Source organism: Pogona vitticeps, chromosome 4 (genome assembly GCF_051106095.1).
Source record: "Pogona vitticeps strain Pit_001003342236 chromosome 4, PviZW2.1, whole genome shotgun sequence".
In the NCBI taxonomy this organism is placed as follows: Eukaryota; Metazoa; Chordata; class Lepidosauria; order Squamata; family Agamidae; genus Pogona; species Pogona vitticeps.
The window spans coordinates 219,365,688-219,437,776 of record NC_135786.1 but is presented as its reverse complement, the minus strand read 5'-3'; the positions used below and the strand labels follow the sequence as shown (position 1 = coordinate 219,437,776).

At 38.4% G+C, this 72,089-nt stretch overlaps 1 protein-coding gene across 2 annotated transcripts; it reads right to left on the bottom strand.

Moving 5' to 3' along the window:
* Positions 1 to 13,586: 13,586 nt before the first annotated feature.
* EMC2 (ER membrane protein complex subunit 2) lies at positions 13,587 to 68,623 on the bottom strand. Of its 2 annotated transcripts, none has more exons than XM_020783458.3 (11): positions 68,470 to 68,623; positions 57,179 to 57,292; positions 54,907 to 54,971; positions 48,042 to 48,127; positions 46,214 to 46,271; positions 35,298 to 35,383; positions 35,076 to 35,135; positions 26,336 to 26,417; positions 25,802 to 25,912; positions 23,225 to 23,329; positions 13,587 to 13,888 (listed from the first exon to the last, which is right to left on the bottom strand). In XM_020783458.3, exons 1-11 carry the CDS (start codon positions 68,507 to 68,509, stop codon positions 13,802 to 13,804), a joined length of 894 nt encoding a protein of 297 aa, XP_020639117.1. In that variant the 5' UTR covers positions 68,510 to 68,623; the 3' UTR covers positions 13,587 to 13,801. The 2 variants fall into 2 exon arrangements, with proteins under 2 accessions (XP_020639117.1, XP_078249805.1); XM_078393679.1 differs by having other exon boundaries at positions 57,175 to 57,292; positions 68,470 to 68,556.
* Positions 68,624 to 72,089: the final 3,466 nt, after the last annotated feature.

Here is a 72,089-nt window from a genome sequence, read left to right as displayed (position 1 = left end):
AGTGCTACCTTGTTAATAGCCTGTTCTGAGAGGAGCTACATCAGCCAGGCTGCAGCAAGAACATTCAAGCACTAAAAGGCATTACTGAAAAATCTGATACCTTTAAGATAATCCTCCATTCCATTGCTAAATCCTAGCATGAATGCCAGTGGGAAATCTGCCTTTGTGTATATCACTTACAGCCAGGCTCCTCCAGTGGCTCAAGACATATGCTGAAGTATTTAAGAAAAGAACAGAAAGTCAGATTGGCTCATACACAGCAAAAGTCAAGCCGCAAGGGTGGCCAACTAGGTGACAAGCATCTGCACTAGTTTGTATGCTGTTGCTATTGTAATATATGCAAATGCTGTGTTATGAGTCCCAATTTGGATTTTCCTAGTGGTATGTCTGGTACTGAATATCTTAAAGTTTAAGAACAACAGGTACACATCCTGCACAAAATGGCAAGTACAATACAATTCAATTGGTATATGCATGGTGAAAATTTTTGTATTTCTTTCATTTTAGGGTCTTTCAGGGGCTGCCTCTTTCATTTTCATATTTTTTGCATACCTATCCTTTCAATTTATAGAAAAAGGAAAGTCTCTTTCAGGTTATTTCTTATATATTTCCTCTTCAGTTTCCTGGTACTCCAAAAGCCCTACCAAAAAAAGAAAAAAGAAAAACTGAAAAACTACTCAAAAAAGCAGAGATAAGACCACAGAGAATCAATCTACTCCAAAAGCAATCAACAGTACACGAGAAATAAAAATCGGCAGAGGGCAAAGCAAACAAACATTTTAAATGAGATAGATATTTATTGCACTAGTCCATAAGTCATAGCAAAACAGAAAAGAAACAATAACAATGTGAACTCAGCACTACCACCTAGTTAGTACAACAGACTCTTGGTCTGGGTAGCACAATAGAAAAAAAGGTGAGGAAGAAGCCAATCAGATAAGAATTGGCTACCTGCCCTGCACATAGCAAAGCAACTGAAAACAAAAAGAAATGCCTAAAGTGTTCCCAGCCAGCAACCACCACCATCCACGGATCCTGGTGGCACACTAGCACAGTCACAAAGTCCAACCCTGGCCCATGTCCCTCCTCAAGAGAAGCAAACACAACAGCCCCTCCAGAACTAACCAAAATATATACTTTATACAGAATAAAGACACCATGAATTAACCAAAGAACAATTTTTAAAAAATCAAATAGGAAGGACACTCCACCGCAACATAAACACAGTGGTGAAAATAGAAAAAACAAAAAAACAAAAAAGTCCAACCCGCAAAACCACTAACATACAAGTCCTTCTCCCTCAAAACAAGAAAAAGAAACAAATGAAGGCAAAAAAAAAAACCCATCAAGGAGACCCATCCACCCAAAAGTTTTAGGATAAGGGAAGATTTCTCTTCTCCCTCCCCCAATATTTTACACCTTCTCTTCTCGTTTTTTGAATGAAGTAGCAGGCAGGCCATGCCCAGGCAGCAAAAATAATCCAAGAAAGGAAAGGGGCCAAACAAACAGAGATGGGGGAAGGGGCGGATATGAGCTTTGGACTGATTTTAAAACATTTTACATTCCACATTGTGGAAGGTGAAGGCAACTTAAAGAGTAAGCTTAAGCATTCAACACATGATAGGGAGGCAGACCAGAACTCCACTAATATTATTAAACCTCAATAGATTACCTCAGAATGCACATTTTTAGTGTGACTCCTCCTCACTCTGATGTTATTCATTCAAGCTACATCCCATTCTGGGTGTTTTATAAAATATTTAATTTCCTTTTGTGCTAAAGAGAAAAAAAGTAGCTTGGAAAGTTAAAAATAATTCTAAAACTACAAACTCTGAGCTTGAGGAAGGAGGGGCAGAAGGATAGTGCAGCCTTCAACCATTTCTTTCCCCACTGATATCAGATGCATGTTCTTTCCTTCATGACTGTAGGCATACACAGGCAAACTGACAAAAGGACTTTATTCTGATTTAAGAATGTACTGGTTCTTAGTTGTTAAGTCATGTCCAACTCTTTGTGACCCCATGGACCATAGCACACCAGGCCCTCCTGTCTTTCACTGCCTCCTAGAGTATGGTCAAATTCATGTTGGTAGCTTCAGTGACACTGTCTAACCATTTGTCATGAGTGCAGCCGAAGATCCGGAACCTGAGGGGTTAACTGTAGCTGAGGAGAATGCTGAGTGATTAGAAACACAAACAGCTGAATCGCCCCCAGATTCTCCTGCCCCAGTATACAGGCTGAAAGCCAGGCTGAGGGGAAGACTTATGAAGAAAAGGTCAGAGGATTGCTTGAAGGCTGCCTGCAGAAACATCCGATCAACTAGCCCTGAGTTCTGACAGGATGAAAAAGGCTTCCAGCAGTTCAAGGACTGTTTTTACTATATAAGCAGCTCCCAGATGGCTGGAAGTCCGTGGAGGCAACAAGTCAGACCTCTGGCTCACATCCACGCTCTTGACTACCTTGAACCCTGTTCTTTGGACCCTTGGCTTTGGACTCTGACCCTGGACTACGTTGTGCATTTTGGCTTTGGACTCTGGCCCTGGACTGTGTTGTGTGAGTTGGCTTTGGTATTTGGATATTGGCTCTGCATTCTCTGAATTTCTGACATAGGACTGGCTTATCGGACTCTGCTGTTGTAACCCCTGGGAATGTGACAAAATCTCATCCTCTCCCATCCCCTTCTCCTCTTGCCTTCACACCTTCCCAACATCAGGGTCTTTTCCAGGGAGTCTTCTCTTCTCATCAGATGGCCAAAGTATTGGAGCCTCAGCTTCAGGATCTGTCCTTCCAGTGAGCACTCAGGGTTGATTTCCTTCAAAATAGATAGGTTTGTTCTCCTTGCAGTCCAGGGGATTCTCAAGAGCCTCCTCCAGCATCACAATTCAAAAGCATCAATTCTTTGGCAGTCAGCCTTCTTTATGGTCCCGCTCTCACTTCCATACATCACTACTGGAAAAACCATAGCTTTGACTATACAGACATTTGTTAGCAAGGTGATGTCTCTGTTCTTTAAGATGCTGTCAAGGTTTGTCATCGCTTTCCTCTAAGAAGCAGGCATCTTTTAATTTTGTGGCTGCTGTCACCATCTGCAGTGATCATGGAGCCCAAGAAAGTAAAATCTGTCACTGCCTCCATATCTTCCCTTCTATTAGCCAGGAGGTGATGGGACCAGTGGCTCTAGTGTTTTTGATGTTAAACTTCAGGCCATTTTTTGCGCGCTCCTCTTTCACCCTCATTAAGAGGTTCTTAATTCATCCTCACTTTCTCCTATCAGAGTGATATCATCTACATATCTGAGGTTGTTGATATTTCTCAAGGCAATCCAGTCCTGCCTTTTGCGTGATGTATTATGCATATAAGTTAAATAAGCAGGGTCACAGTATACAGCCTTGTCGCACACCTTTCCCAAATTCTAACCAATCAGTTGTCACATATTCAGTTCTAACTGTTGCTTCCTGTACCACAAAAGTAATTTCTCAGGAGATAGATAAGGTGGTCAGGCACTCCCATTTCTTTAAAGACTTGCTATAGTTCGTTGTGGTCGACACAGTCAAAGGCTTTTCCATAGTCAATGAAGCAGAATTAGATGTTTTTTCTGGAACTCTCTGGCTTTCTCCATAATCCAACATGTTAGCAATTTGGTCTCTAGTTGCTCTGCCCCTTCGTAATCCAGCTTGTACTTCTGGGAGTTCTCGGTCCACATACTCCAAGCCTACCTTGGAGGATTTTGAGCATAACCTTAGTAGCGTGTGAAATGAGTCTATTTGTACAGTAGTTGGAGCATTCTTTGGCACTGCCCTTTTTTGAGATTGGGATGTAGACTGATCTTTTCCAATCCTCTGGCCACTGCTGAGTTTTCCAAACTCGCTGGCATATTGAGTGTGGCACCTTAACAGCATCATCTTTTAAGATTTTAAATAGTTCAACTGGAATGCCATCACCTCCACTGACCTTGTTAGCCATGATTTCTAAGGTCCACTTGACTTCACTTCCAGGATGTCTGGCTCAAGGTCAGCAACCACATTATCTGGGTTGTCTGGGACATCCAGATCTTTCTGATATAATTCCTCTGTGTATTCCTGCCATCTTTTATTGATATTTTCTGCTTCTGTGAGTTCCCTACCATTTTTGTACTTTATCGTGTCCATCTTTGCACAAAATATTCCTTTAATAGCTCCAATTTTCTTGAACAGATCTGTTTTTCCTTTTCTATTATTTTCCTGTATTTCTTTGCACTCTTCATTTAAGAACTCCCTCTTGTCCCTCCTTGATATTCTTTGGAAGTCTAAATTCCATTTTCTCTAGCTTTCCCTATCTCCCTTGTATTTTGTTTCCCTTCTCTTCTCTGCTATTTGTAAGGCCTCGTTGGACAGCCACTTTGCTTGCTTGCATTTCATTTTCTTTGGGATGGTTTTTGTTGCTGGCTCCTGTACAATGTTAAGGGATTTTTTTTTAGATTATACCTGACTAGACCAGTGGTTTTTCCTACTTTCTTCAGTTTACGTAAGCTTGAGTTTTGCAACAGTCAGCTCCAGGTCTTGTTTTTTTTTTTTTTGCTGACTGTGTAGAGCTTCTCCATCTTTGGCTGCAGAGAATATAATCAATCTGATTTTGTCATTGCCCGTCTGGTGATGTCCATGTGTAGATTCGCCTGTTGTTGGAAAAGAGTGTTCGTGATGACCAGCTTGTTCTCTCAACAAAACTCTATTAGCCTTTGCCCTGCTTCATTTTGAACTCCGAGGCCAAACTTACCTGTTGTTCCTTTTGACTCCCTACGTTAGCATTCCAGTCCCCTATAATGAGAAGAACATCTTTCTTTGGTGTCAGTTCTAGAAGGTGTTGTAGGTCTTCATAGAATTGGTCAATTTCAGCCTCTTCAGCATTGGTGGTTGGTGCATAAACTTGGATTACTGTGATGTTAAAAGGTCTGCCTTAGATTCGTATTGAAATCATTCTATCATTTTTGAGATTGTATCCCAGTACAGCTTTTCCCACTGTTTTGTTGACTATGAGGGCTACTCCATTTCTTCTATAGGATTCTTGCCCACAAAGATTGCTACATTCTTTCTCTATCTTGTATAAATAAATCTTCACATCCCACTGCTTGAGGAAGTCACACAACATCCTGCTTACAACTTTTTTGAATTGTTGCCATCTGGCAGAAGATATAGAACAATTAAGACTTGGACCAAACGTTTTCTGAATAGTTTTTATCCCAGAGCTATAATTGCACTTAATAATGAGCTTAAAGACCACCAGTAATGAATAGCTGGACAGTGTTACTTATCCTGTGGTATAGATGTTTGTATTCTTAGTGGGGGATTTTAAGTGGATGGGGAGTATTTGGGGATTTTTTATGTGTGTGCATGTGGGTCTGGTCTCTGGGTGTCTGCGTGAATTTCATTGTATGGGTATACTATGTATATACAATGATAATAAATTTATTTGATTATTTGATTTATTTGGTTTTTCCCCCAATAGCAGTTATAATCGTCTGAATGAAATCACCCATTCCCATCCATTTTAGTTCATTGACGCCCAGGATGTCTATGTTCATTCTTGCCATCCCCTGTTTGACCACATCCAGCTTACCAAGGTTCATAGATCTTACACTCCAGGTGCCTATGCAGAAATTTTCTTTGCAGCATTGGACTTTCCTTTCACTTCCAGGCATGTCCACAGCTGAGCGTCCTTTCAGCTTTGGCCCAACCACTTCATTAGTTCTGCAGCTACTTGTTCTCTGCTCTTCCTCAGTAGCATGTTGGATGCCTTCTGATCTGAGGGGCTCATCTTCCAGCATCATATCTCTTAGCCTTTTGTTTCTGATCATGGGGTATTCTTGGCAAAGATACTGGAGTGGAATTGCCGGTTCCTACCCCCAGGTGGATTGTTTAGTCAGAACTCTCCACTATGACCTGTCCGTCTTGGATGTCCCTGCATGGCATGACCCATAGCTTCTCTGAATTATTCAAGCCCCTTCGCTACAAGGCAGCAATCCATGAAGGGTTTTTTAAAAAAGATTTAAGATACTCATTCACAATCAGCTCTAACATTTTTTCTCCCCCGATATTAATACTGATCACAACATCCCACACAAATGCTGGAACTGTAGCTTGACTGAGTTATACATTTATTCCTCCATAGAGGAATAGAGCTACCATACCCACACTAGTCTTTTCGCCTTTATTTCATGAGGCTGATCACTATTGACACTCCAGAATTCTTTTGATTAAGCTCCTAGAAATGGAAACTAGTGTCAGTCAATGTATAAGTAAAAGCTAAATAGAAATAAAAAGTTAAAAATAGACAAAAACATAGTGGCACATTAAGGACTTTTACATTTTTTTAAATGTGAGCTTTCGTGGACAAATCCACTTCGTCAGAATTTACTGACACCCATCCTCTAGGTGGCATACTTGCCCAGTACGTTGATTGCTGCAGGAAGAAATGTGGGGATTCTTCTAGGAGTCCTAGACGATAATTTTTCAAAATAAATAGAATAGTATTTAAGTACAAAAGGAATAGTGCTCTCAATTCTGAAGCAGCATCTTAGTTAGCTGTTATATATGTTTGCTTTAGGACTAACTTGGATGTTCTTGAACAAGGAAATGCACCAATCCTACAGAAGCAGATCAGATTTGAACAGCAAGAGAATGGCAGCAAGGGGTAAGAACGCACAAGCCCTTTGCTGAACCAGATTACCTTTTGCCTCCAAGTGTTTTCCTCCTATCCAGTAATGGCAGCAATCTGAAGACCAAATTATATGGTTACAGATATCCCATGGTAAGAGGAGGGCATCCCTGAAGTCTTCAGAATATCTGATTATCACAGAAAAGGTGGGTCTTTTCTTGACACCTCATTGTATTGCAAATTAGTTTGCTTTGGTTTCTAATGGGTCTTCAGGCATACACAACCTCATGTCAAAGCAATTATTGACTTGCTTTGTCTCACATTGCGCTGGTCTTCAGATATAAACATGTATTGCATTCACAAGTACAACTGGTCATGTACGAAGGTCTGTCTGAACTTAAAACAAATATCTGGAATTCCAGCTTCCAAAGATGCTTTATTGGTAATATATAGTTTGGCTGAAAGCTGGGTGAAAGGCATCTGATTATAGGTTTTAGGAGAAGTGATCACTGACCATTGCTTGACTAAGCTCCCTTGATCTATGCTCTCCTTTTGCTGTTAAAGCTGGATGCTCTACTTTGCTGTGTAGAACTTCAGGCCATGGGGCTAAATTCTCTTCCTGGGGTTGCACAGATGGTCATGCCTCATTCCTCCCAGTTGTTGGGACAGCTTCTTAATTTTTGTAACCCCTCCCCCCCCCCCATTCTAAAAGACAGAAATTTTCCCTTCCCCTTAGTTATTGGTAATTAATTACTTTGAAATAGTAAAATATCACAACCATGAAATTACAAATGTTGTGTAATTTGATAAATGTTTGAGACTGAGGTTGTTAAAAGTGTTACTTATGGTCAGCCTTCCTATATGGATGCAAGGTTTAGACTGTTGAGATGCTCAATACAATAAATGCTTTTGAAATGCGAAAGTAGAGAAGAACCCTTTGCACGCCATCCGCTGATAGAATAAAGAATGAAGAGGAACTTCATTGGATAGGAAAATTAAAAAAATGAGTTGATTATTAAGAAACAAGAAATTCCATATCTTGGACACATAATTCAACAACACAAACCCAATATACTGCAGGAGAGAGATCATTGAAGGGAATCACAGAAGCATAGAATAACGAAGTTGGAAGGGGCCAGTAGTTCACTGAGTCTGCCGCCGCCACCCTGTTTAATACACAAGGATTTAGGGAAAATGCAGAGGAGGTAGAAGTTGGATTGCATGGGTGGAGAACATCAAAGATTATTTGAACATTAATGAACAACTAATCTACACCATGAGAGATAGGTAGAGATATGCCACGATGGTAGCAACTTCAGCAACCAAGATGGCACCCAGAGAGAAAATTACTTTCAACTTAAATATCATTTTTTAAAAAGTTTTATTTTATAGGGTTAGGGATGGGGACAGAGGACGTGGGATTAAACAGGGGTTGTAAATCAACATGAACATTTTACAATATTCATTCTTATCTATTACATTTCAGATACATAAGTTTCCAGTGTAACTAATTTATAATACATATTCTAATTCTAAATTGATCTTAGGTTTTCAATTATTAAGTATTAATTTGCATTATATTTTGAAGCCAATCATACAGTTTATGCCAACAATCTTCATGATTTGTCTTTCTTGTTGAGTTTAGCCATTCTGATAGTTTATCCATATTACATCTTAAATATCCTGATATATTTGATCCCCTGCTTTTGTCCCCACCCACCAGCCCTCTTTGGATGGAGATTTCTCACTTTTGTTCTACACCAAGCTAGAACAATGCATCCTAACAAGGCATTTTTGCACAGCAGCAGAATAGGAGAAATATGCTGGTATTTTCTTGCTCCACTAAGAAGTCTGGGCGCCACATTCTGCACCACCTGGAGTTTCTGCATCAGCCTCAAAGGCAAGCTCAAGTAGAGCACGTTACAGTGGTCTAATCTTGAGATTATGAGCGCATGCACCAAGGTGGTGAGCGCCCCATGTTGAGATAGGGTCACAGCAGGGCTATCCGCCAGAGATGGAAAAAGGCAGTGCGGACTACCGATGCCGCCTGAATTTCCATGTGAGCATCGGGTCCAGAAGTATCCCCAAGCTGCGAACCCCACTCTTTGCAGCCAGGGAACCTGCCCTCAAGGAAAGACCCATTTATTATTGCTGTGGCCCATTCTGTTATCAGCCTGGCTGCTTTGATTAGCCAGGCTGGTCAAGGGTCAAGGGAGGAGGTGGTGGCCTGACTGTGATCAAGCACCTTGTCCACAGTATCCAGCATCACAGGCTGAAAGGAATCGAAAGTTACCGGGCAAGACGGAGCGCTGGACATCTCAGCTCAACTCACTGTATTCAAAAAAGAAGAGCGCTCCCGGCGGATGGCCTCTAATTTAGATTTTAAAAATACCGCAAATTGGTCCGGTGAAAAACTAGGGGGAGATCTGTCACTCAGACCAATTCTGGATAGGTCGCGCACTATACGGAATAACTCCGCCTGCTAAAGTTTTGCTTATCCGGTTAGCAAAGTATGTACGACAAGCAGCCTTTACCTTAGTCAGGTAAAGGTTAGTTGCGACCCTGACAGCTATCCAATTATAATCCGTCAGGTTCTTCCTCCACCTATGCTCTAGCCTTCTCCTAAACCGCTTCATTGCTCGAAGGTCCTGGTTAAACCAGGGTGCAGGCAAAGCTCTGCGTTGGAGAGTGGGTTTAGGTGCAATCGTGTCTATTAAAGAAATGGGAGTGCCTGACCACTTTATCTGTCTCCTGAGAAACCTATATGTGGGACAGGAAGCAACAGTTAGAACTGGTCATGGAACAACTGAGTGGTTCAAAATTGGGAAAGGAGTACGACAAGGCTGTATATTGTCCCCCAGCTTATTTAACTTATATGCAGAATACATCATGCGGAAGGCTGGACTGGAAGAAACCCAAGCCGGAATTAAGATTGCCGGAAGAAATATCAACAACCTCTGATATGCAGATGATACCACTCTGATGGCAGAAAGTGAGGAGGAATTAAAGAACCTTGTAATGAGAGTGAAAGAGGAGAGTGCAAAAAACGGTCTGAAACTCAACATCAAAAAAACTAAGATCATGGCCACTGGTCCCATCACCTCCTGGGAAATAGAAGGGGAAGATATGGAGGCAGTGTCAAATTTTATCTTCCTGGGCTCCATGATCACTGCAGATGGAGACAGCAGCCCTGAAATTAAAAGGCGCCTTCTTCTTGGGAGGAAAGCGATGACAAATCTTGACAGCATCTTGAAAAGCAGAGACATCACCTTGCCAACAAAAGTCCGAATAGTCAAAGCTATGGTTTTTCCTGTCGTGATGTATGGAAGTGAGAGCTGGACCATAAAGAAAGCAGACCGCCGAAGAATTGATGCCTTTGAATTGTGGTGCTGGAGGAGGCTCTTGAGAATCCCCTGGACTGCAAGGAGAACAAACCTATCAGTTCTAAAGGAAATCAACCCTGAATGCTCACTTGAAGGACAGATCCTGAAGCTGAGGCTCCAGTACTTTGGCCATCTCATGAGAAGAAAAGAGTCCTTGGAAAAAACCTTGATGTTAGGAAGGTGTGATGGCAAGAGGAGAAGGGGACGACCGAGGATGAGATGGCTGGACAGTGTCTGCGAAGCAACCAACATGAACCTGACACAACTCCGGGAGGCAGTAGAAGACAAGAGGGCCTGGCGTGCTCTGGTCCATGGGGTCACGAAGAGTCGGACACGACTAAACGACTAAACACACGTGTCTATAGCCCTAGTGGCAGCGGTAGACCAGCTGTCAACCAGAACCTCGACAGGAGTGCCTCTCATGGCATCCTGGAATCCAACAGGATCCAGTAGTCTTCGAGGGCAGACCACAGAAATAGGTCCCTGCTCCCTGCGAGGGGGAGGGAGCCATTGAGTGGTTACATTTTATTAGGTGGTGATCTTACCATGACAAGGGGACCAACACAAGGTCAGTCACCATCAGACCACATTCACTCCAATTGGTGGAAAAGACCAGGTCCAACATATGACCACCCATGTGGGTAGGGCCACTGACATGTTGGGACATGTTCAAGGAAGCCATGGTTTTCAGGAACTCAAGAGCTGGCCCGGAAGCCTCTGCCTCCATGTGCACCTTGAAATCACCCAAAACTAAAAATCTTGGGGAACCCAACAACACCGCAGAGACAAGGTCTGCCAGCACTGGAAGGGAAGTGGCTGAGTGCCTCTACTACTGAGGAGTGCCTAGTAACCTCCAAGATGGATTTATAAACAATGGCTACTCCCCTCCGCCCCTCCAGTCTACCCCAAGTTCCTGTAATCATATATAGCCTGTCTCATGTTTACATCGCACTTCCCAAATGCATCCTAAAATAGCATTTTCCTTTTTGCAGCCACATCACACTGTTGGCTCATATTCAACTTGTGATACATGATAATTCTAAAATCTTGTCACATGTAGCATTCTTAAGCCAAGTACCCCCCATTTTGTAACTGTGCCTTTAGGTTACAAATGGTTAAATAAATATCTAGACTAAACAGTGAGTTGCCGTATTTTTCCATTTATAAGATGCCCTCCACCCCGCTTTTCTAACCCCCAAATTAAGAAAACTTAAGAGTAGTCAGCCTCTGGGCTCAGAAATCTCAGACATTTTGATTCCCTGTTGAATCTGAGCATACAGACTCCACCGCCAATGAGTTTTGTTCCAATTGGTTTATTCAGCATTAGCTGATGTCAGTTCCATAAGGCTTGTGATTGGAGGAAGCTAAGGCTTCTGATTTTAGGAAGCTGAGCCTCGTGATTGAAGGAAGCCTGTTTACAGAGGCAAGGTACGGGCCATTTTGTTCTCAGTTTACTTCTGTGTATAAGATGCCCCTCAATTTTTAGTGTAATGATTTTAGGAAAAATAGTGTCTTATACACAAAAAATACGGCAATTCAGATGCAACATTGAAGCCAGTTTAGTAATAAGTGGATCAGTCTTCAAATAACAGTAGAATTGCAGAATGACATTTCCTCTCTATTTCCCACAATCCTTAGGCTGCTGTAGAGTTTCAACTTACTCATTCAAATGAGCAAAACTGGCAAACTATGTTTCACACTTGCATTGCAAACCAGGATTGAAAGCCAAAAAAAGAGAAGCATTTAATTCTAGCTTACGGGAAAGTACAAAGCATATATTGCTAATTCAGAAGAAAATCTAAAAAACTATGTTGTAAAGGTAACAGTGAAGGATGTAGGGAATTGTGTTGTGAGAAGTGAGTTCCTTAAAAACTTGCTCTTCTGCAAAAGACCTACAGGATGTTCACTGTGCTAATCTCTTTTCTTGAGAACCTGAAGCACAGCAGCAAAAATGCTATTGTTTGCTGTACAGTATATCTCCTTGGGAGCCTTTCCGGATTGAAAGATGAACAATTTCTTTAAATGAAATAATAAAAAATGTAAACACTGCCAAAATACTTATACACACATAACTTTTAAATCTGTAAGAGTATGTTGATGTAGAATCTTCTACCCCACTGCACATCCACCCCCCTTCTCCTAATGGAAAACGTTACCCTCTTAGCCAAATCACGGGGAGGGGGAAATCAATGAATTTCTCCTTGTGTTTGCCAAGGTTCCTGTGATAACAATAAGCTGCAACCTTTTGCTGGCAGGAGCTTGGGATTTTGTACACAAAAGTTGTGTTTATACCTTATTCTAATGGTTTGCGCTGTGGCTGTATTTAGATGTGGAAACGTTGCTTTTCCTGGAAAATATGTATGTGTCCTGTTCTAAAGGAACATCTAGAGACAGAAGAATTAAAGCACTACTTATTCTACATAAAATGCTTCTATGCTAGGAAGCCTTCAAGCAGAATCAATAATTAATAGTATTCCTCACAAAGCAAAAATCCACTAGTTCTGTTAGGATGAAAATTTGAACTAGATTATCCTACATAGATTGAAGGAAATTTCTCTGGATGCTTTTATCCAAGTATCAAAACCCAAGACTTAGAAGAAAAGAACTAGGTAAGCAAAACAAACTATTTACAACAGAGCTATTGCAGAAGTTAAAATGAGACTGTCGTATTTTCAGCATAAACATGAGAACATAAGGCTCACTGGAAAATACAGTGGGAAAAGCTGAAGGCAGTAGGAAAAGAGAACCAAAAGTGAGATGGAATAACCCCATAAAGAAAACCACAGCCTTAATTCCAAAAGGTGAAAAAACAGTGGAGAGAAATTAATGATAGGACATTTTGGAGGCCACATATTCATAGTCATATGTCTGAGGCAACTTGCCAGGATTTAACAAGCTGCTCAAGTAGATTAATCATTGTATTATTTTTAACCACACAGAAGTGTATTGATCCATTGGACTCAATTTTAAACAACAGGGTGAAAACCTCAAGACAGTGTGCAAAATCAATTCAGTATAAATAGGAGGACATACAAGTTCTGTACTTTTTGTTTCTCATTACGTAATCAAAATATTTTAATGTGTAGGAATCATGTAAGCTGCCTGAAGCACACAGAGAGATTTTATTTGTGACCTTAGTAACTGCACAGGAAGAATAGCTTCCAGACAGAGCATCACTTAAAAGTCAGTATTTAACCTTGTAAAATTAAATGTATGGACACAAATGTTATGTTACTGCTATTTTGAAGTATAAGGCCATAACAACTACTGATATTTACATTAATTTGTAATAATCTCCAGGAACAATAATTGCTCTATCTCAATTTGGTATATATCATGAAGAACTGTTTACCATACACATACTTTTAGTACTGTTCTATCAACTGTTCTGTTTAGAAAATTGTATGCACCATATGGTATTCATTTCTATGCACAGGTCTCCAGCACTCCTAGTTAGGTACAATAAATCATCATGTTTTATCATCACTTAAGTTTATTTCTGCATTAAGTTATGGACTTAAGCACCTACTGTACACAGAAGATCTAAAGAAAACAATGTCCAATAAAACACACTCCTTTTATTTTATTTTTATTTCTTTCAGTGGCTTTTCATCAGAGCAGCAATAAATAGGAACCGTATCTTTATAAAACATATTATTTAAGATAGTCATTCTTGCTAACATGAAACCACTATTAACACAAGTAGCAATTTAAAATCAACATAATGTTCAGATGACTGGACATGAAGTTAGAAAAAGAAGTCTATTGTTGGGCAGCTGTGTTATGGTTTATGACTGGGTGATTTGCAAGGCCTCCAACATATCTTCTACAGCTTTCAAAGAGTACTTCGTTTCCTTCTTACTGCGACCAGCATACTATGGGAAGAGAAGAACAAATGCACTCATTTTATTAAAACTAGAAAACAAAATTAAATCAGTACCATGACAACCAAATAACTACAATGATTCTCCAACACAGAAATGCATCTTTAGCACCTCATACCCGCATTTAACAGTTAAGGTATTCATTTCAAGGGCCCATTCTTGCAATAATTAGAAGTCCCCACTAGCGTGGTTTTCGAAGAAGGAGCCATGTTAGTTTGTGCAAGCATATCAACAAGAAACACAAAACAAAAGCAAAAAATAAAAAAATAAAAATAAAGACAACAAAGATGTGGCACCATACAGACGAACTTCTATATTTAATATGAGCTTTCATGGAACAAGTTCACCTCTTCATAGACAGACTCTTACATCTGAAGACATGGTCTTGTGCGGGGGTGAGGGTGGGAGGTCTGTCTCAGCGGCCCGGTCCAAGTCAGGCCACGGACCGGCACCGGGCCGCAGAACAGGGGTTAGGGACCTCTGGTCTACAGGCTACCAAAGAAGTCCAGTGGCAGTTTTAACATCTGAGAACAGAAAACTCAAAACTTTAATTGTAAGGGGATGATTCAATAAAATATAGAGGGTTGGATCCAGATGAAGGCTTTGTTCTCCAGCCCTTTTGGAACAAGTTCACCTCTTCATAGACACACTCTTACATCTGAAGACATGGTCTTGTGCGGGGGTGAGGGCAGGAGGTCTGTCTCGGCGGCCCGGTTCCGGCTCAGGCCACGGACCGGCACCTGGCCGCAGAACGGGGGTTAGGGACCTCTGGTCTACAGGCTACCAAAGAAATCCAGTGGCAGTTTTAACATCTGAGAACAGAAAACTCAAGACTTTAATTGTAAGGGGATGATTCAATAAAATATAGAGGGGTGGATCCAGATGAAGGCTTTGTTCCCCAGCCCTTTTGGACCAGTTACCATAGGTGAAATTCTGAGAAAGTGGAAAGGACAATCACATAAAATAATGGCTATGGAAAAAGAGTTTGAAAAATATGTATCATGAATACTAAGAATTAAAAGTCATAGCAAGCAAAAGTATACTTTGTGAAGAATGTACCAGTATTTAAATAATTTCTAAGTAGTAATTAGTTTAGTAGTAATTTAAATAATTAAATCAAATCCACTTAGCTTTCGCCAGAAAATTCTTCTCCTTCCTGAGTTTCTTTCCTAATTTATTTTGCCTTCAATAATCAGCTACAACAGTCAGTACTTTTTCTAATTATGTGATCCAAGAATTCTAGCTTTCTACATTTTCTATAGGTTTTTAAATTCTGGTTCTTATTCATTTGCTTTAGTACTTTTTGATTGGTCAGCCTCTTGATCCAAGAAATTATTGACATCCTATGATAAATCCACATGTCAAATGCTTCTGCTTTTTTGCAGCTGCGCTAAAGTCTACAATTCCGTGCCATACTGTAGAACTGAGAATATATAACATTCTACAGCTATCAAAGGCAGGGTCTGTGGATGTTTAAGATACTATGCTTGGGATTCTAGCTATAGGCATTTACTAGGAACAAGCCCCATTTTTTAAAAGAATGTATTTCTATTAGAGAATTCTTACTTAATCTGCAAGTTTTCTAGTCCCTTTAATTTCAGCACGATTAAGCTCAACTCACTGCACCTAGTTCTAACACAAATTTGTAATGTAAAAGTTAACAACTTTTTCTTTGGTGGTGTTGCATAAATGCTTTCAAAAGTTGTCAACAACATGCATAATAAGCCATTTTATATTATGTACTGCACTGTATAAACAAATGTTTAAAGGAAAATAAACACTTTAAAGGTAAGCCAGTATAAAGGGAACTCCATCTCAGTATCTTAACAAAAGAAAATGGTTGGGGGAAACAATATATATATACATATTTAAATGGTTGTTAAAGATTAACAGATTTATTTCATGGGTGAAAATCTATTCCCTTAGACACAAAACAGCAAACACATGCCCTGCAATTTTTAGCCAATATAGTGGGCCCTCGACTTACAAATGGCCCTAGTTGCGAACATTTCGGGTTAAGAACCCAATCTCATCGCAAGTAGCAGACCCTACTTGCGAATGCAGATCGAGTTACAAACCCAAAAGGCAGGGAGAAAGGGTGGGGAATTCGAATTTCCTGCCCTTCCTCCCTGCCTTTCTAGCTTTCAAAAGGCTTCCTCCAGCGTCGGAGGAAGCCCTTTGAAACCTCCGAAGCCAAAAAGGCAGGGAGAAAGGGCGGCAAGTTCGAACTTCCCGCCCTTTTTCTCCCTGCCTTTTCGGCTTTGGAAGCAAGCCGGGCAGCTGGGGAGAAATCGGACCCCTCTTTTTACCCGATGCTGAGTCCCCTTCATGCTAGGCTGAGCTCAGCCGGCTCGAAGGGGAGTCAGCATTAGGTGAAAGAAAGGAGGAAGCCGATTTCTCCCCGGCTGCCTGGCTTGCTTTTCCAAACGAGCTTTTCCATGGGAGGACTTCGGCCGGAACGGATTAATTGGTATGCAGTGCATTCCTATGGGGACTGCTGGCTCGATTTATGAACTTTCTGATTTACGAACTGACTTCCGGAACGGATTAAGTTCGTAAATCGAGGGTTGACTGTATGTAAAGTGAAGAGTTTACCAGAAGACAAAAAGGTAATATATGAAATCTAAATATATCACAATTAAATACAACTAACCACCAGTATTTCTCAGTTGGAAATGGCTATGCTATGAACATGTTAACAGGGTTCTCAGTGCCACTGTACAACCCTATAATTCACATCTAAACTAAACTCTGCAAGATACAATATGCTAGGGCATGGAATATTAAATCTTAGTTTGTCAATATATTAGTAAGTTTAGCTTCCAGCCAGGTTGGTGTATTTCTTCCATCCCTCCCCAATCTGTCTCTGCTGAAACATCTGATTATCCTTCCACTAGACTAGACCACAGCTTGCTGTGCTGTCTAAAAAGCAACAAACTACGTTTATTATTAAGTATGCTTTGTCTGAAGCAAGCCAACTTCAAACCACGGATTATTTAAAGTTGCATTGCTAAACATGCTATACTTAGCATTAGTACAGTTTTGGATTCAGGAAACAGGCTAACATGATTTATTTAAATCAGAAATAAGGATTTATAATCATTGTCTCACAGTTGATTTGGCGACAGGGAAGGAGAATATGAATGTAAGGCTCACTGTTTGTTTTTGCCTCAATAAACTAGGAGTAGGGAATCTGTCATCCCCAAATGTTGCTGCACTACAACTCCCATCATATCTCACACTGGCCAAGCTAACTGAGCTGGACAGGAGTTGGAATCCAACATTATGAGGAGGGCCACAGGTATCTCAGACCAGTAGATAATATGGCTTAAGAAAGGGACGGGTTACATGTGCTTCCCCCTTAGTCTCCCCCCCCCCAAATTCTTAAAAAGACAAATCCTTATGTCAGTGTGGAGGTCCTTGTGGAGGGTAATTCTGCCATGTTCTGAGGCGCCCTAGCACCCCATCCCCCTCTTTTTTGTAATAATTTTTTAGAAAAATTATTTACTTTGTCCAGCCAAAGACGTGCTAAAGTTTTATTTTAATTTTTAAAGGTTTTTTTACGATTTTAAAAACCTATTGTGGTAAATGACCACTGCATTACAAATAAATAAATGCATACAAATCAGTGTCTGGTCCCCCTCCTTGAGTGAGCAGCTCTTCGGTTTCTGGCAAGCCCAAAGACTGTCCATCCCATTTTAGGAGCAGGTCCACATATTGCCACTGAACAAAAAGAGACTTAACATTTAAATATGACTTCATAATAAGAGTAATTCCTGTTATGGAATTCATTTTCGTTTGCTGTGTTCTCTGAGTTTCATTCTTTTCCTTTTTCTGGCAGAAAAAATATGGTTAACGAATAAATAAATGAGATAGCATGATGCAGAAGGGAGGAATATTGGAGTGACTTGGAGAAGTCAAATTGCCAAATGTGAATGTTCTTCTTACTTAACATCACAATCTGCCATGGCTATCAATATAAGACTGGTCTTATATTGGAATATTTTAAAGACATTACCCTTAGTAGGCAGAAAAGAAAGGTAAGGAAAACTTTTAGAGTGGAGTCATGCAAGGTCTAGAATAATGTAAAATAATCAGAAATCTATTTAGTTATAATTTAACATGGTTTTGCAGAGAGATTTGCATCACTGTTTGAATTTAAACCAACCATTCTTTTGTTGACTCACTGATTTAAATTGCTCTGATTTAAGTCAGTTTATGCTGGTTGGGTTGTTGAGTATTCCATGGTATTCTGAAATGCATAAGCTACTGGGACACTTGGGGGTCAAAAGGCCATGTGTAGGAAAGGAGAAACAGAAGATCATTTGAGCTGCTCTTCTTTATTAACTTCAAACAATTTACACATAACATCCAAGTGGGCTGTTCCCAAATCATTTAACTGTAGTACTTATTCCTGTCATTCTGTCTGACTCTGCACAACAGATTTTGATCAGTCCGGGATATAGTCTACCAAGAATTTCTCTTGTAAATGTACTACGGAATTATACTATGGTGTTCAAGCACACTCCTTTCATTTCAATTAAATCTGTGCAAGAAAGGTATCTAACATATCATTTGGTCCACACCATGTGTTTCTATATTTTAGTGAGCTGGAAAAACAAATACATAATATCCGTTAGAATATTTAATTTCTTTTCAAGTGCCTACCAGATGTTATTTTTTTCTTTTTACTAAAGCAACTATTCTCAAACTAAACATTAACATCAGAGCACTCAATAAATTTTCAGTTCAATGCTGTTTTCCTTTAGATACTACTGCTGTTCTGCACACTAGATTCTCTGATTTATAATGTGTTCCTCTTTTCTTGTAATTAACTCAATTTAGCAAATGTCTCATGACCTGTTGACAAAATTTTGTGATCACACAGGTAATATCCCAGCTGAAACAAGATTCAGGAACTGCTAACCTGCCTTTGACCCCTTCTCAGCTATACTCAAACGCAAGAAATTATATATTTCAAAGAAAAAATGGGAATAGCCTCGAATATTTACAGAGGTCTATCTTCTGAATCATAGAAAAAGCCTAATTTTTAAAACATGCTTTTAATAAAAGGTAAAGGAAATTGCCCAAATGCACTAATCCAAAGTAATGGAGGTATCGAGAGCTTTGCCTAGTCTATTTTACAGACACTTAGAACAAACTTGACCTAAGACATTAACAAGCAGAATGCTTCCTGTTAACTTGAAGAATGGCTCCCTTTAATGACACTGGCATATTCATTTAGTTAAAACAAACAAAGCTAAAGAGTGTCACAATAAATAAAGCCCCAGTTAGACAACTAAATCACTCCAAATTACAGTTAAATGACCAATTATTTTGTCTAGTTTAGCATTAGGCATTAGTTCAGTTTAAAATGAAGTTTTACTTCCCCTTCTGTTTGAAGTAATGATTTCACTTTTTTGGCCTCTGTGATTTATAAAAGAATCACTTTTCAGAACTGAAGAACGATAGATGGATCCGTCCTCACATTAAACAGTTTAGCAGCATGTCCGAAAACCCTTCATAGCAGGAATCTATTCATGGAACATTATCTTGAATATAAGGTACAGTCCACGGAGGCTCATCCTGTAATAAACCTCTACATTCTTTACAGTGCCACAGGATATTTTTGTTTTTGCTGCTAAATATTAAGCAGATCATGACAACTCCTGTCCTCGTTTTGCTAAGCACTAAACAAACTAAGCCTTTTCCGCTAAAGACTTCCAGGACAGACAAACAAATAAACAAACAAATAAACAGTTAAACAAACAAACAGTTAAACAAACAAATAAACAACAACAATAATAACAACAATAACAATAATAATAAAGTTAATTATCTACATGAAACTACACTGTTTGGATGCGAAGCAACACAACTCACCAGAGGAGTCACCTAATTTAGTGGTGTAGGTTTATTGCAGCTGGCTAAAGTTTTATCAGCTTATTTGCATAATACATCTAGTGGACCAAAAAATGCCACAGATATTGTTCCACTATATGCCACTTGTATTCCAGACCATTGATGGCTTGGCCCTTTGTCCCAAGTCAAACATATATAGACTTTGTAAAGGAGGCATCATGTAATATTCTTTTTATGACTGTAAGGATAGTTAAGAAACTATATTAACAGACAATTCACCCTTAGTTCAAAAGGCCTGTATTCCCAGTCCCTCTGGTTTCCACAGTAAATTTCCTTCAAGGAACTCTATGTATGTTCTCAAACAGTTTAAACTCAATGAAGTTTGACCCTGTGAAGAACAATTCTGGAGAAATACTAACCAGATGTTTTTAATAAGAAAAAACTTATCAAAATAACAACTCCTCACAATAAACAAGAACACTGATGCCTTCTAGGCTGCAGCCTCATAGTAGAGCACTATTGACAATGGCCCTCCAATTCAGCTTTTCAATAAAAGGCATACTGAAGGGGTATCAACTGGTATTATTGGTCACCTCGTCCCAAGGGTTGAAGGTGGCACTGGTGGGGAACATTCAATGTGTATTGTGTGTAGTCACCACTGAGTTTGTATTTTAGTTTTAATTTTGTTATTTGTAATTTTTCTTTTATTACTTTTTTTAAAACGGCATATAAAGCAAGCAAATCTGCCCCTTGCTCCATCCGAGCTCTCATGTGGGGAGAGCTACATCTGAAAAGGAAAGCAGTCTCTACACATGGAGTGTTCTCACATGATAGCCAACTCTTGATTTTTTTTTTCAGGTTTTGAAATTCAATGGAGAGGCCACCATGGATAGAGACTGTTGTCTTTTCACTTCTAACCCCGTAAACCAAAGCACTGTACAGTACCCTCTTCGAGAGACGTGTCCTAAAGATCAGTGGGTTTTACAAAGCAGTATTTCTCACATGCTCTGCTAGGGGCAAAACCATCCACTGTGAAGCTATTTACCTTTTATATATCTTGCTATAACCCTCCCTCCTAAATGAAGGAACATCTGGCATATCAACACTTCACAGTTTTTCTCACAAGATGGTAACCTTTAGCAGAGCATCCAAGAAGTCCACACCATCATAAGAATGCTGCCTACTAAGTTCTTAGCCCATTTGCTGGAACTTTTAGGTCCTGTAGTAGTTTCAAATGCATAGCAACATAGAAAACTTTATTCTGAGTAAAAAGAAATCTCAGTACAGCATATTTATTTATTTATTTATTTATTTATTTATTTATTTATTTATTTATTTAATTTGTGCCCCACCCATTTAGTCAACTGACTACTCTGGGCGGCTAACAACATATAAAATAAACAACTTAAAATATAGGAACAAAGAAATGCATCAATAGACAAGAACTCAAGATGGAAGAACAAATTAAATCAAGAAGTGGCTGGAGGGAAGGCTTGCCTAAATAGCCAGGTTTTCAGTTGGCCTTTGAAGATGCCCAGGCGAAGGGGTCATACGGATCTCAGAAGGGAGGCTATTCCAAAGGCGAGGAGCCACTGCTGAGAAGGCCCGAGGCTCCTCGTATATATTAAGTACAGTGGTGCCCCACATAGCGAGGTTAATCCGTTCCGGATTAACCTTCGCTATGGGAAAACATCGTAAAACGGATCCAAAAAACCCATTGGAACTCATTAAACAAAGTTTAATGCGTTCCAAATGGGCCCAAAACTCACCGTTCTCCGATGTTTTCCCTTGTTCCGGTAGCCATCTTGGGTGTACCGGCGGCCATTTTGAGCGTCCCCGCAGCCATTTTGGGTGTACCGGCGCCCATTTTTTGTGTTCCGGCGGCCATCTTGGGTGTGCCGGCGGCCATTTTTTGTGTTCTGGCGGCCATCTTGCTTGTACCGGCGGCCATTTTGAGAGTCCCGGCAGCCATCTTGGGTGTACCGGCACCCATTTTTTGTGTTCTGGCGGCCATTTTGGAACCGCTGAACAGCTGTTCCCCCATCGTAATGCGAGCATGCCCTCACATTAGCGATGGGGAAATCCGCATCGCAATGCGGATTTATCGTTCAACGGTGCACTCGTTATACGAGGCACCACTGTACATACTTAATTACTCTCCAGGTTTCAGGCAGGATTCATTTTTAGGCCTAAACATATTCCCTGGAGGCCTCCCACCCATATACTAATAGTGGTTAGTATTTCTCCACAAGTGTTCTTCACAGGCTCAAACTTCATTGAGTTTAAACTGTTTGAGAACATACATAGAGCTACTTGAAGTAAATTTACTGTGGAAACCAGAGGGAGTGGGATTCAGCTTTTAAAAATAGACAAGACTGTTGTGCTTAGGATGGTATTATGGAACAGGCCAAACTATGTAGTGCACACAGATCAGGTAAGTTTTAATCTTTATTTAGTATGACTCATATGGTACTTTTCATCACAGTTGGGTGAAAATCTGAGATTCTGGCCAATTTCTAATTTTTCTAACATAATTGTATCCTGCATTCTTAAATTCCCATTGTAGTTTTCAGCTAGATATGGTATTTGTCACTTTTCTGCTAAATAACAGTTGAAGTATGCAATACATCGCAAACATATGAAGTCACAAAGAAGTTCTGACATTTGTTTTACATATATTTTACTTGTGTAAAATGTGAACTGTTCTGGTAAGTATCAACTGAAAGAGGGACCAGCTTATTGTTTTGATCCAACTCCAACATAACTTCACAATAGTTAAAGCTCATAAATGTGTAAAAATAAAACTGCATTTTCTAGTTTATATCACTAGATTCAGAAATAAAGCACACGTGCAGCGGGTAAGTACCTAATTTAACACAACTGAAATTTAATAGCATTGTTAAGAAATTAGTATCAGTCCTTCACTTTAAATTTTATCTGCTTTATACATATACTGCTTCCCTTTCCCTTTCAGTCACATAATTATTTTGCATTACATACTTTTATCAGAATCTGATGGATCTGTTCAAAATATCTCAATAATTAAAAATGCATTAAATCTACCCAATCATCCAACTAAATAGTCTCTTTTATTAAACTGAGGTTAAATTTGCTGGATTTTTAGACCATCTATCATGATGGAACATGGCAATAATGCTAGAAATTAATTTATAACATTTATCTTGATAGTTCAATCAGTATCACATTTGTACAAAGGCAGATGCAAAATGATTCATTGTGTTCCCAAATCAAAATCACACAATTGAAGATTATGGCAGTCTCATCTATTTAAGAATTTAAAAAAAAAATAGGTGATGACCCTTGTGTATTAAGTTCTTTCTGACTTCCCCAAACTGACCTGTTTTTGCTTCTCCAAAAATACATACAAAATATAAAAGTCCAATACATATATAACTGAACAACATACAGAACACAAACTACATCAAAGTTTAAAACAATGCTCACCTGGTAAGCTCTGTTGATTTGGTTTGCAGCCCAACTAGCATACTTCATATTGTCCTTCTTCATTTTTGCACTTGCCTTGGAATTGGAAGCAATATGGCTGGCAGACTAAAAAGGGAAATAAATAAATAATAGAGTCCTGAAAAGTAAACTGGAATATTGCATACACACATACAAAATTCAACAAACTCTCCAACTATGTCCTAAAGAAAGACAGTAAAATCTTTTAAATAAGTATTCAGAAATAAATAAATAAATAAATAAATAAATAAATAAATAAATAAATAAATAAATAAATAAATAAATAAATAATAATAATAATAATAATGAAATTAACTAACTAACTAACTAACTAACTAACTAACTAACTAACTAACTAACTAATTAAAAACCCAGAAACAAAAGATTTCAATTCTCCGAAGCAGGAGGCTCTCACAAGATGTGCTGACAACCTAGGCCAGGTGAGCTCCACTAAGAGAATCCGAAAAATGAGGCAATGAGATGCAGAACTAGATGCAATCAAATTCTTTATCCCACTGGACTTGAGATTCACAAATGGCAGTTTCCTATACCATACGAGAAAACACTCAGGCGAATTTCTAAATCTCTCTATGATGCTACATACCAACTTTCTCTTTAAAGAAAAACTCAATACACATTCACAAATCTGAAGGTACACCTAAACAGCCATTTTGCATTTCCACCATGCTTCGAACAACCACAGAGGGAACCTTGGAACACAATGCTTTTTGAAAAAGAAGGCCTGAGTGCATAAAAATTATGCTATTTCGGTTATAAGTACTAAAACATAAATGTTAGAGCAAGTTAACAGAAATACTGCCATTAACACAGAAAGAACAGGAATGATCCTATTTCTAGGAAATACTGACATCCAGACAGCACATTGTTCCTGTTCTACGGGAATTTTTATTTGATTTGGCAGCACTAAAAAAAACTATGTCTTGTCAACAGGCAGTAAAACCATAATCATAGACCACTTCGAGAGGGAAAAGGTTTAACTGTTATTTCATAAGATAACTATTCAATATTTGACCCTCCTCTGTTGACACCAATAAAAGGTACTGTGCTTTAACCATACACATTCAAAGCCTCATAAATTCCAGAATTCTGCTATTTAAGGTGTGCTAGAAGAATTTGTAGCACAATTTGAAGAGTAAATTAGATATAAGCAACTAAAACACTCTCAGTGCTTTATTTAAAGCCTTTTTTAAAAAAAGGACAAAACTTTTTGTGTGATCTTTGCCAAGCCAGCAGCTGTAAAATTCATCTGTACTGTAGAATTTTGTACTAAAGAACAAGTATATCACTGATAAAGCCAAGATAACAACATCATATCTGCTTTTCTAGTAATGAACCTAGAAGTTTTTTTTTAATGTTCCATCACAAAAGTTGCCTTTCCTTCCACCGAAAACCTTATAAGAACCTTTAATTTCTTAATGTCAAGGAGACAGTCTGACAGTCTCAGTACCGCTAATTCTCTACAGCACCGGCTGCTGTTGCTCAATTCCTTGCTAACAGGAGAGCCATAAGCCAAGAAAAAAGGAATGATTACATGCATCTCAGCCCCCGCTCTCAGTGTGCAAGCGGAGAAGCAACAGCAGGAGAACAGTGACTCACGTCAAGGAGGAAAATGCATGAAGCTCTTGCTATTTAAGATTGGGCTGGAAGGACCTATGTTCATGCACTCCAAGCTGTTTGTCCTGAATCTAATCCCACTCCATGTGGTTGCATTTTACAACTTTTAAAGCTTTGTGACAGAAAGAGCCATTCTGTATATCAGTGGTCCCCAACCTTGGGCCTCCAGATGTTCTTGGACTACAACTCCCAGAAGCCTTCACCACCACCTTTGCTGGCCAGGATTTCTGGGAGCTGAAGTCCAAGAACATCTGGAGGCCCAAGGTTGGGGATCACTGCTGTATATAATGTAATGTAATTATGTAATGATTTCCTGTACAGATACAGATTGGAAAACAATGCATAAATCGTTCAATCACATGCACACACCCATTTTGCTCTAATGAAATAAGGTTTATTATCTGCACTTGTTACGTACACAAATATACACACAGTCTTGCTACCAAAAAAAGGTATCCACAAAAGCAGAATTAGTTCTTGAATGTGATTACTCATGCCTAAGCCTTTCTAAGGGATAAATTTTTGTAATCCCATTGCAAATTTTAAATAAGCCACAGGACAAATTAATCACTGCTACAGGACAATGCAATCATACTTCTCAATGTGATATTATTCAGCAATTTTATATTTCAAGTTAACTTTTATCCTAGAATTATGATACCTAACAAGTGGGTTGTCATTACAGGCTGGAAATACTGAGATTAAGATGTGCCTAATGAGAACAGAAGAAAAGATACATCACCTGCTGCCAATACATATCTCCTATGTACCTAAGGGCCAACTCAAACTCATGCAAAGAATCTCCTGTAACGACTCATTCAACGCCAAGTTTAGTAATTTTTTCCTTTCTACTCCCCCCGTGCCTAAGTTCAAATACCAAAATACATTTTCTTAGGATAACAAGTGAAATGCCTTCCAACTCACCATGTACAATCCAAATAGTGCTCTCATATTTCGATTGTTCAATTTCAACGCCTGTGCAAAATATTTTCTCGATAGCTCAAGGTTTTCAAGCCCTCCTTGGGTATATTTAACCTACAGCAAATATGACATTGACATGTAAGCTTCAATTTAACTTTTCATCTAAGCATTCTGAAAAGTTCTGCCATTCATCATAAACCCCAGAAATGGAAACAGGAGGTATGTTTCCTCTCTAAATAAAAACACCAGACTAACACCGTTTGACAAACAATTTTTTTTAAAAAATGTGTGAGATATTTAATCTTTAATTGAAGCCCACCCACACCCATAAACTCACTCTTATGGTATCCTTACTGCAAGATAAGATTGTCTTACACAGAGACAGAGGTGACTGGAAGTGATTCAACCATGGCAAGAGACTATGACTGGCAGTCACTGGAGACAATTAGTGGGCAGACTGTAGGAATAATATACCTTGCCAACTGGCTGCTCAGACAGGAAAACTCCGAGCTGCCCCAAATGTTCTAAAACACTCACCTCTGCAAACTGCTGGCAATATAAGTGATTGTGAGGGTTAGTCATCATGAGCTCCTCCAAGCAAAATGCTGCTTTTGCATAGCTGAAGAATAAAAACAGTCAGTAACATTTAAAGGAAACAAAAGGCAAAAATAGCAGCTCTATAACATTATTTTTAAAAATTTAGTTATCAGGATCATAGCAATCTCAAAAGGTCTATACAGAAAATTAACTTTTGGTTTTTCACAGAAGAGGAGAATGCAAAATTCCAAGTACCAACGCTTCTGCCTTATACACCTTTGCTCTTAATGTGCAGAGAGAAACTTGCAAACTCAACTTAAGGTAGTCAAAATATATGGCTCCAGAGGCCTTCTGAGTACAATCTCACTGAAGATGAGATCCGTAAGTCCCATTGTACACATTACAGAAGAGATTAAATGACTTCATTCATGTGCATTTCACACACACCCCATACACAAACACTTATTTTATTTTATTCTTTCTTACCACTACACCTTCCCACTTTTACAGGATAAAGATCCTTCTGGAGAAATTGTCAGGGTGAACAAGCCTAAGTAAAGACAACTAGGACTGATTCCTGTAATTCCAGAGGCTGGGTCTGAAATGTGTTATAATGTGGCTGACAGACATATCTGTACACAGATAATTTTCAATTATTTCTACTTATGACCTTACATCTCTGAACAGCTGAAAGAGATGGTAGAGTATGTAGAAAAGGTGGTTTATTTGCATCTACGAATGTCCTTTACGTAAACTCAGGCATACATGCACTTTTTAAAAAAATGTGTAACCAAAGAGAATCTTAACTGCACTAAGAAGAGGACAAAAGGCCTTAGGATCTGATTAATTCAGAGGTGGTGAGGAGGGTCATGAGCATATTAGTTTTGATTTGAAATACATATTGACACCAACTCCTAATACCTAGCTTAATAAATCAATACAAGAGCACAGGAAACTACACAAAAGGAAAAAAAAAGAGTCCTAAGGACATGCATCACTAGATGCAAACAGGACTTTATAATGGTTATATACTAATCTCTCTGCAAACACACAGATATATATTTTTATAGCTGTTCTACAAGTGATGAGGTGGTGCTGCGGGTTAAACTGCAGAAGCCTCCGTGCTGCAAGGTCAGAAGACCAGCAGTCGTAAGATGAATCCACGCGATGGAGTGAGCTCCCGTTGCCTGTCCCAGCTCCTGCCAACCTAGCAGTTCGAAAGCATGTAAATGCGAGTAGATAAGTAGGTACCACTTATCTACTCGCATTTACAGTGTTCTGTGTCTAGTCTCACTGGCCATGTGACCACGGAAACTGTCTATGGACAAACACTGGCTCTAAGGCTTGGAGATGGGGATGAGCACCGTGCCCTAGAGTCAGACACAACTGTACTAAATGTCATGGGGAACCTTTACCTTTACCTTACAAATGAAGCTTTTCAGATTTGTAAAAAACATGTCCTGAAATCTTCCCTAAAAGTCAAGAGAAAGTGCAACTGTACAAGTAAACACTACTTAAACAAAAATGCACATCCAGGTCTCCATCTTCCAGTTTACTTCCTTATTATCTTTCCAACCCATCCTTTGAAAAACTAGATTGAATTCAATTTTATCCTAGTTTCTGAAAGAACTTTTGATCAAGACCATAAACCACACTCCATAATTTCCCATCTCATCTTCCGCAGAAGATTTTAAGAGGTAAGGGCTGGAGGGGGGAGGGAGGAATTACCTCTCCCTCATTAGCAGAGATGCCTGCTGAAAGAAAAGCCCTCTACGTATGGGAAAGAACCACCAGATTCAAACTTGTCATCCAAATAAGCTTATATAAAGTTAATGTATTACGAATGGCTCAGTGTGAAGATTAGGCATCCTTCAGTCTCGAGAGACTATGGTAACATGCTCTGTATGGAGAACTTGGAACAGTGTCTAGTGTGGCTGAGAAGGCCAATTCGAGAGTGACAATCCCTTCCACACTGAAGACAAATACAATCTGTCCCCTGCCCAGCTCCATGATTTTGCTGCTTTCGTGACTGCCTCTTTGCCTCGGCCTGCTGGACAAGGGTTTCCTCAAATGTGAAAGCCTAGTCTAAGTATCAAAAGAACATAAAATAAACCTTTACCTTTATTAGTAGAATCAAACTAGTCATACAAAAACACACTTAAAAACAAAGAGCAGAAAACTTTCTCTCTGCAGGCACCACACTAAAAGCCTTCTAGCTTATTTAAGGCAACTTGATGCTTTTAATCATCAGGAGAACAGTTTCATTTGGGGATCTTAATACCAAGGGATACAAGATGCATGTAGAAGGACCAAGTGGCTAAGCGCTTCCGATGGACCCACTGATTGCCCCTTGGAAATTCCTCATGAGCTTCCTTGAGGGTCCTGGCTAGGGGAAATATTTGCATGTGAAAAATCAGTGCATGGTGACGCATTAAACATTCTTTCCGCCAATGCACTCTACCTTCTCAAAAATTATACACAATGAACACAGATGCTAACAGCAAAGTGCTTTAACATTATGAGACAAACATGAGATTAGTAAAGGCTGCCATAGAGGCAGCAATGTTAAAGCCAAAAAATTGTGGTTCTAACCTAGTACTCCTTTGCCTAATAGCATGGAAATGTATTACTTGTACTTGAACTGTTTTCTCCTTATACTTTGCTCTTGGCTAGTTCACGGAGAGTTGAACTAGATGCCCTTGATATTCCTTCAACTCTAGAATTCTGTAAGACATCCAGGGTGAGTCATTTGGGTAATTATAAATAATCAAAATACCAGCACAGAATGTGTTCAAATGACTGATTCTAAAACAACTTCTGTATATCCAATATGGTAAACATGCAACTGTTTGCTACTGAGGGAAAATTAATTGGAATGTATATGGGTGCATATGGTTTTTAAATGCTTCTCACTCAAAATAAAGAATTTTTTAAAGCTGGTTCATATACAAAAGTCTACACTCAATACCGTATTACGTATTGACCTGGGCCACATGTGGCCCTCGGGCCACAGGTTGGACAAGCCTGCTCTAAACTTTTGCATGGTTACTATTAGAAAAGCTCTATACATACAACACAGCTTAATAATATGTTGTATTCATTAAATATTTTTTTAGATATATTTCCATTATTTGCAGCTATAACTGAAAAATTATTTGCAGCTATAACTGAAAACTTTTACATTACTACAGTACAGTATATGCATATCTCATAATTTAGCATAGGAAGAAAAACAGTACTATCACTAGCAAATATTGCTATGGATAGCCCACCATTCTTTCTACTACCCCATTTTCAGCATTTAAAGGCCCTTTGGTGAGGTGATGATTTGAACCATGAAAATTTAAATCCTAGATCTAGACAATTTAAGGAAGAAAGAACTACTTAGTCTGCAATTAATTTTTCCCATACAGAGAGATGCTAGCTTGATAGTGAGTCAATGCCCTTTGAGGCCTTTGTAGTTCCACTGCAAGCCTATGAGTCTATAAACTGATACCTATAAAGATACACATTGATTTTATTATGAACTAAGCCTTCAGGCTACTATCTAAGAACATAGTCCAAAATATTGCAACTCACATATTTTGAAACCCCAGAATGTTGTTTTCTTAAGAACAATAATAATGAATTCTAATGTTACCAGGAAGATAGAATTATTCAGTAACAGGGATGTCTAGTCTGTACACTTTGTGCACTTGAGATGGCATGTCAGTAAAACTAACCAGCACTACAATCCATCATCCGTATGGCTTACTTTGTGCTCTACTGTGGCCGATTACTTTGAAGAGACAGAGTTTTGTAATGACTGTGCTGAGTTATATTTTTAAAGGAGATAAGAGGTATCCATGTTGATTTTACAGACATAAATATTTTGCATATCCAGAAATAGTAAGTCTGATCCAAATTTTTATGAAACAATTAAAAATCCAGTTTAAACCAAATGTAAATGTTTAACTGGATATTTATCTAGAAACTTTTCATTAATGTATATTTAATGTATACATCAATATACATTTGCTAGCAAAGTTCACCATTCCAAATTTTTTATGAAGTGGAACTCTCCTATCACTATAAAATTGTCAAGATGCAACAGACATTTTGCTTTGGCTATAGTAGATTAAGTGGCCTATCATCTATTTGTGTCTTTTCTTTGTGGGCGTTATGAGGTGTCAAACTTGAACTGACTTCGCGTGATTCTAATAGGGCTTTCAAGATAAGTGAGACATTTAAGGAGTGATTTTTCCAGTTCCACACTCCTAGTGAGTTTCCATGACTGAGCAGGGATTTGAACTTGCCACTCTAGCCAATATACCATATTGGGTATCTATTTACGTAATATGCACAAGGCTAAAAGATATGACGCTGGAAGATGAGCCCCTCAGGTCGGAAGATGTCCAACATGCGACTGAGGAAGAGCGGAGGACAAGTAGCTACAGAGCTAATGAAGTGGTTGGGCCAAAGCTGAAAGGATGCTCAGCTGTGGACATGGCTGAAAGTGAAAGGAAATTCTGATGCTGCAAAGAAAAATACTGCATAGGTACCTGGAATGTAAGATCTATGAACCTTGGTAAGCTGGATGTGGTCAAACAGGAGATGGCAAGAATAAATATTGACAACCTTGGCGTCAGTGAACTAAAATGGACGGGAATGGGCGAATTCAATTCAGACAATTATCGTATCTACTATTGTGGGCAAGAAGCCCGTAGAAGAAATGGAGTAGCCCTCATAGTCAACAAAAGCTCTACTGGGATACAATCTCAAAAATGATAGAATGATTTCAATACGTATCCAAGACAGACCTTTCAACATCACAGTAATCCAAGTTTATGCACCAACCACCGATGCGGAAGAGGCTGAAATTGACCAATTCTATGAAGAGTTACAACACCTTCTAGAACTGACACCAAAGAAGGACGTTCTTGTCATTATAGGGGACTGGAATGCTAAAGGAGGGAGTCAAGAGATAAAAGGAACAACAGGGAAGTTTGGCCTTGGAGTTCAAAACGAAGTAGGGCAAAGGCTAATAGAGTTTTGTCAAGAGAACAAGCTGGTCATCACAAACACTCTTTTCCAACAACACAAGAGACAACTCTACACATGGACATCACCAAATGGGCAATACAGAAATCAGATTGATTATGTTCTCTCCAGCCAAAGATGAAGAAGCTCTATACAGTCAGCCAAAACAAGACCTGGAGCTGATTGTGGCTCTGATCATCAGCTTCTTATAGCAAAACGCAAGCTTAAACTGAAGAAATTAGGAAAAACCACTGGGCTAGTCAGGTATCATCTAAACTAAATCCCTTATGAATACACAGTGGAAGTGAAGAACAGATTGAAGGGACCCTATTTGGTGGACAGAGTGCCTGAAGAACTATGGATGGATGCTCAGAACATTGTACAAGAGGCAGCAACAAAAACCATCCCAAAGATAAGGAAATGCAAGAAAGCAAAGTAGCTGTCTAACGAGGCCTTACACATAGCAGAGAAGGGAAACAAAATGCAAGGGAGATAGGGAAAGTTACAGAAAACTGAATGATGACCTCCAAAGAATAGCAAGGAGAGACAAGAGGGACTTCTTAAATGAACAGTGCAAAGAAAGAGAGGAAAAAGAATAGAAAGGGAAAAACCAGAGATCTGTTTAAGAAAATTGGGAGATATTAAAGGAACATTTTGTCCAAAGATGGACATGATAAAGTACAAAAATAGTAGGGATCTCACAGAAGCAGAAGACATCAAGTAGGTAAAGGTAAAGGTTCCTCTTGACAATTTTGTCCAGTCGTGTTTGACTCTAGGGGGCGGTGCTCATCCCCGTTTCCAAGCCATAGAGCCAGCATTTTGTCCGAAGACAATCTTCCATAGTCACATGGCCAGTGTGACTTAGACACGGAACGCTGTTACCTTCACACCGAGGTGGTCCCTATTTATCTACTTGCATTTGCATGCTTTCGAACCGCTAGGTTGGCAGGAGCTGGGACAAGTGATGGGCGCTCACTCCGTCGCATGGATTTGATCTTACGACTGCTGGTCTTCTGACCCTGCAGCACAGGCTTCTGCGGTTTAGCCCGCAGCGCCACCACGTCCCTGGGACATCAAGTAGAGGTGGCAAGAATACACAGAAGAATTATACCAAAAAGATCTGGATGTCCCAGACAACCCAGATAGTGTAGTTACTGACCTTGAGCCAGAGATCCTGGAGAGTGAAGTCAAGTGAGCCTAGAAAGCATGGCTAACAACAAGGCCAGTGGAGGTGATGGCATTGCAGGTGAACTATTTAAAATCATAAAAGATGACACTGTTAAGGTGCTACACTCAATATGCCAGCAAGTCTGGAAAACTCAGCAGTGGCCAGAGGATTGGAAAAGATCAGTCTACATCCCAGTCCCAAAGAAGGGCAGTGCCAAAGAATGCTCCAACTACCGTACAAGTGGACTCATTTCACATGCTTGCAAGGTTATTCTCAAAATCCTATAAGGTAGGTTTCAGCAGTATGTGGACCGAGAACTCCCAGAATTACAAGCTGGATTTCAAAGGGGCAGAGGAACTAGAAGAGACCAAATTCCTAACATGTGCTGGACTATAGAGAAAGCCAGAGAGTTCCAGAATAACATTTACTTTTGCTTCATTGATTACGCAAAAGCCTTTGTTTGTGTTGACCACAACAAACTATGGCAAGTCATTAAAGAAATGGAAGTGCCTGACCACCTTATCCATCTCCTGAAAAAATCTATATGTGGGACAGGAAGCAACAGTTAGAACTGGATATGGAACAATTGATTGGTCACAAAGGAGTGTGACAAGGCTGTATACTGTCCCCCCGTTTATTTAACTTTTATGCATAATACATCATGCAAAAGGCAGGACTGGATGAATCTCAAGCTGGAATTAAGATTGCCAGAAGAAATATCAATGACCTCAGATATGCAGATGATACCACTCTGATGGGATAAAGTGAGGAGGAATTAAAGAAACTCTTAATGAGGGTGAAAGAGGAGAGCGCAAAAAATGGTCTGAAGCTCAACATAAAAAAAATAAGATCGTGGCCACTGGTCCCATCGCCTCCTGGCAAATGGGGAGGATATGGAGGCAGTGACAGATTTTACTTTCTTGGGCTCCATGATCACTACAGATGGTGACAGCAGCCACGAAATTAAAAGACACCTGCTTCTTGGGAGGAAAGCAATGACAAACCTAGACAGCATCTTAAAAAGCAGCGACATCACCTTGCCAACAAAGGTTCGCATAGTCAAAGCTATGGTTTTTCCAGTAGTAATGTATGGAAGTGAGAGCTGGACCATAAAGAAAGCTGACCGCCAAATATTTGATGCTTTTGAATTGTGGTGCTGGAGGAGACTCTTGAGAATCCCCTGGACTGCAAGGAAATCAAATCTATCCATTTTGAAGGAAATCAACTCTGAGTGCTCACTGGAAGGACAGATCCTGAAGCTGAGGCTCTGATACTTTGGCCATCTCATGAGAAGAGAAGACTCCCTGGAAAAGACCATGATGTTGGGAAAGTGTGAAGGCAAGAGGAGAAGGGGACAACAGAGGACAAGATGGTTGGGCAGTGTCACCGAAACTACGAACATGAATTTGACCCAACTGCGGGAGGCAGAAGAAGACAGGAGGGCTTGGCATGCTCTGGTCCATGGGGTCACGAAGAGTCGGACATGACTTAACGACTAAACAACAACAACTTATAAATAATAATGTTATTAGTCTATTGGTCTGGGACTCTTTCTTGACACACTGGAACTTCAGGCTCTAATATTATCTATTACAGTATATGCTCAGTGTAAACTTAATGTTAGGACCTGTTGGAAATCATTAATTCAGAGGATTGACACAAATCTTTAGTGTCTTTGTAATCCATAATCACAACAAATATAATTATTTGCAATGGGAACACCTCAGAAAAAATCACCTTCTGAGAACCCCATCGTTTTCTTATTCTCTGTGACAAAAGAAGGAGGATGGCTGGATGGCAAACAGGAAACAGACAATGTAATACTATTCAGACCTGGCCCAAAATATATAAAGACAAGAGACAAAGAAAGCACTAGAAAATCTGCCATGGAATGAAAGTTTGAATTAATGCGGTGATATTGAAAATCTTGAACTAAGGTTCTGAGCTAATCTACTCACACTGGAATTTCCTCTTCTCACTAAAGCAATACAAAGCTAACAAAAACATTAAGTACACAATGAAGTTCCTACATCACTCAACATTCTTGACCACAATCTCTCTTTCACCCAGGAGACCATACACCCTTATTTTTAAGTCAAAGCCCTTCCCCACCCGAAAAAGGAATAATATATACTTCCAAATCATGTATTTAGTATGTTCCCTCATAGAAGGAGACTCCTAAATGTTAAATGCAGTTTCAACATGTCATTTCTTAAATTGATAGACAGCATTGGCAATTCCCTTTAGCAAAACAAATTCAGCATCACTGGCAACCTGTTTTCCCCAAATACATCTGTCCAAACATTGGGGGATCTGTATTCCAATTAAGATTTAAATGTAAAAAAATATTCTTCCACTTAAATAAAATCTTTAAAGAGTGGATTTGGAGGCCATAACAGAACAATATGTATTATGTGTTTTCTTCAAACAAAATTGAGTATTCTCTACTTTAGCCTTCAAAAAATAATCAAGAGGGTCCGTGTTTTTTTCCTTGCAAGAAACTCTCTCAGAACTCAACCCTTTTGTAAAATGTAAGTTCTACAAATAACCTACTCATGTTCATTGATGTAAAGTTCAGCAAGTTCATGCCAGGCTTCTTGGTCACCAACAAACCTAACAAAAGAGAGAAAGGGGGAAAATAGTCTTAAAAATTGAAGTACTCTGTCAAAATGAACAGCATGGAGGCCAAGAAATAAATCAAATGGAAATTCCATTTTAATTAAAAAGTCTTATCAGAATGGCAAAACACAATACACATTCTTCTAAAACACTCACTGTTCCAGATACTCATTCAACTCTCGGATGGCTTCTGCATTTTTTCCTTGGGCTTTACGGATGGCAATCTTACGCTTTCTTGCTGCCTGTGGGTTGAAATTAACAGAGGATTATGTGTTCACAATTCCCTTGGTTGGGGGGAGGTGTTTGGTGATACAGGCAGTTTGTGCAAATTATTATCTCAATGCCAAAAGATTTCTACCATGGTGCAATTGCTTAGCTGGAGTTTATAAATATACTGTATCCCGAAGCAAGATTTTAAAATTCTTCTTGCTATGGTATTATATTTCATTTTTTTTTTCATGCAACATTTCATCCAAATAAGTAATTGTTCAGTTATCAATAACTAGAAAGCAGTGGGGAACCCTAATTTATAGCCAGCCCAAAGGCTACCAACTTTTCATTCACATACTCTGCCTTGCATGGACACTCGGTTACTAGAGTTTACAAATCCATTATGTGATCTTTTGCCTAAACATCTCCTTCACAATTTTTTCAGCTTTTTTTATAAATAGTAGTATTACCTAACCCAAAGTAGAGATCTAGGTTTCCTGAATAAGCCTCTTTCATATTGCAGAGATCATATTGTTTTTTAAAAAAAAGATGAGCAATGCTCTGCAAATAATTCCTGGCAGTGAAAGAAGCTTTAGGAAGGAAAATCAGTTTTTAGCACAGCTATTTAAACTCTAAACCATCTGACTGATGCTCCCTGAAATTAGCAACTTCTTAATGGAAAAATGAAGAACTAAACCCTACAAATTTTAGTCTGGGAGCACAGGACATTAGCTAAACCACTAAACGAACACATCCTTAAAAACAATTGAACAGCTTCATTTGCACTGATAGAGCAGACAGCTCATGGTTATGAGAGGGGTTCTTTCTTTCTACCTCTGAATACCATTCCTTCAGAAACACACAAGTAGGGCCTCCTCCTCAAATGAGTTGGAATTAGAATTTCCAGCAGCTGCTGCTCTATTTGTAAACCACTGTATTCCCACACAACAGAAGCTATTCAGACCTCTAAACCTCCTCCTAACAGAAACATTATATCCTTTTCTAGGGTGCATGCATCAACTGATTATTATCTTGCACTAACTCCTAGCAGATATTTGATCACACCAGAGGAATGGTGGAAAGTGTGTAACTAACTTCCCATGTTAAGGTTACCTGCATAAACCAGTGCATGGAATTGCTTGTTCTAAAACCAAGCAACTTTCTTGAATTCCAGACCTTTCAAGTATCAGTTGCTTCTCTAACAAGCTTTTAAAAAGCCCTGCAAAGTAATACTACCTGTAGGTATCAGAAATAAACCGTACTGTTATGTATAATTATGTTTACAATTACAGCCCAATTTTGGTACATTTGAAATTCTTAACTTGCTAAATCTTATCTGCTATAGTCAAGAAACCTCACTGGATTTACACCTATTGGTTCCCATATCTGTCTGGTTTAAACATAACCAGATTCTCAACATAACTTTTTGTAGTCAGTTGGAAGAAAGTAAGTTTGCTGTACCTAGGTACTTTTCATTGCAATCCTCTCTGAGTTATGTCACTCCTCCCTATCTTCCAGCAATCTGAGTAGGATCACAGGGCAACAAATCCTGAGTTTGGACCGAATATAGGCTTACAGGATGTGAAACAATATGTGTTCTGTCCTCCAGAAGCACCCATCATGAATCAACCTCACAAACAGATGAAATGGTCCTAAAAATTGAAGTACTCTATCAAAATGAACAGTATGGATGACAAGAAATAAATCATTTGGAGAAACACTTGTCTTCAAGATGCATCTGTAAGGGCCCGCTTTGAAAACTGATTTGCTGAACTAGGTTGAGCCCTAATTTTGTTTGGACCAATCAGACTGAATTTTAATCCTGAGATTCAGAAATCCAAAGGTTCAGCATTTTCACCATCTTTTACTGGGAAACCAAAATGACACTTTTGCAGGCACATGTGCATGAAATCTATAGATGTGGTGGTCTTGTAAGAGCAGATAACCCTCGCCAAATTGCTGACAGGTAGCTCCAGGGATTTCTGTCCAAGCCACTTTGAATTTTTTTTTCCTTTTATAAGTCAGCCATTATTGCTGCCGTCTCTGCCTCTGGTCACAGAGAAAACACTATATGAGTTGCTGTTTCTACAGAGAGAGAGACAGACTGAGGGATGAATGTTCTTGTTTGTGCAAAGGCTGTGCATGTGCCTAGTGGACACATGTGTGTTGGTTTTATGTACTCTGATTTTATGCTTGTATAAACTACAGAGTTTTGCTGCCTATTAAAATTAAAACATAATAAGACAATTGAAACACACGTATCAGCTCACTCAAGCAATTACACAAAATCAAAAATCTAGTCAGTGTGAAGGAAGATGCCAATAACAAAGAGATCAAGCCCAGCAAAGAAACACAGCCATCTACAAAAGCAGCTAAAGAACAAAAAGCTAAACAAGAGAATTGAATTTCTATAATAATAATGTGTGCTGTCAATTATGTCTTATGGAGACCCTTCCAGGGTTTTTAAGGTACAGAGTACTCAGAAGAGATTTATTATTCCTTTTTTGGAGGGGGGGAGCTTGGGGCTCTGCAACTTGGCCAAGGCTACTCAGGCTGGGTCTTCTCCCAGGAAACACAGTGGAGAATCAAACTCCCAACCTCTGGCTCTGCAGCCAGATATCTAACTCATTGAACTATCCAGCCCGCCCAAATTTACACAGATGCAATCTTTCTCTCCCAAACCCTGTGACTCGAGGATGGTAAGATTCTTTTTGCAGATTGGAGCCTAGGGTTCTCAGTGACAAAGGTTTAGCTCCCCTCCTACACATAACATTATGCTTAGATACTGCTGTTGAAAATATACTGTCTCAAGTTTTTCTTAACAGTCTCTTTTTCGCAAGGCTAATCTAAAGCAATTTTGACTGAGCCAATCTATTCCAGAGCCAAACCAACCCGACTTGATTTTGGAAATCAAGATAAAGCTTAAGTGATGGCCCAGATGCAGTTTCAAATATTGACCAGTAGCTTTAGCCAGAGTCACCCCCAAACTCTACAGTTTTCTAAATGAAAACAAAATAATTGCATTGGAAAAGACGTACATAGTATTGTAACATGAAGTCTGCTGAAAGTAGATAGTTCACCAACTATTGTACACATACTTGTAAGAAAACACATACTACTACTGTTACTATGTTACAATGTAAACACATTGAATTCAAACTGTCTGTGTAGGAAACCGATTTTTAAATTAGCCTTCAGCTGGCATTCCACACCAAAGGCTTAGCGGCTGAACTACAGTCTTCTATCCCACATTATAATCCAATAAAATGATGAATTTCAGTAAGTACTTAGAAATATATTTAACTGATGCAACTTAATAAGTAGTCTTGCTTCAGCTTTCAATAACTATATCCTTTTTCAAGCAAAGTAAATAATGGAGAACCTGAATGTTGCATTCATTTTATAGTTTACTGATATTCTGACGTGATAAATATAGGATGAAATAATTTTGAGAGAACAATTTAGTTCCCTCTTATAGATTAAATAATTTATTCCTGCTGTAAAAAACTGGGGTGTATTTGTAAATGTATTTACAATCAGAAGAACCATATGATTCCATGAAGATCACTTTTTTCTATTCATATTGCATTTGATTTATGGCATTACAACCAACAGATTATTAAAGTAGGAATGAGTGGGGAAACGATTCAATCCATGACTTAGGGTAGAAAGTGTCTTTAAAAGTATTTGTAATTCCTCTCAAAATAAGAGATTCCTGAGAAGTTACTTGACGCACAAGAGAAATTTTTCCCTTTTCATTCAAAAAGTATTTGAGGACCTAGTTAAAATGTGTCTGCAACCAGATCCGTTTCGCTTCATCATGCAGAACCTGTGACATGGAATTTCCCCCTATCCGTTTCCCAGCATTCAGAACAAAACCCTACACAGATTACTGGCTCTGTAAAGTCATCTTTCTCAATGGAAAAATATAGGTCATCTTAAAGAAACACACTATAATTGGTATCAAATGAGCACAGGTGCTTTAGTACGGCCCATATTTCTTTATTAAGCAATAAACCAATCCAAGTTATTCTTTTTAAATGGGTTACTAATCCCCAATTTGGGTCAAAAACTAATCCTCTCTCATGATTTTAAAAAAGAACAGTACTAAGTGAAGTGAGAATTTAGTGTCAACTTCTGCATTTGAATAGCAAGAGACAGACATATGGTTTAAGGGAAGAAAACATTTACCAGGAGAAGAGTTTTAATCCAATTAGTCTCTTAAAAAAAAGGAATTCTGCCACATTTTGGACACAACTTTCTTTTGAGAAATATTTTGAAAAAATAGTGTTTTATGTTACATTATTAAATTCCTTTAAATTGCTAAATCGTTAAACATTGTTTTTAAGACCACTGGATTTGAATCCCACTGTGGCAAATGCCTATGGGCATTAACACTTCAGAAAATCAAGACCAGATTCTGGTGTAGAGGCATATCAGTGCATACCAGTGACCATTATCGGTTTCAGTATATGTATTGGTGGTTGTGGCTTGCCGTCAAAGTGGCCATCTATGGCATTAACAGATCTAGGGCAGAGACAGAATCCCCCCCGCCCCCCATCCCGGATCACTGTAATTTCTAATAGGAAAAAAGGGATTTGGATCCATCCTCTCTAATAAAGGCAGAGTTTCCCCAGGGTACTCTTCTTGCTTGCCAACACAGGATCCAGTTAGGCCATTGTTTCTGGCACTAAAATGAAAAGTGATCGGTAGGATTTATTCTTATGTCAAGAAAAGAGAATTATACCCAATAGAGCAAGAAGGGGACTACAGTTACAGAAAAGCAGCACAGATGCCTTTTATAGGTATAAAAATTTCTACACAGGACATTTTTTTTAAAAAAAGTTACATGAATATAAGTATCTCTTCCGCAAGCTAATCATATGGTGTCCTTCCTTCCAGGCAACTAGAGGTTTTATAGCTGAGTTCATGGTTAGACAGTATGCTACATGCTAGGTATCATTTCAAGAAACCATCCTAAATTTTCTATGCAGTTTATGCATCAAATGTCCTACTGTCCAAAACCAGGATCCATTCACTCACAAGATCTTAGAAAGAGGACACTTATTTTGTTACAAAACACAACAGCAGAAAACACAATAATAGCATAGGCTACAAATGAAGTTAAGTCAATGTGCTGCAAATTAGAGGCCTTGGTTTACATTTTAAAAATTAGCAAATGTTTAAATGACATGGCCACTTGAGTCACAAAGTATTAACAGTTACATTAGTGTTGCATGAGAACTAAAGCCTCCCATCTCTTTTCAACAGCTTTTGTGCCCAACATCGGAAACCAAAAAGCCATCGGATTCAGATTCTAAAGCAGTAAACTTCTAAATGTTCAACTGTAATCCCGATTTTGAATTTTCTTCTCTGACTTTCCACAGCAGTGATTACTGCTGCTCCCTGTCAGAACTATGGCACTATCTGCATATTTTAACTTACATTTCTTCTACTACTAATCCACCTTTCCATATGATAAGGTCTGTATAAACTAAAAAAACAAGGAGCTACAATGCACAATATACGATATTTTTGCTAGCAGAAACCATTCTGTTTTTTTCCATATTCTGTCCTAACAACAGTGTCTTGTTCCGAGTATACATTACACATCAAGCCAATCATATGGTGTTTCTGGCACGTATCGTTAAAAACATGTGTTGCTACCTCCTCTTAACTAAGTTCCTTGTCATCAAAACAGTGCTTCATTTCATATAAACCTTACTCAAGCATTCTAGTTTAATCAGTACACAGACTGTGTGTGTGTGTTGGGTTGATCTGCATAAAGGCTTCACTCCCCACCACTGTCATCCTCGATAAATTGGAGAGAGAAAGTCTGCAGCAGGGGATACTTCTTTACTTGTGTAGCCAATGTAGAACCCTAAGATCTTATACTTCAGAAGGTATCACTCCAGCCTATGCCAGAGAACACAAAGAGGGGGGCATGTCAGTTTCTATGTTCATCCCTTCATAAATTGGCTAAAGAGGGCTGCAGACATACTGTTATAGATGATGTAGGTGTAAATGTATTAGTTTTATCTGTTTCATTGGACTTTTGCTCACATGGTTTCTTTGCTTTGTCAAAGACAGACCAAAGCGCGCGCACACACCCTATTTTTATGGCTTCTTAATTATAAAATCTGTACTGCTTCTTTATATGAGCTGTGGTATATGTTAACAGAACCAAAGCCTTAATAACTGGAGTAGTTTATGAAAGATTGAGGGCTGTTTCAATTGAATAAAATTAACAATGTAAGAAAAATTCAGGGGTAATCCATATAGAAAAAAGCTACAGACAAAGGAAATTAGTATACACAACAGTTCCATTAAGGACATTGATTATACAACTGCATTATCATTTTTACTTGCTGTTCATCTTTTCTGAAGTGATAAAAGTTATGTAAACAAATATACTTTGTACATGGAATAAATGTTTGTAAAAGGTTTATCTTTTCATAAATTTACGGAAGACAACAGATGGGAAATGTAACTGTAATTTCATGTTTGCATTCTGTCTGATACACAGTCAGACTGAAAGACTTCTCAAAAGCCTAAATGAGTTTGAAGTCAGTTGTTATGACATAATAACCAAATTCTAAAATCTGTAAGGAAGATATATGCATTACTCATCTCTCATTCTCCTGACATCCCATACCAGTCACTTTCACAACTCAATGCCATCTGCTTTCTCAAAACCACTGAGAATTACTTTCTAAAGAATGTTCAAAACCTAGCAAATTTTCTAAGTGGAAATCTATGAGGCAGGCATCAAGAGCTTGATACAGGAGATGAATTCCTACCCAAGAGTTCAACTGTTAAGGCTAATGGAGTATAACAGAACCTGGCCATTCATAAGACACATTGCTCTGACTTGCTTTTCACTTTACATCAAATCTACCTATCCCTTACAAAGTATATGGACTATGACTTTTTGTGCCCCGTTTTTTTAATTTAGCGTTTTGGCATCCTTATTATTTTAACATAAGAAACAAACCTTCTTTAACATCCCTTTTGCAATATTAAAAATGTTTGCCCCATCCTAATTTCTTAGCTAGAAGATGTAACAATGACTGGCAATAAGACACACTTTTGTATTACATAAGCTAAAGTTTACAGATCTCTATATCCTAATGGAAAAAGCTGTTGGATATTAAAGTTGCTTTTAATCTGTATGAAGCCCCTATCTTTCCTGTTTGAAACTGTCAGCTCCTACAATGCGTGATTTTTACATGACTTATGTGAACAAAAGTCTATGTTTCACTTGCCAAACAAGAGAAAATGTTTAATATATCTAAGCAACTCCATGTGTCAGCACACCAGAAGAGACTGCTTTAAGCTCAAGTTAGTGCCAAGACAAACTCAGCAATAGTTTCAGTTTAAAACCATGAACCATTTATTTTCCTACAGCAGCCATATGTGCAGATGGAAATAATTAACAGGTAGATGACATATAAACAACTCCAATACCTGACAATTTATCAAAACGTTCTACTTAACCTTCATTTTTTAACACAGAAAAATCAAACTAGCCACACTTGTCTGAAGAAAAGGCATTTGTTTTATATGGAAGATTTTAAAAATTGTAAGAAACCCAAGTGATTGGCTCTTTTAACATTTCAATAACTTTTCAATACTACTGTGCTGCAAATTTAGCGTTCATGAATCCAATGCTTTCAGATCAGAAACACCAAGAGCTGGACTTGTATGTAAGAAAGAGTATGAAAGTATAAAGAGAGAGAGTAGTATCACTAGTATTATCAAAAATATGTTTCCAACAATCATTATTTTTAGGAGGTCATCTGCTTTGGAAGATATTTTTTTGTTTGTGTATTCTGCAAGTTGAGAAAATACAACTTTTTTTTTTCTAAAAATGCCATTTTTTGCATCTTACAATCAGCATGTGAACACACTTTCTATGACTTCTTACAATTCAAAAGCCAGTGTGGCTCAGCAAACCAACTTTCACATAAATCATCTGATAAAAATAGATTTTATATCTCAAACAAAAACACTCCACAGCAGTTTTGCTTTAGTCAAAATCATTAATTTTGAAGATTCACCATGTAGGGACATGGTGGCGCTGCGGGCTAAACCGCAGACGCCTGTGCTGCAGGGTCAGAAGACCAAGCAGTCGTAAGATCGAATCCACGCAACGGAGTGAGCTCCCGTTGCTTGTCCCAGCTCCCGCCAACCTAGCGGTTCGAAAGCACGCAAATGCAAGTAGATAAATAGGGACCACTTCGGTGGGAAGGTAACAGCGCGTTCCGTGTCTAAGTCGCACTGGCCATGTGACCACGGAAGATTGTCTTCGGACAAAAAAACGCTGGCTCTATGGCTTGGAAACAGGGATGAGCACTGCCCCCTAGAGTCGAACACGACTGGACAAAAATTGTCAAGGGGAACCTTTACCTTTACCTTACCATGTAGAGCAAGACCTGATTTTTCTCAAGGTTGCAAAATTCTGTACAGGTTTTTTTCCCCATTTATTTTCATTTGACAGAACTACATGGGGGTTTGCTTTCTCCCAAAATGGCTATGTTTTTTTAATACCAAATACTCTAAAACAGTAACAATCTAATTACCTCTTTTGCTTCAGTAGCTTCGTTTTTCTGCATACAACATATCTCAATATAATGTACCAAAAGAAATCTCTTTTAAGATCTAAAGCATCATCTTCTGTTTTACTGCTCTAGCACACAAGCAACAGCAAACATTGTAAAATAAAATTAGAAAGGAGAAAATCCAATAATATCAGTAAAAATTTAAATAAACTGTACTCATGTGCTATATTTAAGTATAAAATTTTCATAATAAAAATGAGAACATATTATAAACGCTATTGTAATGTAACTGTTCCACATTCTACATCAAGTGGCTCAGGGCAGAACAACTTACCACAACAGTCAACTTTGCTTATAAAAAGGAGTTAAGACTTTGTCTTTACAAGAAAAATGTTGCTATTTGGAATGTGAAACATTTGTCCTTGTGTCACAAACTGATCCTGATCTGGATTTCCCACGGTTCTAAGAAGGACCTCAAAAGCCCTTCATGCTCAACCATGATACAACACTGGAAAGCCACACTTGCAAAGGCAGACTCTTTTATTGTATGGAATCTGATTATAATTGTCTACACAGAAAATGACAATATATTCAAATGTGCTTCAGTAAAGGCCTTTCTATGACTATAAGTTATAGTATCTGCAAAGCAAGACAAAATGCTGGGAGAGAGAATAAATCTGATTAGATAGGGTAGCTATTCTTGAAGTGCTTAGAAATCCTGCACTCGTTTGAACATTCAGATCTCACCATTTTAATTATATCTATATTTTGAAAGAGCCTTGTGGCGCAATGGTCAAACCAAGACTCGGCTCATGACCTGAGTTTTATCCCAGTGGGCTCAAACTGGTTGACTCAGCCTTCCATTCTTCCCACATCAGTAAACTGAGTACCCAGCTTGCTAAGGGTAGGGACGATGTGTAGCTTGCAGAATTAAATTGTAAACTGCACAGAGATTTAAAGTGCTATGGGGAGGTATATAAGCAGCACACTTGGCTTTCACATCTAGTAAAATGTTTAGATGCACAAAAACCAAGGCTTCTCATATATTCTTCCAAAAACCCTAGTTTAGCAGCTAAATCTAGCACAAACATCTTAATTTTAAACAATAATTTGTTTTTAAACAAAAAATGGCATGTAAAAGTAGCTTTCCCAGTTCTACACAGTTTATAGGTCTGAAGAGTCTTTTGCCAATGAAAATAATCAGATCCATTCCAATGTTCAGTTATCTGTCATAGAGCTTGTTAAAATTAGAGATAGGCACATTTGTCAAGCTTAATTTTGTTCTTGTTCTCATTTCCCCTTGACTCTGCATCAGATTGTAATTATTTGAGTCCACAGACATATGTTTCATGCAAATTAAAATCCACATTTGTATATCTGCATCCATTTTCAGGGTTCTTTGGTAAATTTCTCACTTGAAATTTCTTCAATCCATTTTCCCACTATTATTATTTTGTTTGCATTTTTTTCAAACCTTGTTGTTGTTGTTACCTTTTTTGGAATTGCAGTTTTAATTCCAGTTCAATTTGCTCAGTTAGCCCTCACATCCAAACTAAAGAGAACTGTTACACATCTTTGATTATAACTAGTTATAACTTTTGGTTATAAGACTAGCATAACAATGTTTCTTCCATATGCCGAATATATCATTGAGGTATATGGACCCATGTGACTCCTACATAAAACTGCCCTTCAACATTACAAACTGGAGTCTTCAGTGAGTTCATTAAAATAACTGAACTATTGTTTTGATTTGCCTGTCAAAATATAAAGCGTTTACTGGCAATGAGGCTATGGCTCAGATGCTGTATCCATACCAAATCAATAAAAACTCAACATCTAGCAAATGTATTAAATTCACTATGTCAGATGATTATTATTCTGAAATTTCAAACCAAACATTCTTGTGGACAAGGATGACTTAAAATATTAGCTTAAAGTGTGTAACCTCTATAGGAGACCAGGCTGACTGTCTTCTTGCTGTTCTTCTGCCAACACACAAAGAACTTTATTTTTATCTCTTACTCCTGTTAATAAGCAAATCACTGCTGAAGAAAGACTCTTAATTTAGCTGCATCCTTCACCTTTCAGACTTATTTTAATATTGTTTTGAAGAGGTATAATTTAGTATTTTTAGTTAACTAATATATTTAACTGTTCTTAGTACTGTAATTTATTGTATTTTTGATTATTTTAACTTTTGCTTTTTAAATCCCTTCTGAGCTATCTTTGGTCCCTCTGTTGGAAAAAAGGTGGAATATAAATAAAAAACGTAACGCTGGGGTATACTTCTCAACTTACAGTGTTAGTTGAATCTTCCTGTAAAATCCTGTCATATAGCTGGATTGCATCATCATACCTGTTAGATAGGAACAAGAAAGAAGAAAAACATTTATAGGTGAATTCTATCGCCTTCCATGGAATTAAATCAAGAGTACACAATCTGTAAAGCAGTGGTTCCCAACCTTGGGTCCCCAAATGTTTTTAGACTACAACTTCCAGAAGCCATCACCACTGGCTATGCTGGGCAGGATTTCCCAGTACTGCAGTCCAAGAACATCTCGGGACCCAGAGTTGGGAATCACTGCTCTGGAGGTTAAATGGGCATACCCTCCTTCCACAAACATCCCACAACAAAATCAAGCCACCTAGAGTGGTCCTGATCCGACCAGATAGGCGGGATATAAATAAAATAAATAAATAAACAAGTTTTCTTTCAAAAAAGTAAAATCTTTATGACAGCAAACACCCCTCATACTCTCCAGCAACAACAGAAGAACAAGAAGAAGAACAGGAAGAACAAGAACAAGGAGAGGAACAAAAAGAGTAACAAGAACAAGAGGATCAACAAGAAGACGGCATGCATTACAAAATGGTACAAAAGTATTTAGGGCCAGGAACATGGTGCTGCTCTGCCCTGTCCCCCCCCCCACCAAGAAAAACCACACAGTTCTTTGCAGCCACAACTGGAATTTGTGGGCCAAAACATTTTGGACCCTGCAGGCTGTATGTAGCCCTCAGATACCACCTAGCCTACCCCTAATTTAGAGTTTCAAGTGGCCCAGCAAGAGATGCTTACACACAGCTGATGGAAGAACACATGGATACAGACAGGGATCTGGGTAACAATACCCTATCTTTATTAAGCTGGCTGGGTGTATATTCTGATGCAGCAAGGGCTGCTAGGTTTTTTTGTGTGAATTTACTACTGCTCAAAATCTTGTTTACTGTGCCTAAAATCTTGTTCACTATGCATAAACAAGATATTGAGCACAAGAGGGTGTAGGACTTTTTGTTTGCGATTATTACAAACTGCCATAAATTGCCTTGAGAATCAGTGAATCAAAAGGAGAAGGACAAGTCTTTATATTTTTAAAAGGGCTAAATCCAACTATTAGTCCCACAAATTGGATTTAGCAATTCAAAGAATGGATTAGTTAACACTTATGTAAATACCATTGGTTCAGTGGATATACCTTAATAGGCACTATCAGCTGGATTTAGTCCTTTGTTTTTGATAGAATACAAACCACTCAGTGTACTTTGATTAGCAGAGGCTCTGCAAGATGTCGGGTCATGAATTTAAACTGTAACTTTATATAAGCAATGCTACTATTAAAGTACAGTCTCTCTTCCATGTTTTCTGCACTTATCTGTAGAGTACCCCTTCAAAGAAACAACTTTGCATGGAAGACCTGTTGGTGAGAATGACTTACAGAGGTCTGCCCTCACTCCCTTGCTCCAGATTCTTCAATGTATTGAGGATATCAACACAGTTAAATATCCATTTTAGTTCTTCTGAAAGAACTACAAACATTCAAGATTCTAAATCCCACAGTGAAATTAGGAAATCTTCACCAGAATGTAAACATCTCATGAACAAGGCAGTGTGCAACGTTGGACCTTTGAAAGAGTCAGACAAGACTATGGTGGGTGATGACTTTCAGAAAATGTGTACAACGTAACATCTTGTTGTTATGCTACCATACTAACTACAGTCTGTTCTCCTATAAATGACAACCATGTATTACTAAGTGCATAAAGTTTGATCCCTTTGTAGAAATTCTGCTTGTATACTATATATATATGTTTAAAGTTATGTTTCTAACATTTTTTTAAATCCAGTCACCTTTCCATGGCTTCAAATCTCATGCCAGTTAACCGCTTAACTCTATGGCTCCCAGGGAACTGTCGTCTTAGTTCTTGAAGACAAAACTGTATATTTAAGAAAAACACAAAGGGAAAAAAAGAGGTGGTGAGGGACCATTTTCTCTCAAGTTAGAAACCAATATATGAGTGATGTTTATTTGAATACAGTGACTGAGAGGGTCATCTGGCAGCAGCCTCTTTTAATACAAGCCAAAGAAATGGTATCAACACTTTTCCAGCCGTGTTTGAGAGATACCAGGACACAGAGAACACCCAGATCTCAGGCAGCAAAAATATTCTCTAGTTACTTCCCCCTCACCCACAATTCAAACCAACACTATAATTTATAAACAGCACTTTTCAGCCACATAACACAATTTGCAATCCTGTGGGCAGAATTTACAAAGTTTGGATATTTAGACACAAAGTTCTTAAAGGTGCAGTCCTATATGCAGTAATGTGAGATTAAGTCCCACTGCTTGCAATGGGGCTTGCTTCTGAGCAGATAAAGGACTGTACACTGCACAGCATGACATTTATTAAACATGAACAACTGTCTATGAAAGAAGTTAAAAAGAGGAATGCTGACAGCAAATATAGGCAGGGACGTCTAATTTTTTCCTTTTTAATATATTTATGATCCCTTTTCTTTCAATGAATTCAAAGCAGCATGCATTGCTCTTACAGCAGTTCTATCAGGTAGATCAAGTTAAGAGAGAATAATTGGCCTAAATTCACTAAGTAAGTTTCATGGTTCAATGGAGTATGAATTGTAAGGAGGCATGTAGCAAGTTTAGTGATTTTGGTAACAACTAAAAGCACCAGACAAAGTTTTGCCTAAGGATAGAGGACAGCAGAGCCGGGAATAAGTGGGTTTTCCCAACAATTTCCTGGAGCTGAGGCTTAACATAGTGAGCATGGCAAACTGAATACACTCAAAGGACAGAAGTGTGGCATAAGAGGGGAAAGCAAAAGAAGATGCTGGTCAGAGAGAGAAGGCAGAAGCGTGAATCAGTTTCAGTAACAAGGATCAAGGGGGATGGTCTTGGAAATCTGACCATTGATCCCATTTAGCATCTATCGTGTTTCAACACCAAAAAAACAGCATATTGGGTATTCCAAGTAATACAGCATTGCAGCTCTGTGGAGACTCTATTTAATTAGGAGTACAAACCAGACAGCCCAACTCCTCCCTCAGCTCAGTCCCTACCTTCTGTTTTGTCATTATTGTGTGTGTGTGTGTGTGTTGGAGGGGTTGAACAGACAGAAAGGAAATTAATAAATATAACAAAATTGTAAATATTAAATTAAATATAAAAACAAAATTGTGAAACACTTTCATCTCAATAAAGAAAATACAGAGCCCAATTTTTGAAACACAGGTATTCCAAGTGACTGCCAAAAAAGCAGGTGATCTCACTCAAGGCATGTGCTCTGCTTGTGTGTAAGTAAATGAGAAGAAGCCAGAGAACTACAAAGCTACCCCAGGTTACAAACAGATGTTGGGTGGTGGAAGAAACTGTCCTAAAAGGATAAGAATCCTGATGAACAGCCAAATGGAGTTCTAACACATCTCATCTGGAACTGATGGCACCCATTTCTTTGCAACAGAGGTCTTCCATTTGTTGAGTTTTCTACACCTGGAAAGGCAGACTGCAAAACACAATTTTGGAATCTCAAGCTGCCAGATGTGCCAAAAGGCCAGTCAGAATTATAGCTATTTGGAATGTCTATTAAAGTATGAGGACCAATAAAATCTAACATTTTCATTAAGCCTTCAAACTGTTTTCATTGTGGAGACCAAGCAGTTACATTGCTTGCATCATGCTGTTTTTCTTATAGGACACTTCAGGGCCAGAAGTTCAACCTTAAAATGGTTGCGCCACCTATTAGTGTTCAAAAAAATGACCAAAACATTGAAAGATTTATTAACAAGTTTAAATTTGTTTATTGGTTCTTTAGGAAACTCATAACAAGATTTAAAATTAAGATAAATGTTGTTACAGGGTTCCTATTTAAATAACAAGGGTTTGGAAGGGCCTTAAGATTTTGTAGCATATATGAACTAAGGCTGCAGTCTCTGAAATTCTAAACTTGTTAAGACATATTCATGTGCTAAGCCTGAAAGAGCATGAGGATCAAAGGTTGGTAATGAAATGGGGGAAACAAGTAAGCCGTTCTCTCTCTCCACCTTACCAAAAGTCAAGCAGATCTTTGCGTGTTCATCAAGGTCTGCATATGTACTGTAAGGCATTCTATTCAGGAAAAACTGCTAAGGATGTTCAACTAAACATGTCTACAGCAGATATGCAGACTTCACACAGAACATGTGAAAGTCTGCATGACTTCAGGATGGGGATGTGGTGGCAAGGTTTACTTGCCTGCCTGCACACACCCCCAAACACTCTTTAAGCATCATATGCTTTAATAGGATTCATACCTTATATGCATCAGATTGTTGTTTTTGTTGTTAATATGTTAACTTTCAACACATCCTTGGCAAAAAATAATATATTGAGTCTAAAGCATACATTACTGTGGAAATCAAACCATGTTTGTGGACCATGTAAGATTACATATTCCACTGTCGAACAGAAAAATGTAAGCTCCAGTGGGTGGTGATTATTCAATCTGAAACACTCCGGAATGAGGCAGATTAATTAGATTTGTCTCTAAAAACAAAGAAACTGGTTTCAGCCTAAAGGTCTGTACGCTACATTTTGGTCACAGTAATGTATGAGCTATGCCTGGGAAAGAGGTGGAGTGAAATCTTATGTTTTTAGGCTGCATGATCGACAATGCAGTAGTCGATCATGTCAAAGCCTCTTATTTGGCTTTGACATGATCAACTACTGCATTTTCCTGAACCATTTCTGCATTTGGAACTAGGGGCATTGTTCTTCAAAAGCATTGTCCTGATGTCTAGCTCCAAAAGATAATGCAAAAGGCTTATTTTTTGGTGGTTGTTGTACGTTTGGCCATGTTCTGAAGGTTTTTCTTCCTAACATTTTGCCAGTGTCTGGCATCTTCAGAGGACAGGAGTTAGAACTCTGTGTGTATTCCGGTGTAGTGTGTGGGATAGTTGAGTATTTGTAGCTGTGGGATCAGATTTTTGTCCTTTTTAGGACACTGGGTGATTATGGTGATCAGCATGTTTTTTGTTATGGGTGTATTGTTGTAATAAGGGGGGAGATGATCTGCCACTGTGATTGGTGGGTGTTGTTAACTAGTCTTTTGTGTGAAGTGATTACCAGTCCTTGCGGCTGGGTAGAGTTTGTTGACCTTTTGTGGACTGTATTTTTCAGTGCTGAGAGCCAGGCTTTGTTGATTTTTAGACTTTCTTCTCTTCTGTTGAAGCTTTGCTGGTGTTTGTGGATTTCAATGGCTTCCCTGTGTAGTCTAACATAATGATTGCTGGTGTTGTCCAGTACTTCTGTGTTCCGAAATAGAATTTCATGTCCACCTTGTTTCAGGGTATGTTCAGCTACTGTCGACTTTTCCAGTTGTTTTAGTCTGCAGTGTCTCTCATGTTCTTTGATTCTGGTGTGGATGCTGTGTTTTGCATGATCAGCGCACACAAAAGACTAGCTAACAACACCCATCAATCACAATGACAGATCATTTCTCCCCCACCCTTACCTCACGCACTACACCAGAACACAGACAGAATTCTAACTCTTGTCCTCTGAAGATGCCAGCCACAGAGACTGGGGAAATGTTAGGGGAAAAAAAACCTTCAGAATATGGCCAAACAGCCCAAAAAACCTACAACAGACATCAGATCCCAGCCATGAAAGCCTTCGAGAATACAGTACTTATTTATGTCTTTGCTAGGGTCTTCCCCCAGCCCTACCTTGTCCTCAAGTCATGAAGCTGCTCAGCAAAGTCATGTATAGCTTTGGAGTGCCACCAGAACAATGAAAACACTTTTCATTCATTTTATTTAAATCTTGGCTTTCACTGACAGCATCTTCATTCACCAGAATAACTATGTAATATCAAAGAACTACAACACTGCAAATATAGGCTGAAACCCTGTTGCACAGCTGCACATGTGCAATGTGGATCTGCAGCAACATTAGAGGAAAGAGTGGCAAAGCAGAAGTGCTGTTTACAAAGATACGATATAACTACCATGTTTCCCTGAAAATAAGACAGGGTCTTATATTAATTTTTGCTCCAAAAAACACATTAGGGCTTATTTTCAGGAGATGTTTTCGTTTTTTCATGTACAACAATCTACATTTGTTCCAACAGAGTCATGTCATCTTCTTCTGTTTGCTGCGCAATGGTGGAGGGCGGAGTTTCATTTAACTGGAACTTATTTTTGGAGTAGGGCTTATATTACAAGCATCCTGAAAAATCATACTAGGGCTTATTTACAAATTAGGTCTTATTTTCGGGGAAACAGAGTACACAATCCAGACTATCTGGGCATAATATTGGAATCATTTACATTTTTTTTTTTTTTTTGCTTTTAATAGTGTTTTTAATTATGTAAACTGCACTGGGTTATTTTTTAGGAGAAAGGTGGGGTAAAACATTTTAAATAAATAAATAAATAAAGCCCTGGCATACTTATACTGCTCCAACTTTACATTACATGAAGATGAACAGGGTTTTGGCCACAGTTTAGAAAGCTCACTTACTTTATAATCTGAGTTCCAACAAAAAAAATAATACTTCCTTTACTACCATCTCAAGCCATCTTGAACTGATTTTTGAAATGCACAAGTCCTAGCTTTTTACAAACATTCTGAAAGAGTTTTTATTGGAGGCAAACAGCATAAGTGAAACAATACAATACAAAAAGTAAGCAAGATTTCATTCTAGGTGCATAATATTGTTTTTCACTTCCTGCTCTGAATTCATTCGCATTGGGTCTTTGGGAGAAAGGCGGGATAGAAATATTTTAATTAATGAATGAGTTATGCATTTGAAAAGGCAGATTTTTGCTGAACATTCAGATAAACCTCACAACAGTAAGAACTGTTCACTGCAAATCACCAAGTGAGGCATTTCTTCCTCAATGGAATCCTTCAAGGAAAAGCTTGCCCTATCCATGGATTTCCACTGGGATTTGAGAGCAAACTCCGTGTTATCTCCCTTCTGTGGTATGACGTGCCTCAATGCTGGCATGCTTAAGATGACTATCAAAAACTTTGGTTTTCCCTTTGCTATGAGCTATATGGAATTCCCATACAGTTGTATGATTCTGTTTATGTTGGACCATTATATGGTGCTACTGCATATCTCTCTGGGATCTGAGTAAATGACAAGTGATATAAAAATACTTGTACAAAAAAGAACCCCATAAGACCTTGTTGGAATGAGTCCTATCAGTATATTGTGCTTGCTGGCGTGATCTCTTGTACAACACAATCTCAATTTCTGCAAACCCAAACATACTTGAAAAATCAGAATGAGATATACATATAAAATTACAATAAAATTGTTCCACAGTTTGATCACAGTTCATGTGTGTTGATAAAACAAATCTGTTTTATTCTTGAGACTTACATTTACACAGTACTTTTTAATGCACTGCATAAAGATTAATCAGTGGCTTTTTACCTGTTTTTGATCTTACAGATAATACAAACTCCTGTACCAGTTTCAAAACATTCCATAGAATTCAAAATATTTATACATTCTTGCAAAAGAACTAGTGAAAAAGTATCATGTTACCTATTTTGCAGCTATCTGCCACTGGTAAAAGAAGAAAATAAAAAGATGTCCACTATACAAACAACATTTCTGTAACAATTATGCAATGACTCGCACAGGCAAAATAATAACTACAGCCTCAATTTTTAAAAAAACTATTAGAATCATAAAGACACTTTCAGTCATTTTTAAAATCTTATATAAACATATACAAATATTTATGAACAACCAACACAGTATGAGAGTACCCAACTTATATCCAAGTAGCTGTAAATGTCTTTACAACCCTTAAAAGAGCTATGACGATCATATACAAAAATATGCTATATGCATTATATTTCCTTTCCTAGCCTTATTGCTTATGAAAACAGTTATAAGACTTTTTCCCCCAAAATCAGTTACACTCATGCTACTTTCACTGGAGGATTACAATTAGCATCTGTGTGGACATACTGAAGGGTGGGCATATTATTGTGGGGCAAACTAGATAATCATAACTCTAGTTTCTTTAAAATACATAGGGTTGGACTCCAGTATTGCATGGTAGGGTGAACATTTTCGAAGTGATAGTTTGAAAGGGGGGGGACTGCAGAAATGATGGGCCCTTTTATTTTGACTACCAATTTTGTGTTTTTACTGTAAACTACTTTTTTAGTTTACAGTTTTACTGTAAATTTCAGGGTGTTGTTGCTTTTTTTTTTTTTTTTTAACAAGAAGCAGTACAGAAATGCTTTGAAACAAGAATGGTAGATCAAATATATGGTGAGGAGTGATTACGGCTTTTGGCAGAAATGTTTCCAAGTTTCAATAATGGGAAAATGTAGTGCTTCCCCTACAGAAACAGTGCTTCTTTTTAAAAAAAATGAAAAAAGGAGAATGTCAAGTCCCAAAGCAGATTTCTGTGCTATCAACTTATGATCAAGAAGACTTTAATATATCTGTACAACATTATCTTCACATTAGCAAAGGCAGTTATTCAATTTCTAGCAAACCTCCCCCCGCATGCACACTGGTGTCCTCTATCCGGCATGCCACACTACTTCAGAGGGTTCTATAAAAGGAAGAAAAGCTTTTCAGGAAGGCAGAGTAGGGTCCAATGAACATCAGGTGAGATCCTGGCTGCACAAGTAGAGTTCCAAAGCACAACAAGTCACACGAAACATCAAAGCAACACTTACCAATGCCAAGTCATCTCGGCTGCAGTCCAACGCAGCAATCATCACCTGTTCATATATTATCCAAACTAGACAACACAAAAATAGACTAGTCATACAACACAGATAAGTGACTTTTCAAAACTGCTAACATCTACACTGAACACACAAAACCAGTTATTTTACCTTTTATATTTTTATCACAACCACCTTCTTACAACATGATCCTGTCACAGTACTACTTTGGTTTAGTATGCACTGCTCAAGATATTTAAAAGAATTAAGCACTGTTTATGCTGTACATTCCAAAAGTTATAAGCATATCCATAAAACAACGCACTGTTACTCAACACAAAAAAGTACTTGTGATATCAAATAAACTTTGTAATGATTCCGACCCCCATGTTTTCAAAAAGCAGCTTTAAAAGGAAATATATTTCAGTGCAGATGTGTTGTTTCTTCCCTTCAACTAACGTTTTCACCAAGTTCTCAAACGAGGATATGAACTGAATTCCAAGGTTTTATAGAAGCAACTTCTGAGACAGAAACAGAGTCAAAGAGAGCTCAAATAACTATGCTCTTCTCTAGACTCTGATTTAACCTCAGACTAAAGGTTTAATACCAACCTCTGCCAATAGTGGGCTCATGCTTCAACTCACATATACTCTTAAAATATTCCATTGACCAAAAATAACCTAATCTGATTAAATTACTTCCAAGTCCCCTATTATGTTCAGTATGTTCGACATTCAAGATGGGAGGCAAGAGGAAAAGCAAGTGTCACAGTTTCTGGGACACACACACATTAAAACTATTTTATGTAAAAACTAAAGGCATCTTGATGCTTCCAGATAGTCCAATATTAGATCCTGCTTCCCACATTATGTAACCTGCTTCATGCTGTCTTTTACAACACAAATGAATGAATGTACTGATCATTTTAATATCTTCTTTACTAAAATCAGACTGCCCTCTCAGGTTAAGCAGAATAAATTCTACACAGTCTGTAACAACAAAAATGGGTATGGTAGCAGGAAACCGAGAAGAGTTCATTCGTGCTGTCATTCAAAACAATAATAAACACGAAAAGTACACACTAATCAGGAAAAAGTAATGTTGTCTGTGATTATCAATAAAGGACTAAAGCAATAAAATTAATGTGTTCTTGTGGCCCAAATTTTCTTGGTCATTTAAAACTGTAATTAAGAAACAATAGAATAAATAAGAAACTGACTGGGACTATGTTATGGAGTATCTGTATAAACACTATCCAGGCTATTCTCAGAGACCGAGGGGGATTGTAATAGTCATCATTATCACATATATTAGTGACACCTTCTGGTGCCATCCCAATGTGTAAGTTCTCTGGTAGAAATTTAAAACAAATGAACTAAAAATAAATTATGAATTTTTCTTTTTGTATAATTTAAGTCACACTAAGAGCAAATTTTCCTAAAATTAAATAAAAAGTATACCCATTCCCTTCTCTGAAAACACTGTCAGAATTCAACTCCTTAGGTTGCTTGAATTAGGTGAAGTGGTTATAAAAAAGAAAGAAACAGAAACTAGAATGAGCTCATTAAAAAAATGACTGATGCTCACTCCCTTCCTGCCCACATAAGAGCCTTAGTCAACATTATACAGTTCTCTTGCCATAAAACTCTCAGATCCTTTATCCTGCACATATATTTAAAGAGGTACTGTATTATTGTGACTTTCTTTTTAAACAATTCCCTTCTGGCATACAATACCATATGCCAAGTTTCTATCTAGGGAGAATTAGTGCCGTGCACTTAAAATCTTCCCAAATGGTTCAGGGATACGGTATGTAATGAAAACCCAGGCACACCCTAGGTTTTCATGCCCAATGCTATAATAAAAGCAGTTCTTATATTGATTCCACACACTCAGAGTTACAGTTTAATTTCGGGAATGGCCTTTCTTCTCCAGTTCAAACTCTAGCTGTCTCTCAGAACAGCAATGACAACCACTGAATGAAATTCATCCAAAGGTGCCCAGCCAAGGACCGTCTCAAAGGATTTCTTTGACTAGTGGTCCAGGATGTACATCCTGCTCGGTTGTACATCTTCCTGTCCACACCCTTTAGATAGAAAGCAGATCAAGACACAAAAATATTGGCGGATCCTGAGTTTATGGCATGTATAGGCACATCATATATCAACACACCTTAGAATAACACAGTAAAAAAGAAATAAAATTAATGTAGGAATCAATGGGACAGTAATGAAACAGCTGTAAAGATTAAACCTATAGGTATGAAACAGCTTTCACCTACTGTCATCGCCAAGTTTAGCAGCATATTCATTAATTAACTCTTCTCCAACTTCCACTATCTGCTCACTATTCCGATGGTTTTCCTCCCTCCACTTTCTCATTTTATCTCGCATCTCTGAAAGACAGAGGAAAAAATAAATGAAGATTTCAGTCAAATAATACCAAACAATACTGTGTTTTCCTGAAAATAAGACAGAGTCTTATATTAATTTTTGCTCCAAAAAACACATTAAGGCTTATTTTCAGGGAATGTTTTTTTTTTCATGTACAATAATCTACATTTATTCTAATACAGTCATGTCTTCTGATAGCTGCACAATGGTGGAGGGCAGGGTTTCACTTAACTAGGGCTTATTTTTGGAATAGGGCTTATATTACAAGCATCTTGAAAAATCATACTAGGGGTTATTTTCAGGTTAGGTTTTATTTTAAGAGAAACAGGGTACCATTCTAGGATCAACTGAAATATATATATTTCTGCCTTCATATGAACGTTTTATCTTAACTTTAAGGGCAGTTTCCTCTTGGTTTTTATCTCACACAAGCAAAATTTTGCAACAGCTATTTGTCAAAGTGCTGGTTGTGCAATCAAGCACAGGTCCGGCATCGAAGGAAATACTGGTCTAATTGTTCCTATAACATTACGCCTGAGGCTGTGAAACATGCTTAGTATTACTCGTGGAAACGAAACAAAGATTACTGGACTTGAGAATTTCTAGAAGTGCCCAACAAATCTATTACAGTGGAGACCAACTCATTCCCAGCACACTCACCATACTTTCCTAATACAGATTATTTCATTAGCACTGAAGGGGAAATTGTGTTCACAAACTGAAGTCTCTTCTTAATGCAGAGAAACATTCTTATTCCAGAGATAAATTATCAAAAAGATGCTTCCACTCTGCCTAACAGATAATTTCCTTAGGTTATGTTCTTAAATGGTGGACAAACAAAAACAAAACAGAAGCATTCCTCGACTTTTTTTCCCTCCACCAAAATCATTTATTTAGATTAATATCCATCTGTGTTTCAGACATTTGAAGCTGCTTAAATTCTATTAAATTCACAAGGCTGAAAGTGGGCCATTATTGCTGCAGAGGCAAAAGCACCGTTCTCAATGTCACTTTCCTTCTATTTATGCGTTATTATGGAGGAACTCTTTGACAGAAACGTCCTGTTGCTGCTACTGCTGCTGCTCAAAATTATATCTACTCTCTTGGAATGATATTCCCTGTACACATGTCCCCCCCTTAATCTAAGTTGCTCCATTTTGGGATGCCAAAAAACGTATTATAATGCAAAGTGCAGAGGTTCAGGTATATTTCATAAACAAGTTGCAACTATAAAAATATGTTCCAATTTCCTTTTTCTTAATGCTCATTTGCCACTCCTGTTGCTCCAACTCACACAAACATAAAAACCTGGTTGAATTTTACCATCATGGTGAGATTTCCTAAGGCAAACAGGCAACTGAATGGCCTTGTACAGTTTTATCATAAAATGGATATGATATTACAGCTTCCTTATCAACTATTATAACATGCGACAAAGTATCTTCCACTTCTCACTACAGCGTCATACAGGAAATCTCTGATCTGTCCAGTATAAACTACAGATTATTCTACAAACACAGATTCTTCTCTATTTTTATTTCAGTCACAATTACAAAACTGGAATAGCTATTTATGCAGAGTCCTCTCCTATTATTCCCTAAACTTATATAACAACAAGAACTTAGGGGAAGAATGGAAATTTAATATACTATAAAAATAAATATGACATTTTTACATTTTTTACCAAAATGGTTATTTCACTTCATGAACGTTAGTTACATCACCTTCTAGTATAAGAAAAATAACATACATTTCTATGATTAACAATTGTGAAACTTGATAATGTTGTATTTACCACATTTTCAAAATACTGTATCAAAAGATATATCAAAGTTAATGATTTGCAAGAATACAGAAAACGATGTAGTTTTAAATCCATCACTAACTTACACAAAATATGTTTCTTAAGCTTAAAAATAGTGTTATTACGGACCACCTCTTGAAATCCATTATAGGGGTATTTAAAATTCATCCTCCGTACTAATTCTCTTCACTCTTCAGAAATATTGAAGAGATTTTCCTCCCATACTAGTAGCCTGATAAGACAGAAACTGCAAGCAACTACAGAAGCCATGGTGGAAAAAAGAATTTACTGAGTTTGTGTTAGTACTTTTTGTTCCATTTATTACTGATATGTTAAATGCAACCAACAAGAATATTTTGAAATGCCATCTTTATATAAAAATATACAACCCTGAATGTGTTGGTCTTCATGTCAATTCAAAATGTACTAGTTAACAAAACTGTCAATTTTAGATTAAACAAACTTTTTTCTACAATCCATTCCATTCCTGCTTCACATATGCTTCCATCCACAAAGAGTGATCTCAGATCTCTCTTTGGAAACAAAGGGGGGGGGACTGTTACTGTGTTACATTTTATTTTGAAATTCAACCAAAACCACTACAGGGTTCCATTTCATGTGCTCGAGTAAAACTAAATGTTTCCTGACTTAAGACCACCCCTGGAAATTAAAAACTGGATAGACAAAAAACCCAAAGTTATTATTACATGTAATACAGAGACTGACGGTCTAACACTCATATATTAATCAGAGGTTTCTCTATTCATTTACTTGGCCACTATTAGAGCCTACATGCCCATGTATTCAAGTGTAATAATGATTCAAGCGTATTCAAACATAATCAAAGTACGGGATTTCAAATGGAAAAACGGGAGAAGGTAGACTGTTTTGTTACTTGAGAATCAGATACATGAATATGAAAACATATCTCTAGAAGCCCAATCTGCATTCATGTTTTCTACACAAAGAAGCCTAGTTCTGTTCAGAAGGATCACTCTCAGTTGGAGGTACATATGACTGTATCCTAACAAAAACTGCAATTTATGAAGAATAACAAAAAATTGTTTCCTCTTTACCAGACCCTCAATCTAAATGTCACTGATAATTATTTCAATAACCTTTATACATGTTTTAATTTTAGAAAGCTACTGAATGAAATTAAATGAATGAATTCTTATGAAGTTGATTTCTCTGTAGCCATATTCTGTATTTTTCCTCCACTTAGATAAGATATCCACACTGCAAAATACTGCAACTAACTTTCTGAAAAAAAGTATCATCAATTTGTCGCTTTTGTACATTTGTACAACTGTAACTGTTGGGTCTTTATTACTTTATTAGAAACTATGCTATTAACGGCACTATTCCTTTTTGTATCAGAAATACATCCTTGGTTCAATATGATTACACTTGCACTCAAGGTATAGCACTGCACCCTAGGAATTTTGAAGTCATGATCATTTGGGCAAGATTGTAGCCACCTATGTGTAAACTGCATTTTTTTAAGCATGTATTCATGGAAATAAGTTCTACCAAACTGAACTAGGACTTCTCAGCCAATGTCAGTTTACATGGAGACAGTCATAGTCAGAGAAGACCCACATGAATCAGTCTTTAAGCATGAATTGGTACAGACCAAACCCACTGATGGGTTACATCATTTTCTTGGATCCTTCCTAGCATTATAAAGGGATCTCAAAATCAGGTAGTTCAGCCTATTCAAATGAAGCAGAGTCTACTAGGCCTTCGTGAATACATTCTATTAGGTCCATTTACCCAATCAAAGCAAAAGTGCTTTTATGTTAGGAAACAATTTAAAAAATATTTCAAGTAATAAAAAATTAAATAATCCTTTGAGATACAGATGGCAATAGTAGACATTTCAGATATTGCTATCCAAAACACAAGGCCTATAAGAAAAAATATGGCTGTAATAAGTTGGAACACAGCTAACAGAGCACTGGGAAATGTTTTGGTAAAAGTACAGTATCAATCCCAATTCAGAGACCTTTGGTTTGTTCCATGCAGTTTTTGGTTTGTTTCAATGAGCAATGATTTGAACAAGCCACTGTCTTCCAGGTATCAAGGGAAGTGCAGAACCATTATTGGGGTGTGTGTGGGGGTTGGTTGATCAAAGAAAGAAGGAAGCCAAACTCCTTTTTTCACATTTTAAGGTGGTAGAGCACAAGAATATAAAGTGAAAGCCCTATCATATTGATTATTCACTAGGCAATCTTCTGATTAGCAGCACTATTTAGACTTTCCATGGCAATTTTTCAACCTTTCCAATATTTTGGTTTAATAATTTTTACAAGTTTGTCAGTTAGGCCAGTATTATTATCCCCATTACTGCAGACAAGAAAGAGAGAGAAACTGTAACAGACTGGTGCTTTTACATGTTAAAAGAAAAAGAAAACACCTCTTTTTGAATGTGATTTAGCATATTTGAAATCAGCTTTTAACAATTCCAACTACACAACAACAGGGAAGCACAGATTATTTTACCTGGGAAGAATGGTTTTTTGTTGTTGTTGGAAAGCAAAGTATTTTACTTGGCAGCAAAAGGGTCATTTATTTTAAATTGCTTGTGAAATCAATTTATTTTGAATCATTTTGCCATATACGAATGCCTCTGTCAGCATAAGCTGTGTCAAGTAATGGATCTCGGGTCACGGGTTTCAGGCTGGAAGGAAACCTTGCAGTCTGATCTGTTAGATACATTTATTTCCATCTGTAATAGTGATCTAACACTTTGAAAATAGTAATAACAAACAACAACACAATAACACACCATGGCGAGATCCAAAATATAATTGGAATACAGTAGTTTTAAAAGATGGTGATATTATAAAATCACTATCAAATGATTTAAAAAAAATTACCTTGGAATACTAGAAGCAAAAAACATCCTGTACACAAAAGTTAAAGATCTGACAGAAAGGGTACACATGTAAAGACTGCAGAAAATCCTAAAATCAAAATTGAATGGCTGAGATACAAAGCCATAAACACATGGGCAGTTCCAGTAATCAGGTACCCAGCTGGAACAACAGATTGGACCCATAATTAATTAGAAGGCTTGATTTTTGCTGCACAAGAACAAACCCTCCAAATCAGTGCAACGGAAGCTAAGGTTCAACGAATTAGTGCTAACAGCACATGCCAACTCTGTCAAGAAAAAAATGAAACTGTGTCACACCTCATCTGTGGAGGCCCAAAGATTGCACAGATTACCAAATTAGACATGATAGAGTAGCAAAATTAGTCCACTGGTCATTGTGCAAAAAATATAACTTGCTAGCCTCCAAAAACCTGTGGAAACATCAGGTAGAGGAGGTGTCAGAAAATGACAATGTCAAGATCTTGTGGGATTTCAGGATTCAAACTGACAGACCTTGAACATGACACACCAGATATAATAGTAATAGAACAAACAAATATCTGGATCATTGACACTGCAATTCCAGGAGCTGTCAGAGTTGAATCTAAAGAATTGGAAAAAATTAACAAAATGCAAATATCTGGCAACTGAAGCATCTTGCTTGTGGATGAATCACATCTCAGTGGTCGTCACTGGGGCTTTGGGAACAATATCAAGAAATTTCACACAGTATTATAAGCAGTTGCAGATTCTAGAAATAATATCAACAGAGCTACAAAAAACAGCAATATTACGAAAAGCATATATACTAGGTCAATATTTAACAGAGAAAACGTCTATCTGTTATATAATACCAGTCAACGGTTTTGTAATTTTGACTGGCTACACCTAGTACAGTGGTGCCTCGCAAGACGATGTTAATACATTCCATTGAAATCGCTGTCTTGTGAAAACATCATCTTGCAAAATGCGATTCCCCATTGGAATGCATTGAAATCCATTTAATGCGTTACAATGGGGAAAAAGCGTCCTTGTTTTGTGAAAATCGCCCATAAGGAAGCCATTTTGTGAAGTACTGATCAGCTGTAAAAATCACTGTCTTGCGAAGCATCGGTACCTAAAACACCCATTTTGCGAATCGCGGACCTAGGTGTTAAAATCATTGTCTTGCAAAGCATCGGTCCCAGAAAAGAAAAATCATCTTGCGAAGCACAGGCTGAAATATCGTCCAGCGAAAATTGCCCATAGGAAACACTGTTTTGCGAAGTGCTATAGTGATCACAAAAACTCATCGTCATGCAGATTTGTCATTTTGCGAGGTAATCATCTAGCAGGACACCACTGTATTTTTGAATAATAAATGAATATTGAAAATAACACTGGGGTGGCAAGGTGGATTTGATTGAAATTATAATTTAAATCAACTTGATTTAAGGCATGATTTAAATTTTAAAAATTGGATTTTACAACTTAATTAAAAATATGTTTTTTTTTAAATTGTAATCTAAATCAGTCTGATTTTTAAAAATCATTCCTTTTTATCCACCCTGGTGAGAGGCATGTGTGCTCATCTGTATCAGAGTATCACCCTTGCTTCATTCTTCTTGCTTGCAATCAAAGCCACAGAGAACAAAGATAAAAGTATAGCTTAGTTTTTAAAAAAATCAGAAAAGAGCCAGGAGAGAGAGAAGGGTTGCAGGGAAGCATTCTCAGCCTCAGAAGCAGTCGATCTTGTCAATTTCCCTCATTACCGTATTTTTCACTCCATAAGACACACCTTTCCATAAGACACACCAATTTTTTAGAAGAAAACAGGAAAATATAATCTGTTTTCTTCGCTCCATAAGACGCACAGACTTTCCACCACCCCGTTTTGTGGGGGGAAAGTGCGTCTTATGGTGCAAAAAATACGACAATTTATCTTTGCTGCTCACTAGCGTGCCTTCTCTCTTACTAGTTATGCTGGTTCTGTCCCTTTCTCTCCTTCACCCCACTCATGTGTGTGCATGTTCCCATGTGGATGTGTGAGCCTGTTCCAAAAGTATGTGTGTGTCCACGTGGATGCGTACAGCTGTTCAGAAAACCTCCAGTCCAATCTGTTTTTTTTCCTGTAATGCTGATCCAGCACTATCCCACTTTGAAAGAAATTCTAAAAATTATTTGAAAATATTATCACAGTAGTGATAAGCGAGTGGCTGTGAGAGACAGCCACCGCAAGGACAGGCAGGATCAGGACAAAACATGTAATGCAATAATTCTAAAAGCCTCCTTAACTGATACACAATACAGTTTTAAAATGGATTAAAAGTTCTCAAAAGGTTGCATACAACAACCCCAAACCAACATGATTATCACATAACTTCAACACAACTTCAAAAACCCTGACCCATTTGCCAGTTCATTTTCATAGTGTAACTGTGCCCAGACTTTCATAAAACTAATTAACACTGCTGAAATGTAAAACCAACTAGGACTTTTTAATTTAAATCAACCACACTAGGATGGATTTCTCAATATCTGAGCACCCTAGAAAGAAACAATACCAGGAATGTCACAACCACTTTATACACACATTTATACATATTTTGAAATGAACTAAATTGCTTTTATAGGTTACAGGTCACAACATGTTGCATTTCAGCAACACTTTTTACATAAACATAAACACAAGAGTAAAACAGGTTGGACATTACTTCTTAAAAACTTTATACTGTATATAAAAAACCCCCAAACAATTATGTTTTATCTGATTTTCCAAATTTATATTCTCACTGTAAGACATACTCCATCTGGCTTACAATGAAATCCGTGAGACAAAATAAATATAAACCATGCCATCAAAATCCACATAACATAATAATAAAGAAGAAAACAGGTTAATTAGCTTATTGCTCAAGTAAAAACCTGGGTTTGGTTATACCTTCAAATGACAACTTAGAAACTGAAGGAGCGGTGTTTTAAACTGTGTTAGCTGTGCAAAACAACTTATACATACCATCTTGAGTATACATAACTAGGTGAACTTAAAACTCAATACATTGGCTACATCCCACCTATATTTAAGGCTAGACAATTTCCCCATGGACAAGGTGGTGACATGAAGGGGTTACATAGTTTTGAATAAACATTTTCTTGCTGAGTTGACAACTGTTTCCACATTGCTAAAGTTTCATATTAATTGGTGCTCAGGTATCATTATTAATTGGTTCGTGCTGGGATCTGGCTGTTGTCTTACAATTATATATTAAACTTTCAGCCTCCTAATCCTGTAACTAGGGCTTCATATGAGTTACCAATAATGCCCGACAGTTCCATTATAATGACTCACATCCAAAAATATGTAGAAAATGAAAAATCACAAAAATATTGTCAGGCCACAATTAAGAGATGAAAACTGATTTCACTTTCCTTCATTACTTTGGCAAAGCATATGACAAGGGCTATATGAGTAAGAAAGTCTAGGCAGGTAGCTTTATAAGTGAATTTCAAATGTTACAAGATCACTAGATTTGCTTGCATATATCTACAGGAGTTATCCTTTAGCCCGGAACAGATCTATACAACTTGTGAGCCACCACACCAAATGCAGCCATGTATTTTTGTCTTGCTCGGAAATGCATCTGCAGACCCAGAAAGATAGCAAAACCAGACATCCTCCTGGCAAGCAGCTTATCATGCAAGTCTGCAGTCTATTTTATGAGTCTTGGGTTATGCAGACCTAGATGGAGAAAGGGAACAGGGAAAGAAAATCACCATTTTTAGGACTCCCATTATTGGAAACTTGCAAAAGATGCTCATTCACCACAAGCAGTTAGCCAAATCACTATTCACAGAGGCTTACCTATGTGAATGTTAAGAGAATGAACACACATGATTAGAATGTTATATTACCAGGTGCAAAGTATTTTCTTTAAACCCCCCCCCCCACACACGAATAGTATGCCTCATCTGAAGGGATGGGGACCATAAATTACATCCTAGACTCCTATTCCTGGAGCCTATTGTCATCCTAAAGGTACCTCAGAAACAGTTGTCAACTCAGTCAGAGAAAGTTTATTCAAAACTTTAAACATATTATTTCCACTAACCAGTTCAAGTCACCATACTGTCCATGGGGAAATTAGCTCTAGCCTCCTGAGTCACTTACACTGCACTGCACTCTGTTACCAGGCAGTCCTACCCTGAATCAAGTTTTATCAACCCACATGTTCCCCTCTCAAATATCCTTAGCCAGCCTTTGCAGTCTTTTAAATTGTCCCTTGTGACAATTTAACAAGAGACACAGCTGGTCAGAGTCAGCTCAATCACTACAGCAGGCTCCTTCTTCTTCCCTTCTGGCACAAGTCCCAGTTCAACTTCAACCCTGCTGGATTCTCTAGAGCAGTGGTCCCCAACCTTGGGCCCCCATATGTTCTTGGGCTACAACTCCCAGAAGCCTTCACCACCACCTCTGCTGGCCAGGATTTCTGGCAGTTTAAGTCCAAGAACATCTGGAAGCCCAAGGTTGGGGACCACTGCTCTGGAGTTCTTCCTGGAGTCTATTGTCAATCTCTTCAGCTGGGAGGATGGGAAGGTTCACCCTAAAGGATGACTACCTTCTGAATAAGTACAGTCAGCATGAATAGTGGTATCTAACTACTTACCATAATTAGTGGTGTCCAACTGCTCATTTCACTGGAGTGTCAGCTACTCCTCGGTCTCACTTTCCTCCTCTACTTCTCTGCCAACAACCCCAAGGTCTAATTCCTCCCTGTCTGAGGCAATCACTTCCTTTATATCCTTCTTTTGGTGGGAAACCTACTTTGCAGGTGTTTCCCCACCTACTTCTTCTCGCTCTTCATAATCCACCCTACCTCCAGGTACAAGAGAAGAGTCTGTACTGGGATAATGTCTTCAAGAAGGGATCCGCCCAATGCCTGCCATGAATACTTGGCAGGGAGTCACAGAGGGCCAATGGGACGTGGAGGCAATCCCTTCCTGTGGGTACCAGCTCACCCTTTGATTCAGAAGAAACCTTTCAAGGCAGGGAATGAAAATCTTAAGTGTGAAAAATAGTAGGATCAAGTTTCAGACATCTAAGACTATGTCATGATTTTACCATGTCAAGCAAAACAAAAATGAAAAAATAAAGAAGGCAAAAATGCTGTGGCATCTAAAAGACTAAATGTGAGCTTTCAAATCCACAAGATATGAGTTTGAACCAATTTAATCAATTCACACATAGTGACTCCCCTTGGTTTCATATCCAGGCTAGAACTGCTGCATCTGTGATACACAAATCATCTCTTAAATTACTCAGAATTTAAGAACAAAAGCTTTAGGGTTGTCTATGCCACATCAGGATTCTGAATATCCACTCTACTCAACTACCAACGGTACTAAAGCAACAAAACGAGCAGCAGTACTGAATGCAGAACCAGTCGAGAAAATTCCCCACTAAAAGTAGAATCTTAATAAATTATAACTGTGTGATATGATTTTCTGTATGCACTGTTCTACATACATCAAATAAAAGTAATCATAGTACTGTACTGTCAGGAATGAGAAGCACTTTACTAATTTCTAGTTAAAAACAACACAGAGACACACACAGAAATCCACACCCACTGAAGCCTGCATGGGATTATTACACTTTTACAGTGAATACTACTTACACAGGCCTATCAACATACACTATAATTCTATAAGATAGCATAACAAAAAAGGACAGTTTCCTGTCTCACAGCGCTTACAATCTATATTTTGCTAGTGGGACACATGTGGATAAGAAAAGACCAAGACATCATGAAATTAATATAAGCTGGTGCCGTTTATGTATATTTAGATTTGTTTACACCTGAGCCTGTGGGGTGAAATTAAGGACCTCTGAGGAGGACTTTTTAAAGAAGACCTGCTTGACAACATTGGGAGGGTTGATCCAGATCTGACAGCCATTCTCCATCTCCATAAATCACAGTCTGAAACCCATTTAAAAAGGCTGGGAAGAGGGGGCTACTTCGAATCTAGTCCTGAGCTTTCCCTAAATGGGATTACACGGAGGCAACATCAAGGGGAATTTATGCCTTTTGACGCTTTCATGGGGGCCGCCTTTACTTTCAAGTCCCATCCGACTCAAGGGGACCCGAAGAGGGTTGGCACAAAGCAGGTGAGAGAGAGAGCTTTTAGCACAGCCACCCCCAACAATGCGTTTCCACGCCCCGGAGGGGATTCGAACTCAGGACTCGCGGGCCTTGAGTCCGGAGCTCTACCCACTACACCACGCTGGCCTCCCTTCCACAGGGCCCACGGCGTCCAAGGGCAAGTTCTGAGGGGCTGCCCGCTCAACCCTTTCCCTGGCGGGAGGCGAGGCAGCTGAGGCGGCCAAGGAGGGGGAAACAGCCCGCCCAAGCCTCCGTCCGAAGCGGCGAGAACCCCCCTGTTCAAACCCCCCCCCACCCGCCACTCTCCTGTTTCCGGGCCCCACCCCCACCCGACCCCGAGAGGCCCCGCATTACCTTCCCAAGTCACATCATACATCTCCGACACCTTCGCCATCTTGCCCGGCTCGCCTCCGCAGGCCTTTGCCCCCGCACGGCTCACGTGACCGCGCGGGGCCCCGCCCACAAGCCTGTCTATAATATCACCTGTGCCGCTCTGATTGGCTGCGGGCTGCGGGGAAGGGGCGGGGAAAAGAAAGGGGTGAATCCGCGCACACGCTTGTTTTAAAGCCGTCTCAGTCCTGGCGAAGGAAGAGGACGGCGGTGTATATTGGCAAGAGAGCCTTGTGGTCCCGCTCGTGGTTGTGTTTGTAGAAGAGGTCGCCGTGGCAGTCTGTGCAGGCATACCAGGCGAAGTGCAAAGGAAACAAAGACAAAAACTGGGAGCACCTTACAGACTCACCAATTGCACAAAGTACTGTATAATAGTTAATCTTCAAGGCGCCCCCTGTTTTTGTCTTCGTTTTGTTTCTTTGGATTGCACCTCATCATACTTGCTACTCAAACTGTTACAAGCGATAGTGTAGGCTCAGCACCGTATATATGAGACATATAGTTAGAGTATATGTATGTGTATATTATGTGTATACACACAATATGTGCAGTATAGATGTACACACATTATTATACAGTGCAGTGTTTGCAACAGAAAATGTTTTGCTAGTAGGCATTTAAATACATTTTAATTTGACATACACACACACCCCATTTAACTTGCCCAGTGTGGTGTAATGGATAGAGTAATGGACTTTGGAAGTCATGGGTTCAAATCTCCACTCAGCCATGGAAGCTCACTGCCTGTGTGGAACTGATAAAAACACTCATTTTATTTCAGCAGGAAAGCCCTAGTTGCTATAAGTTGGTTCTGACCCGATGGTACCTAACATAACATTTAACTTAAGTTTTATTTTGGTGTTTTCTCTGTAAATATACATGCAAAAACAGAAATATCTTCTTGGTGGTTTTTGTGTCGGTGGTGGTGGTGACACAATTTAGGGTATTCAGCAGAAGTTTCCTGACAGTTTAGAAGAAAGAAAGAAAAAAAGACAGACCGACAAAAAATAACTTACATTAAACAGGAAAAATAATTAGTTAATCTAAATGTCTATTAGCAAAATATTCTTTTGTACCAGTTGTAGAATATTGTCATTATGGCTAATATCAATTACCCCCATATTTTCATGCAATATAAATATGAAGCAGGGCACATGATGATATGATGATGATGATGATTAGTCATCATCATCATCACACAAAAACACAGAAGTATGAAATGTATCCTTCACAGAGCAGCTATCTACTGGATGGTGGACAAGGGATTATATTTGGAATTGAGGAAACAAGTGTCTGAAATGCTATTGTTTAGTGCAATACTGTAATTCACAACTAGCGTAGGCCTGTTGCATTAATGGAGCATATATGGGAGTTGACTCATCAAATCCCCACATATTCATTCATTCATTTTTTAATTTTCTTTTTGCTTGATATGCCAGCACAGATTAACATGGCTCCTTCTTCTAAAATTCATTCAATGGGCTGATTCTAGTTGCGATTTACTATGCTAAGCAAAAGAATTTCAGCCACTTTCACATTCCCAGTCCATCTCAGGGCCATCATAACTGCTTTGCATTAAAAGAAAAACATTAAACACACACAAATATGGGAGATACCCTCATAGATCTACTCCCTCGGTGTTTGACCATGCACCGATTTTGAAGGAAATTAATATCCGAGTCTGTAGCTGAACATCTGTAAGATGGTGGTGTTTAATGTAGCAAACAGCCTCCCAAGGTTCAATGCAACAGCTATGAATTAGGGGAGCCATCTGGGAGGGGAGGGCACAGCTTTCAAATCAGCAGGTCACTCATAGTTACCCTGGCTGGGAATTGAACCAGCATTTCCCCCATCATGAATCCCATCCTTTGTTCCTCTTGAACATTGCAACCCCTTCATATGAATCATTCTAGAGTTACTTATTTCTGATTTCAAGAGTTCAAAATTCTACGTGCTGGTGTAGAGTTTTACAAATGTGTTTATGTCAGAAATCTTTGTGATGATATAATACCAACATAATTTCCATATTAACTATGGAAGGCTCAGGAAGTAAGGCAGTAGGATGTCAAAGACTAACCAATATGTTTGTGGTGGGGGAAGATTTGAACCACAGACCCAGGTTCCAGTGTTAACCATTGCACTGCAAGAGCATATACACACTCCTATAAGAAAGAGTCCTGTGGTACCTTTAAAATTAACAAGTTTATTTGACATGAGCTTTCATGGACTGCTGCCCAGTTTTTGCTGCAACAGACTAACATAGTTACTTTCTTGAAAATATGTATATATCTATATCTATCTAAAATGAGGGGGTATAATCAGCCTCTTTAATATACATCCCTTGCATATTTACACTCATTCTGTTGACACAGTTGTTTCATCACAACCATTTAAAGTTAACATACAGAGAATCCCGCTGTGCATTTCTTTTACACACATAAATATACCACCGCTGTTCTTCATTATTTATTCCTTTGTGTTCTATCCTGGTTGGCAAATTAAAACCTGTACCACAGAAGTACGAGATTTCCAGTATTTTAACTGATTCCATAGCAAGCTGTGCAAAACAGCAGTGATTTCATCCTTGGAACAAAGTCATACATGTGTTTTTATCAACATCTTGCAGAGGCATCAGGTCCAAAGTCAAATCTCAGACCTTCACCTGACCCGATTTTTTTGTTGTCTCTCACACCACAACAGATTCCAGCACATGATTCCTCTTAAACTTCTTAAACTCACTCTAATGCCTGCTGCACAATTCCACATATGTATTATCTCCCTTATTATTTATTTATTGCTTCTCTGCCCATGAGGGACCTCCAAACAATTTGCAACCACAAAGCTTTTGTGGCCTTAACATATCACAAAATAAACTACAGTATGTGACAGATTTATAATGTACACAGCTTTCCTACAACCCTCTATACAATTTCTTGATCTGGCTCAATCTCCACAGTCATCCATATACGGATGCTAGTAATTGCTACAGAAACTAGTACCTACCCTATAAGGATCTTTTGTTGGCCTAACATTTTCTGTAACTAGCAACAAACATATGAGCGTGCAACCATGCGCACCCGCCCATCCAGGCACCAGTCTTATACCCTTACAGTATTACCAGAGGACTGATGGACAATAACCAGGTTTTGCACTTTTCTGCATACTGCTTCCCCCACATTCCAATGCATTGTTGAACTGACTAAAAGTCTTTATCTGAGCATTCAGTTTTGAAGTGGCCTATTAAATAATGAGATGGTGATGGTGATGGACACAGGGCCTTCAACACACATTAAAATAGTTCCCTTGATATTCATTGTATGTTGCAGTTAAGCTTATTGTTGCCTGTGTGTCTTAAGCTGCTTTTATCATTTGGAAATCCTGTGAATTGATGATCTCCAAATGGTCCTATTGTTAGGGTCTCTGCTCAGGTCTTCAAAATCAAGGCAGTGGCTTCCTTCTATTGAATTAGTCCATTTTTTTATTCCTGTGGTCTTCAACTTTTTCCAGCACTGCTCTCATTTCCAGTGAAAAGAAAGTGTGAGGCTTACTTCCACACATTACCAATGCCAGCTACATACCACACT

Bases quoted from the DNA above. Each gene is read 5' to 3' on its own strand.
- EMC2 (XM_020783458.3), bottom strand. From the start codon at position 68,509: ATGGCGAAGGTGTCGGAGATGTATGATGTGACTTGGGAAG. The intron at 35,136-35,297 runs GTGAGTGTTTTA...CTCTTTTGTTAG, and splicing joins TTGAATGAGTATCTGGAACA to GTTTGTTGGTGACCAAGAAG. The intron at 13,889-23,224 runs GTGAGCATTGTT...CTCTTCCCATAG, and splicing joins AAATCAACAGAGCTTACCAG to TATGCTGGTCGCAGTAAGAA.